The sequence below is a fragment of the Saimiri boliviensis genome, chromosome Y (genome assembly GCF_048565385.1).
Source record: "Saimiri boliviensis isolate mSaiBol1 chromosome Y, mSaiBol1.pri, whole genome shotgun sequence".
Taxonomy (NCBI): Eukaryota; Metazoa; Chordata; class Mammalia; order Primates; family Cebidae; genus Saimiri; species Saimiri boliviensis.
The window spans coordinates 21,423,317-21,495,245 of NC_133471.1; the positions used below are offsets into that span (position 1 = coordinate 21,423,317).

A 71,929-nucleotide genomic window follows, 5' to 3' on the forward strand; every position below is an offset into this window, starting at 1 on the left:
GTTGTCACGTGTTGCAGAGAAGAGAACGGGCTTTCAGTTAATCCCAACTTGTTAGAAAGGGTAGGAGAGTCTTCTTGACCACAAAGCTGTGTGACCCCCACATTCGACACACCTTTTACATCAAAGTAGTTCAGCACTGTGTGAAGACTGGACAGACTCTCTTAGCAAATCTGTGATATTTAACCCATAGGAAACTCGAAGAGAACACAAGGGAGTATCTGGGTGCAGGTGAGTATCAGGATGCAGGGAGTACCTGGATGCAGTGGAGTATCTGGGAGCAGGGACTCAGGGGGTACCTGGATGCAGAAGGTGGCTGGATACAGGGAGCATCTGGATGCAGGGAGTACCTGGATTCAAGGGAGTATCTAAATGGAGGAAAGTAACTGGATGAAAGGTCATATCTGGATATAAGGGAGTATCTGGATCAGAGTATCTGGATTGAGGAGAGTATCTGGATGGAGGGAGTAACTAGATGAAAGGGAGTATCTGGATGGAGGCAACTATCTAGAAGGAAGGGAGTATGTGGCTAGAGGAGAGTAACTGAATAGAAGGGAGGATCTGGATGGGAGTATCTGAATGGAAGGGAGTATCTGGAGGGAGAAGAGCATTTGGATGGAATGGAGCATCTGGATGCAGGGAGTATCCAGATATAGGGAGTATCTGAATGGAGGAGAGTACCTGGATACAAGGAGTATCTAGATGCAGGAAGTACCTAGATTCAGAGAGTATCTGGATTCAGGGGAATAACTGGAAGCAGGGAGTATCTGAATTTGGGGTGGGTACCAGAAGGTAGGGGATATCTGGACGCAGGGAGAACATGGCTACAAACCAGAATCTAAATGGAGGAGAGTATCTGGATGTAGGGAGTAGAAGGATTTAGAGAAGCATCTGGACTCAGGGGTGTACCTGGATGCAGGGACAGTACCTGGATCCGAGGGAGTATCTGGATGGAGGACAGTATCTGGATGTAGGGACTACCTGGATTCAGAGGAGTATCTATGTGGAAGCAGGGAGTATCTGGATGGAGGAGAGTATCTGGCTGGAGTATCTGGGTGCAGAAGAGCACCGGTCTCGATGTGGGGGGACAGGGGAAAGGAAAAGAGCCCCAAAAGGAAATTTTGGAAATAAAGAGCTGGCAGTTAGGTTGAAAATTTTGCCTGAAAGCCCCAGAAAAAGAGAACTTGGAACCCATCCAATTAAATGCCTACAGCCTTCTTTAACATCCGCCCTCGGCAAAACATTCAGGTAAAAGAAAGTTCTTGGTTTCTAATTTCTTTTTATTAGTCTGACATGAGAAAGAAATGTCCTCACAAATAAAATACTGAAGAAACACATGGAAGGGCTTACCTTATTTTAATTAAAAAAAGGCCAAGGCTACCGTGAGAGTTTCGGACGTGCTCGATGCACATGTGATTTGTAAACAACCGAGATTCCGGCCAAGGGTGCCTCGGTGGGATTGATATTTGACTTATAGGGACGTAATAATGGCCAGCCTTTCACATCCCATGGGAAACCCCGCTCGGTCTTGGAGAATGGGGCTTTTCCAGTCCCTGTCCCCGTTTGGATGTAAAATTCGTTAGTAAACAACATCCACCCAGCAACAATAAGCAAAGAACATCTCAAGATGAAAACAAAGAATCCGCCACGAACAGAAGGCCTCCGTCTCTGCTGTCACGCAGGTGTTCTTTGAGGAGGAGCCTCCGGCAGGTGTCCTAACCCTGCTGCCAACAGCTGGGCTGTTTCCGCCGACAAATCTTCTATTTCTCTAAAAGAGTACGCTGAACTGTGGGAAGCACAGAGAAAAGAAAGTCATTCCCAGTTCCCTGAGTACTCGCGTGAACATGGCTTCCTCAAACTTTCAGGAGCCAGTGATTTTTATTTCCGCTTAAGAAAAATGGGTCCAAAGGTCATCACGAAAAAAGCAAAACCCTCAATCTCAACCAATTCAATCAATTTCATTGAACGATGCCATACATACCAAAAAAAAAAAAAAAAAAAAAAAATGCATACTGCAGAAGAAGCAGAAGGATGTCACAGAGACAGTAACAAATGTCTGTAATTTACCAAAAGGCAGAATGCCTGTTCTCAATGAGAGTGTGCAGTTTTTACTGACCTGAAAGACACAGGGCTGAGATTTTTCTGGTCTGCTCATTTAAGTTTTGGAAACTTCATTTTGCATGTCAGTCTTAAAACTATTTTGGAGGGAGAAGCTGGGATTTGGAAGAAGGAATTAAAGACAATAGAATTTTTCTTCCAAACAGGAGGGCAGGAAACACCGGAATGCAAAGCCCTTTGGGTAACAAGAGCCCCACACATATATACCAATGTGCTTGCTAATGAAGCTAGGTAACTTCATTACAATGGGCAGAAGAAATCTTCCTTCTCTCTAAGGTAATAGCTTGTTCTGAACATCTTTCGAGCAGTCAGCAACACATCAACTTTTGTTTTTTTTTTTTAGATGGAGCTTCACTCTTGCTGCCCAGGCTGGAGTGCAATGGCTCGACCTTGGCTCACCTCAACCTCTGCCTCCTGGATTCAAGTGGTTCTCCTGACTCAGCCTCCTGAGTAGCTGGAATTGCAGGCATGCACCACCATGCCCAGCTGATTTTTTTTTTTTTTTTTTTTTTAAGTAAAGACTTGGTTTCTCCATGTTGGTCAGGCTAGTCTCAGGTGATCTCCCTCCTCGGCCTCCCAAAGTGCTGGGATGACAGGTGTGAAATGCTGCACCCAGCGAGACACGAACTTTCTACAAGTCTCTATCTTTAAAATTCAAGGCCAAGTGTGGTGGCTCGCGCCTGTCATCCTGACACTTTGGGAGCCCGAGGTGGGCAGATCACTTGAGGTCAGGAGTTACAGACCACTCTGGTCAACATGGTGAAAGCCCCGTCTCTATGAAAAATACCAAGAAAATTAGTGGGGCATGGTGGCATGTGCCTGCAGTCCCAGCTACTCAGGAGGCGGAGGCAGGAGAATCGTTTGAACCTGGGAGGCGGAGGTTGCAGTGAGCTGAGATCGTGCCACTACACTCCAGCCTGGGTGACAGAGAGAGACTCCATCTCCACACACACACACACACACACACACACACACACACACACACACACAAATTAGAGTGCTTTAAATTATTTAATTAAAAATACATCTCGCCGGGCGTGGTGGCTCATGCCTGTCATCCCAGCACTTTGGGAGGCCGAGGCGAGTGGATCACAAGGTCAAGAGATTGGGACCATCCTGGTCAACATGGTGAAACCCCATCTCTACTAGAAATACAAAAAAATTAGCTGGACGTGGTGGCTCGTGCCTGTAATCCCAGCTGCTCAGGAGGCTGAGGCAGGAGAATTGCCTGAGCCCAGGAGGCGGAGGTTGCGGTGAGCCGAGATCGCGCCATTGCACTCCAGCCTGGGCAAGAAGAGCGAAACTCCGTCTCAAAACAAAAAAACAAACAAACAAAAAAAATACATCTTAATTTGATGGCTTCTATTAAAAATAAATGTTGCATCTCTCAGGCAAAAGGTTCCAGCTTATGCACAAATAAAAGAAAGAAACACATGCATATATGTATATATACACACATGCATTTCTTTCTTGTCATTTTCAAAAGTGGTTCTGGTGGCAAAATGCCTGCCTTTTACCCTGAGAAGCTTGTCACGAATTAAAGAGGCTCCTCTTGACCACATTTTCACCTGGTTGGGAGGATTTTTAGAAAGTGTCAGCAGGCTGGGTGTGCTAGTTTACTCCAGGAATCCGAGCACTTTGGGAGGCTGAGGTGGGAGGATCAGTTGAACTCACGATGGCCAGCAGAGTGAGACCCTGTCTGGGCAACCTGGTGAGACCTTGTCTCTACAGAATAAAAAATCAAATCGGCGAGGCCTGGCGCTGCATGCCTGTGGTCCCAGCTAATCAGGTCAGGAGGCTGAGGTGGGAGGTTCCCTTGAGTCCAGGAGGCTGAGGCTGCGGCGGGTTACAGTCGTGCCATTGCACTTGAGCCTGGGCGACGGTGAGACCCTATCTGTGCTGACAAAACAATAGTTTACAGCAAAACTTGACAGGCTCTATTTCAGATCGACTTTTAATTCCCAGTGCACAGTGGCCAGCTGTGGACTTCCTGATGAGGCACCGATGGTGTGCTACAGTCTCAGCGTCACCGGGGCAGGACAGCAATGGCAACGGTCTGGGTTCCCTGCAACCTCCGCCTCCCGGGTTCACGTGACTGTCCTGCCTCAGCCTCCCGAGTAGCTGGGATTACAGGTACCACCACCACACCCAGCTAATTTTGTGTTTTCAGTAGAGATGAGGTTTCACCATGTTGGCCAGGCTGGTCTCGAACTCCTGGGAAAACTTCCTCAATCTTTTGTTAAAGAGACAGTTAGGCACATATACGTCTTCTCTGGACCCCCAGGCTCTAGGGAGTTGATACATTCATCGTCTCTTGAAAGAATCCCTCAAAAGCAACGAGACAGGAAGGAACACATTCAAAGCCAAGCAACCCACTTTGAGAACGTGAGCGGAGCGGCAAGATGGGAGCGGGTAGAGAAGATAAAATAGGAACGCTGGCTGCATGTGCCAGCCGCCGTTCCGCATCCTCCTTACCAGCTGGCTCTGCGCTGGTGTTCCGGTGACTCTCCATGTCCACCTCCCCTTGTTCTGCTGCAAAGAAGAAGGAAACACGCAGAGAGGCTCAGTGCAACAGAGAACCCACTCCTCAGAACGCACACCAGACGCCTGGGCTTTCCTGCGAGGGACGCTCCGATCGCTTGGACCAGAGTGCTCAGTTCGAAACCCCAAACCCACTGGAAACATTGAGTCTAACGCTCATCTCAGTGATGACTTTGCCAGTATTTTTTTTTTTTTTGCCTCATTGCATACGTTTTTATTTAATTACACTCGAAGTTCCAGGATACGTGTGCACAACGTGCAGGTGTGTTATACAGGTATACACGTGCCACGGTGATTTGCTGCACCCATCAACCCATCATCTACATTAGGTATTTCTCCTAATGCTCTCCCTCCCCAGTCCCCCCAACCCCCTGCTATCTCTCCCCTAGCCCTCCCACCCGCCGACAGACCCCGGTGTGTGATGCTCCCCTCTCTGTATCCATGTGTTTTCATTGTTCAACTTCCACTTATAACGGAGAACATGCAATTTTTGGTTTTCTGTTCTTGTGTCAGTTTGCTGAGAATGATGGTTTCCAGCTTCATCCATGTTCCTGCAAAGAACACAAACTCATCCCTTTTTATGGCTGCATGGTATCCCATCGTGTATATGTGCCACATTTTCTTTATCCAGTCTATCACTGATGGGCATGTGAGTTGCTTCCAAGTGTTTGCTATTGTGAACAGTGCCTTAATGAACATATGTGTGCATGTGTCTTTATAGTAGAATGAGTTCTAATCCTCTGGGTATATACTCAGTATGGGATTGCTGGGTCAACAGGATGGTACAGGCAGAGATGAACTTCGCTAGAGTAATACAAGCAGTTTTATTTTCCTCTATTTTCAGGGTTGCTTTTCTCTCTCTAAAGACTGAGTGACATGCACATGGAAGCCATCATTGTCAAAAAAAAAAAAAAAAGAGCATGCATCTATGAAAGTATGATTCTTACTTATAAGACTCATCAAACAAATGCAGTCAGCTGGGCGTGGTGGCTCACGTCTGTAATCCCAGCACATTGGGAGGCTGAGGCAGGTGGATCACTTGAGGTCAGGAGTTCGAGACCAGCCTGGCCAACATGGTGAAACCCCCACTAAGAGCCGCCCCAGCCATCGAAGGTCAAGAGAGCCAAGGGGTCTTGTGTACCTGGTTTTCTTCCTCCTCCAGCACTTTCCCCCAGTGCTGTTTCTATTTCCAAATTTCTTTGTAAAAGTGTTTCAGACACGCCGCAACGCAAACAGGGTGGTCTCCCCACACGCTGTTGGTAGTTTCCCTTCCGACGCACAGGATGAGCCAACAGACTTGGAAACGCGCAAGAGAGGAACAGATCCATAGATATTTATTTCTTTCCAGAGCTGGTGTGAAGGAACACCCAGGCTTTCAACACAAAGGTAGCTGGCAGGAGCTCATGGAATCCGTGGCTGTGAGCTTCCCCCTCACCAAGACTGTTCTATGTGTAAAACAACCCCGTCTGTGCTTCAAATGCCTTCGTAAAGGAACACGTCCACGCGGCCCAGCAGCGTAACTTCTAATGACAGCAGCATGGGGTGCCGTGCAGTTTATATGACATGAATGTGGGGGTCTGCAGCCCTTCTCCCCTAATCACTAAACACTGCCCGCATGAAGATGCCAAAGTTCTAAGATTTAAGAAAAAGAGGGAGAGGAAAGACCCCCAAAGAGAACACTGCCAACGATCTGAAAATGTTCCCAAGGGTCCTTTGTTGTGCGGGTACCACGTTGTCAACATGGATGCATTTTGGAGGAACCTGTCCTGGCTAGAAATGGAAAATCTGCATTCATTTCAGAGGACAAATAACTTCTCCCTCCCCGCTCACTGGTTAAAAAGCAAAAAGATATTCTTTTTATTCTTGTCATATTATAAAACACTACATAAAAGCTGGCAACTTTTAAACAGGGAAAAAGTCCATTGAAAAGCATAAAGTCTCAGGCCGGGCGCGATGGCTCACGCCTGTCATCCCAGCACTTTGGCAGGCCGAGGTGGGTGGGTCACAAGTCGTGAGTTCAAGACCAGCCTGGCTAACATGGTGAAACCCCATCTCTACCAAAAATACATAAAATTAGCTGGGCATGGTGGTGCGTGCCTGTAGTCCCAGCTACTTGGGAGGCTGAGGCAGAATAACTGCTTGAACTTGGGAGGCAGAGACTGCAGTGAGCCGAGATCGCACCACTGTACTCCAGCCTGGGCGACAGAGCAAAACTCTTTCGGAAGGAAGGGAGGAAAGAGGGAAGGAGGGACGGAGGGAGGGAGGGACGGAGGAGAAAAGTGTAAAGTCTCACAAGAGCAAAGTCTATTTGTGGCAAATGCTGCAACATCACAGAACTCTCAGGAGGAGAAATGGTCTCATGAGATGCTCCCTACACCTCCACCCACACACCCCTCCCATCGAAAGTTAGACCAAGCATGCCGCATCTGACAAGTCAACTACAAACAATTTCTGGTGCTTTTCTTTCAGGCTGGAAACCATCTGTCGCTATTAGAACCGTTAAGCAAAGGAATACGGCTTTAATGGGTCCCTATGCTTTGTGAATATGTATTTATACACAGACACAATGCATTGGGGCCAGTCCTGAGACCATATCCCTGAGGATCACTGTCCAGCAGTGGCTAATGTTTAAGCTGTCTTAGGACAGACGCTCTGGGAAACGGGACATTTTGGACTCAGTACCGCCGTCATTGGGAGGCAGCTTTCACGGCGTAAGAGCTGAGACACCTTGGGAGACATCCTTCGAAGAGTGGGGGCCGTAGAGGTGATCACTGTGTGAAGGTGACCACAGCCATGTGGGTCAGGGTTCTGTGCCCCCATACCACACAGTGCCCCAGCACAGGAGTATCCAACCATCCATGCATAGCTAGAACTGCGGCTCAACCATAAGGGAGGCTGTGCCTCATTTCCACAAGAGGGCAAATCAGAAAAGCAAAATAAGTAAGAAAGAAGTAAAAGAACTATGAAAAAAAGAAGAATACAAAAAAAGCAAAGAGTCAAAGAAATAGGAAAAGAAAAAATGAAAAATGCAGAAGAGAGAAAAGTAAGTTAAAGAAAATAAAAAGGAAAAGCAAAAAAGGAAAACAAGAAAAAATAAGAGAAAAAAAAAGAAACAAGAAAAGTAAAAGGAGTAAGAAAACGAAAAGGGTCAGGCGCGGTGGCTCACCTCTGTACTCCCAGCACTTTGAGAGGCTGAGGCAGGCAGATCATGTGAGGTCAGGAGTTCAAGATCAGCCTGGCCAACATGGTGAAACCCTGTCTGTACTAAAAATACAAAAATCAGCCGGGCATGGTGGCACACGCCTATAGTCCCAGCAAGTCAGGAGGCTGAGGCAGGAGAATTGCTTGAACCCAGGAGGCGGAGGCTGCAGTGAGCCGAGATCGTGCCACGGCGCGCTCCAGCCTGGGCAGCAAAGCGAGATTCCAACTCAAAAAAGAAAAAAAAAAAAAGAAGAAAAAGAATAACATATAACAAAATAAGTAAAATAAATAGCAGAAAAAGAAAAAAGGAAAAGAAAAAAATAAGTAAGAACCAAAAAATAAAAAAAAAAGAAAAGTTAAAATCAATTACACGGAAGAACAGGTTGGTAGAGTTTGCCGATGGGAGGAAAATCCAGGTACCATGCGCATGTTTCAGGGATACGGGAGGGTCGCAGAGGCTCCCAGCGCAGATGTGAGAATAGGGACGTGACCACCCAGCAATTCCCAACAGGCCTTAGAGTGTGAAATCCTGAGACTTTTAGGTCATTCCTAAACGTAGGAATTCTGTGTTTCTAGGAAGCGAGATGTGCACCTGTTTGCAGCGCTGATCACAGAGAGTTAAGAACGGCTTCATGGGAGACGGAGTGAGAACGCAGCGTAAAAAGGCAAGGGCTGAAAAGGTGGCAGATTAAAAAAACCCACGCGTGGCCTAGAAGGTCCAATTCCTACGACGTGAGGGAGCTTCACGGAGGACAGTGCGGGGAAGCGGGTGCCCAGCCCGGTCCCAGGCTTGTCCCTTTGGCAGGGATGGACTTGGGGACCAAACTCGTAAAAGATGGAAGTCACTGCCCTGTTTCTATTAGATTTTAAGTTGAAAAGAAAACCAGGTGCGTTTCTGTTCATTTTCTGAAGCTCCTGTGCAGAACTATAGTAAGACTGGACGTAGTGAGCCTCTATGCCTCAAGAAAGGAAAAGCTCAGGGAGCTGCAGGCAGGCAGTCTGCCACGTGAGCCAGAATCCCATGTGGTGGTCATCTGCCAGCGGGGCGAGGGGAGCGGCCGACGGGAGGGTTTGCTTTAAGGCTGCGTCTTAGCAGACAAACGAGTGCGGTCAGGATGCTCTGCAGGCCTGGGCTGGGCTCTCTGCTCGCCCCTAGGTCTTCAGCTCATCTGAAATGGGAGGTTCAAAGAGACAAAAAAAATAACGATACAAACGTCAGCTGGCGCTGGGTCTGCTTTGGCTGTGCGCTGGGGTCCCCCCACGCCGCCGCAGCAGGGAGGTGTTAGAAAGAGCTGCGCTGAGCCAGGAGATCATGGGACAGGGGCTCCAAGTGGGACAGTGGGAAGCGGGAGCCTGCATTCCGGAGTGGAGGCAGAGGCGGACGGAGGCACGGAGGGAGGCAGGGAGCAGGGAGCGTGGGAGGCAGCAAGGCAGGAGCCATGAAGAAAGGCAGGGACGGGGGCAGAAAGAGAGGAAGGGAAGGAGGCGCTCAGGAGGTGAGAACAAGGGAAACGGGGAGGTGTGGAAGGAGGGAGGAAGGAAGGGAGGAAGACGTGAAGGAGGAAGGAGAAAGAATGAAAGAAAAGAAATTCACAAAGATGGGGAGGGAGGGAGGGAAAGACGAAGGAAGGGCAGAGAATAAAAGAAAAGAAGAAATTAGGCCGGGCGCGGTGGCTCAGGCCTGTCATCCCAGCACTTTGGGAGGCCGAGGCGGGTGGATCACAAGGTCGAGAGATCGAGACCATCCTGGTCAACATGGTGAAACCCCGTCTCTACTAAAAATACCAAAAAAAAATTAGCCGGGCATGGTGGCGCGTGCCTGTAATCCCAGCTACTCAGGAGGCTGAGGCAGGAGAATTGCCTGAACCCAGGAGGCGGAGGTTGCGGTGAGCCGAGATCGCGCCATTGCACTCCAGCCTGGGGAACAAGAGCGAAACTCCGTCTCAAAAAAAAAAAAAAAAAAAAAAAAGAAGAGATTAACAAAGATGGGAAGGGAGGGAGGGAGGGAGGGAAAGACGAAGGAAGGGCAGAGAATAAAAGAAAAGAAATTAACAAAGATGGGAAGGAAGGAAGACAGGGAGGGAGAAAGGGAAATAGAGGGAGGGAGGGAGGAAGGGTCGAGAATGAAAGAAAAGAAATTAACACAGACACGACGGAAGGCGGAAGGAAGAAAGATGGAGAAAGAAACTCAGGAGGGAGAAAGGGAGGGAGAAGAAGGAATGAAAGAAAAATTCACAAAGATGGGAAGGAAGGAAGAGACGGATGAAGGAAGAGCGGGAAGGAGGAAAGGAAGGAGGGAGGGATGGAAGACAACAACTAAGAGAGAGAAAAGAGAGAAACAGGTAGGTAAGAAGAAAACGGAAGAAAGGAAGAGACGGAGAAAAGGAAGAGAGCAGGGGAAAAAGGAGGAAAAGAAGGATGGACGGAAGAAAGGGAGGGAGGGAGGAAAAAAGAGCGCAGTTCCAGACAGAATGGAAAGGAAGGCAGAGGGAGAGAGGGGGCGAAGGAAGAAAGAGAAAAGCCAGGAAGGAAGAGGGAAAAGAAGGAAGACAGGCGGGGAAGAAGAAAGCAGGAGGAAGAGAGGCAGAGAAGAAGAACGGGAAAGGAGGCGGCACGGACAGCCGACAGCCCACCTCGCACGGACAGCCGACAGCCCACCTCGCCAAAGCCGGAAGAGACCCATTGTGAGCTGGGCACCCCGGTCAACGGAGCAGGAGAACCAGCCAGCACACCCAAAAGCACAGCATCCTCAACACTCCGTGCCAGCCGTGGGAAGCTGGGGTCAGGCTCCATGCGGTCAGTGGCCTGAGCCAGGGCCTGGGTGTAGCCAACACACCCAGACACACAGTTGCAAACCCGGAGTGCACGGGAGAAGCGGCTGAAATAGGCCCCTCCACATCACACGGGCAAAGACCAGGAGAAGCCCCAGCAGCGCAAACTCAGGTCGGTAAAGGAGCAAGGGAGATGTGCGCAAAAGTAACTGTGGCCTTTGCTGTTAAAAGTAATGGCAACATAGCAAGACTGTCTCTACAAAAAAATGTAAAAAACTTAGCAGAGAGCCACCACGCTCAGATAACTTTTTTACGTTTTCTGTAGATATGGGGTCTTGCTATGTTGCTATTACTGCTTTTTGTTTCGTTTTGTTTTGTTTTGAGACGGAGTTTCGCTCTCGTTACCCAGGCTGGAGTGCAATGGCGCGATCTCGGCTCACCGCAACCTCCGCCTCCTGGGTTCAGGCAATTCTCCTGCCTCAGCCTCCCGAGTAGCTGGGATTACAAACCATGCCCAGCTAATTTTTTTGTATTTTTAGTAGAGACGGGGTTTCACCATGTTGACCAGGATGGTCTCGATCTCTTGACCTCGTGATCCACCCGCCTCGGCCTCCCAAAGTGCTGGGATTACAGGCGTGAGCCACCGCACCCGGCCGCTGTTACTTTTAATGTCATAAACAGCAGTTACTTTGCACCAATCTGTAACAGACAGAGGCATGTGATTCCACAAGGCTTGGGTGTTTCTCATCTGTGTGCCCCAAAACTGAACACTGCAAAGCTTCTCAGTAAATCTATTATCAAGACACAAGATTTGATGAAGGCATCTCCTCCTTGGAAAGATACAGAAGACTCAAGATATCTACCCACTTGCCTGAGACTCATTTTAATGAAAATTCAACAAACACCACAAATTTCAATCCAATGACACAGTCCGGGAAGATGGGCCTGTCTTGTAGAATAAGGGTATCCCCAAAAGTGTGCCTGGTGTCTTGAAGGACTGGGGCATGCTGTAGTCACATCCTTCTTATGACATCTCCAAGCTCCCCTTGAACCCACGGGGCTGCCACATCTCAAAATCGCCATCCCAGCAATGAAACCCATAAAGCAACCCCGCCACAGAGGCCGAGCATTCTGACATCTTTTGTTTTCTGGATACTCTGAGCCAACATCTCAATTCTACGTCTACTAACGGAACTGCGTCATGGACATGACACGGTTTAAACTCACTTTATAATTTAGGTATAAAAAGCAAGATGTGACTGGAAGCAGTTGGGAAGATCCTCTTTTGAGGCAGGGTCCTGGTATTTATAGAACTGCGCCCTGTTTCCTTTCCGACATAATGTGAGGCGTATCTCCCATCAGACGGGGTTTGATACGGTACAGTAAGACCAAAGAGCCTAATTACAGAAGTCCGAGGCACCAAACTTGCTTCTCCTGTTACGCTTTTTAACTTTCTTTTTGGCCTCTGCCTTTTTACAAAAGGCCGAGAAAAATCCATCCCAGGACGACTAGAAAGCAAACCAGGAATTGAAAGTTGGACCTTCTGTTAATTTGGCATCAGAATAAAAGACTTAGGGAAAATATTAGAAGGAAATGAGCCTGGCATCTCAGTAGCATAAGGTGAATCTTGGACTACCCTGAGCCAATTCTTCAGAAAGGATGCTTTAAAAAAAAAAAAAATGATATCTAGAGACAGGGTGTCCGTCTGTCGCCCAGGCTGGCGTGCAGTGGTGCAATCATGGATCAGTGCAGCCTCCAATTCCTGGGCTCAAGCAATCCTCCTGCCTCAGTCTCTTGAGTAGTTTGGACCACAGGCACACACAAGCACTCCCAGCTAATTTTTTACATTTTTTGTAGGTTTCACTATGTTGCCCAGGCTGATCTCCAACTCCTGGGCACTCAAGCAATCCTCCTTCCTTGGCCTCCCAGAGTGCTGGGATTACATTTGCTTTCGTTCTTGAAAGATCTAGGGGCACTGTTCCCACCCAGTGAGCGCTTTCATGCTTTATGCCTGCCCCAGCTCCTGCAACAAATGAAGAAAGGTTAATGCTTCCACCCAAGACCAACACCCAGGGATGGCGGGTGGGGGCGGATAAGGGAGAAGACAAATTGTTTTTCGTTTTCCCAACTCTATTTCTAAAGTGTTCACAAAATCGAGTCTGCTAAGCCTCCTGAACGCTTTCCCAAGTTTGTGTGTCCTGGAATGTGATATGGTGAGGCTCTGTGTCCCCACCCAAATCTCATCTTGAATTGAAATCTCTCATAACCCCCACGTGTCAAGGCAGAGACCAGGTGGAGGTCAGTGAATCGTGGCGGAGGCTCGCCCACGCTGTTCTCATGGTAACGAGTGAGTTCACAGGAGATCTGATGGTTTTGTGTGTGGTAGTTCTTCCTGCCACCATGTGAAGAAGGTGCCTTCTAGCCCCTTTCCCTTTCGCCATGACTGTAAGTTTCCTGAGGCCTCCCCAGCCATGCTGAGCTGTGAGCCCATTAAACCTCCTGCCTTCATAAATTACCCAGTCTTGGGCAGTTCTTTAGAGCAGTATGAAAACGCCCTAATACAGACTGTGAATATGAAATAGGATTACAAGATCTCAAAAGTTCCTAAGAATCCCATGCACGAGGTAACAAAAATCCTTTGCAACTTGTGAATTCGATTTGGGCTGACCGAAAGATTTTCAGAGAATCATCCATCAGAGATTTTGTAGTTTAATGCCAAGTGTTCAACAATAGTCTGGGATTCTGAAAAAGAGCTAGAGGCCAGGTGCGGTGGCTCATGCCTATAATCCCAGCACTTTGGGAAGCCAAGGCGTGTGGATCACCTGAGGTCAGGAGTTCAACACCAGCGTGACCAACATGTAGAAACCCCGTTTCCACTAAAAATACAAAAATTAGCCAGGTGTGGTGATGCGCACCTGTAATTCCAGCTACTCAGGAGCTGGTGGCAGGAGAACTGCTTGAAACCAGAAGGTGGGGGTTGCACTGAGCCAAGATCACACCACTGCACTCCAGCCTGGGTGACAGGGGGAGACTCCGTCTCAAAAAAAAAAAAAACCTGGAGAGTTTGGGATAAAACATCTAGAACAGGCGTCCCCAAACTACGGCCCACGGGCCGCACGCGGCCCCCTGAGGCCATTTATCCGGCCCCCCGTCGCACTGCAGGAAGGGGCACCTCTTTCACTGGTGGTCAGTGAGAGGAGCACAGTATGTGGCAGCCCTCCAACGGTCTGAGGGACAGTGAACTGTGTAAAAAGTTTGGGGACGCCTGATCTAGAACATTATACACCCTGTTCTGGTAAACAAGCCTTCATCACCTCCTGGTTGAATATCGTGCTGTGACTTGCACAGTTTCAGAAATAAAAAACAAAAGCACATGTCTTTGAAAAGCAAACACAAACTCCCTTCCATTGTATCCCTGTTTTAACCTCTCCGCTATTTCTAAAAGAAGCAAGAGGGGAGAAGAGTTTGCTGTTTGCTTTTTTCCAACGTGCTTCTAATTGTAGGTCTTTTATAGGCATCTCCCTGAATGTGTTCATCTGTCCATTTGGTCACCATTCAACACTGCCATTCAATGAACCAAACATCAGTCAGGCACAGTGGCTCATGCCTGTAACCCCAGCACTTTGGGAGGCCAAAGCGGGCAGATCACCTGAGGTCAGGAGTTTGAGACCAGCCTGACCAAGATGGCAAAACTCCATCTCTACTAAAATAAAACAAAAACTAGTCTGGCATGGTGGTGCATGTCTGTAATCCCAGCTACTCAGGAGCCTGAGGAAGGAGAACACGGGAGGCGGACGCTGCAGTGAGCCGAGATCGCGGCACTATTCCAGCCTGGGCGACAGAGTAAGACTGTCTCAAAAACAACAACAACCATTTCCCACAGGTCCGCCCAGCAGGTGGGAGGCAACGACCTTCCATGCGCTGCCCAAAAGCCCACAGCAAGCAAGCAGCTCTTTTAAAGTCTTGAGATCCAAACGCTGTTCAGGACTGTCGGTTTCACGCTATAATGTTCACGAATGTCAAATGATGGAATGATGGGAGATTAAGGGGACACTCCACCCCTATGGTCTAACTTTGTCCACACCAGCATCTATTCAAATCTTTGAGGAATCGTTCCAAAATCTTCAAGAAGCAGTGCTTCGGGCGGATGGCATCTGTGATCAAGAATGACTAAGGACTTAAGATCAAATAGGGTGAGAAGTTCAGACACCCAGGGGCTTGAGGGACCCCAGAGGCTCCTCCATAGAAGAGTTGCTGTGGGCCGGGCACGCTGGCTCACACCTGTAATCCCGGCACTTTGGGAGGCTGAGCCGGGTGGATCACTTGAGGTCAGGAGTTTGAGACCAGCCTGCCCAACATGGTGAGACCCCCGTCTCTACTCAAAATACAAAAAAATTAGCTGGGCGTGGTGGCAGGCACCTATAATCTCAGCTACTTGGGAGGCTGAGGCAGGAGAATCACTTGAACCCAGTGGGTGGAGGTTGCAGTGAGTGGAGACTACACCCCTTCCCTCCAGCCTGGGTGACAGAGCGAAATTCTGCTTCAAAAAAATAAAAATTAAAATTAAGAGTAGCCATCTCTGGTCCAGGGGATCCCTGCAAACCACACTGCTTAGTCATGCAAGAGAGAAGGCATGCCCTAAATCCAAAAGCCCAGCGATGCACGCACGCTGGCTGTGTTCAAAACACCGGCGATTACTAACTGACTTCACAGCAGGCTCTAAATGATTTAGGGACTTTTGAATACAAAGTCGCAAGGAGCCTGCTGAATGACCTAGAAGGATTGCAATCGTGAGTGGCCCTCCAACTTCCCAGGTCCCAAGTGCCTGTGGGTTTTCAGTACTAACAGAAAGGGAATCCGCCGTGCTGGGTTTGAACTCAACTCTCCTGGGCGGGGAACAGACCATGGCAGCCCCGTGGGCACGGTTCGCCTCCTAACGATGACATCAATTGTAAATAACTTGGCAGGAGCCATGGGAGCTAAATGGCTTCCGCCTTTCCTCTTTGTGGGGCAGCTGGTTGAGGCTTATCTGCAGGGTTGTCTCTAACCCTCGCAACAATTCTGCGGCGTGTATACCAACCGTTTCCCACTTTCCACGTGTAAAACCCAAGCGCCAGAGCAGTCAGGAGCTTGCAGACTTTCACACAACACAACACAAGGCAGGACAGCCCTAGAACTGAAGCCAGAAGGTGCGATTCCAGAGTTTCAGCGCTTTCACACACGATCAGCCATTGTGCACCTGTTTCTGGCAAGCCCGAGTTTTGTTTCTGCCTTTTAAAGAAAGCACACTTTCAAGTCGGCAAGGCATGAAGGAGAGGCGCCAGCTGAGTGAGCCTTACCGTTTTCTTTGAAGCAGAGCTTCTTTTTCTGGTAAGCGATGAAGCTAGAGATGGCTCCGGCCACGGCGACCACGATGGCCCCCACGATCCCGGGGATCACGCCTGGGGCGTCAGCTGCAGGAGGAAGCACACGGCATCGGGATTGAGACACGTGAGGTGCAGAGAAGATCCCAGCAGGTGCTCGCTGGCACAGTCAGTCCAAGAGCACCGAGCACCTCAACACATGTGAGATGCCCGAGCTGACCGATCTGCAAACAGGCCAGCTGGGAATGGCACACGGGGACTCAAAGCAGTGCAGGGTCTCCGATCGCCACTCGTGGTGGACACACCTGGGCAGAATGCAGCGGGGGGCAGAATGCAGCGGGGGGCAGAATGCAGCGGGGGGCAAACAGACACGAAGAGAGGCCGGCGAGGTGTGGGGAGCAGCTCGCCAGAACCAAGGCACAGACAAAGAAAGATGAAGACATGTGGAAACGGAGTGCTGGGGCCGGGCGTGGTGGCTCACGCTTGTCATTCCAGCAGTGTGGGAGGCCAAGGCAGGAGGATCACCTGAGGTCAGGAGTTGGAAACCAGCCTGGCCAACATGGAGAAACACTGTCTCTACTAAAAATACAAAAACTAGCCAGGCGTAGTGGCAGACGCCTGTAGTCCCAGCTACTCGGGAGGCTGAGGCAGGAGAATCGCTGAACTCAGGAGCTGGGAGGTGGACGGTGCAGTGAGCCGAGATCGCACCACTGCACTCCAGCCTGGGGGACACGGTCATTCGCCATCAAAAAAAAAAAAAAAAAAAAAGGAAAGAAAGAAGGAAAGAGAGACGGAGCTGGGCATCAAAGCAGGAGGAGAGCCCAGGGAGGGGCAGGACATGCAGAAGAAAAGACCTGCGATGCCCGCTGCACTGCGGTAACGTTTTGTGCCGTGAGAACGCTCCTTTTTCACCCCCCGAAAATGACTCTGGGTTTGCATGCAAGCATTTTAAATCCACCTCTATTTTATTATTATTGTTGTTACTAGTTTGAGATGGGTTCCTGCTCCGTCGCACGGGCTGGAGTGCACACGTGCAATCACAGCTCACCGCAACCTCAAACTCCTAGGCTCATGAGATCCTCCCACTTCACCCTTCCGGGTAGCACCACCATGCCTGGTTAATTATTGTGGTTTTGTAGAACTGGGGTCTTGCTATGTTGCCCAGTCTGATCTCGAACTCCCAGCCTAAAGCAACCTGCCTGCCTAGGCCTCCGAAAATGCTGGGAATACATGCATGAGCCACCACACCCAGCCTATTTTTTAAATGGCATTCCAGCAATAATTCTTTTTTGTTTTGGTTTTGGGAGACTGAGTCTTGCTCTGTCACCCAGGCTGCAGTGCAGTGGCCCGATCTTGGCTCACTGCAACCTCTGCCTCCCAGGTTCAAGCAATTCTCCTGCCTCAACTTCCCAAGTAGCTGGGATTACAGGTGTGTACTACCATGACTGGCTAATTTCTTTTTTAAGGGAGTCTTACTCCAAGCTGTCACCCAAGCTGGAGTGCAGTGACATTATTTCAGCTCACTGGAGCCTCTGCCACCTGGGTTCAAGCAATCCTTGTGTCACCCAAGTAGCTGGGATTACAGGAGCGCACCACCACCCCTGGCTAATTTTTGTATTTTTCAGAGAGACGGGGTTTCACCACGTTGGCCAGGCTGGTCTTGAACTCTTGACCTCAAGTGAGCCTCACAACTCAGCCTGCCAAAGTGCTGGGATGACAGGTGTGCGCCACCACGCCTGGCCAGTGAAGAGACTCTTAATTCCATATGCCAGAGGTGAGCTTTAGAGGCCCCTTCTCCAGACAGAATCTTCTCCGCCCTCCATGAGGGGCAGGAGAATCGTCTGACTTCCAGGAAGACACTGGCTCCGAACATGGCCTGTGGACGGTATCTTCAATCGACCCGTCTTCAATGTGTGCAGAAAACAGTCATGGAAAGGTTTTTCCAACCCAACTACCCCTCCCTGATGAAGTGACAAATTAAACATTAACTCTCTCGAAGGCCAAGAATGACGGCCTGAAATAAACATGCCTGACATACTTTTTTTTCGTGACCTTTGCAGCCCTAGGTGAGGGCTACAGACAGATTCCTACCTCTTCAGAGAAAGCCTAGAATCCAAGAACTGTATCTGTAAAAATCATAAATACCCAAAGCAAGGGTAGACTACCTTGCTTTGGGCATTTTTCTTTTTCCAAAAACATTCCTTGTGTATTTTAAGAGTTCACATTTTAACGCTGATTCAAATGGCAAACAGGTGTCAAAGTCTTTGGCCAAATTAGTATCTCTTCTGCCCAGGAAGTTGCTTAAAACTAGAGATTTTGCTGGAAGCAAAGTCCCTGAAAATTTTAGACACGAGATACTCAAATACAAAGCTACTGTCCACGCCCCTCCCTCTCATCTCTTCCTCTCCTTCCCTGTTCCTCCCTCCCTCCCTCCCTCCCTCCCTCCCTTCTTCCTTCTCTCCATCCCTCCTTCCATCTTTCCTTCCTTTTATTCTTCCTGCCTACTTCTCTCTTTCTCTCTGTCTCCTTCTGACCTCATTTTTTTTTTCTTCGCAGGTATAAAGGCAATTCTTTCTGTCATGTTCTTATCCCATCTAAGGGGAAGGGTGATGAAAAAGGAGGCAGGAGATGCCTCCCTGGCACTGCCATGGAGAACTCAACGCCTCTTACAGCCAGGGTGGGGGCGACCCCCATCTCCACCTCCCGCCTGGTCACTGACGTTCTCGAGGACCAAGCGCAACCCAGGATAGGGCATCTCAAGTTTCTGATCCTTAGGCAGAGTGTGGGAGCCTCACTAATCACAAGGACAAGGCTGAGCGTCAGATCGCCAGCCAAGGCATCGTGAGGGCAGGTGACCGAATCTAAAATCTGGTTCACTTGGGCACCTGGAGCTGGGCTGGTTTGCTGGGGGGGCCTGTGTGCCTACATCATCAGGGGAGTGCTTGGCACAGAACACCCGTGCCTCCTGCCAATAGCTTCAGGAGGCCGATGCCCGTGCAGCCCTCAGCTCTCAGACATTCTGCTTCCCCTTCTCAACACCATGGCAGAGAGACAAGAAGAAAGAAGGCAGAAACCAGGGGCACCTACCCTGCTCCCCTTCTTTCCCCTGGCTTCCTCCACCACGACCGCCTGCAGTTCCTGCAAGACAAAAGCAACGTCTGCTGACGATCTGCACCGGGAAGATTTGGTGTCAAGGAGAAACACGCAGCCAGGGCGGGAACAGGCTGGGGTCCTGCTGCTTATATTCTACGGGGTGCGTGTTACCCAGCTACAGAGGAGGGGGTCCTGTTATACTCTATGGGGGGGTGTTTCACAGCTACAGAGGGGGGGTCCTGCCTGCTACAATCTAGGGGCATGCATGTTACACAGCTACAGAGCTGGGGTACTGCCTCTTACACTCTATGCATGCGAGTTACCCAGCTACAGAGCTGAGGTCCTGCCTGTTACACTCTATGGGTGCGTGTTACACACCTACAGACTGGGGGTTCTGCTTGTTACACTCTATGGGTGCATGTTACACAGCTACAGAGTGGGGGTCCCGCCTATTACACTCTATGGGGGTGCATGTTACCCAGCTCCAGAGTGGGGGTCCACCTGTTAACACTCTACGGGGGTGTATGTTTCACAGCTACAGAGTGGGGGTGCTGCCTATTACAACCTAGCGGCATGCATGTTACACAGCTACAGAGCTGGGGTACTGCCTCTTACACTCCATGCATGTGTGTTACACAGCTACAGAGCTGAAGTGCGGCCTGTTACACTCTATGGGTGCATGTTACTCAGCTACAGAGCCGGGGCCCTGCTTGTCACACTCTGTGGAGGTGCATGTTACTCGGCTATAGAGCTGGGGTGCTGCCTGTAGGGGTCCGCTGAGAACCCGCATTCCCAGGCATTTCACTTTATTCTCAGGGCTTTACTATTCCTTAAATTACAGAAAACAACCTAATAAAACAAAGCTGAAAACACACTAGCTACTTGCAAGAACACACAGGTGAACGGATGGGTGAGGAGGTGGTGAGAAGGGTCCATTCAACAGGCCCTGTCCCTCAGCAAAGTGGGGCAGCTGCCAGGGTCCTGAGCTCTTCTCCCAGGGACCGAACCTCTACAGGGCAGCCTTTATTTCCCACAGCCTTGAAGCCTCAGCAAACGGGCTGAGTTCAAGATGGCCAAACATTTCACTGTGAGCTCACGGAGGGCTGAGAGTTTAGACCCTGCAGTGATTCTGCAGAGAAGGTGGGCATCATGGGATGGAGAGAGAAAAGGCACAGAAAACAGGGTAACTCTACCTTCTCCACCAGGAACGCCATCCGCAAGATCGGCATCTGAAAAGCCTCCTAGGAAGGAAAATAAAGAATCATCTGTCAACCCAGAACTCCTCCACGGCTCTTCACGTCTCAGAATAAAGGAAAAACTCATAAAACTCAGCCTGTTCAGCAACACGGTGAAACCCCGTCTCTACTAAGAGGCGGGTGGATCACGAGGTTGAGAGATCGAGACCAACCTGGTCAACATGGTGAAACCCCGTCTCTACTAAGAATACAAAAATTAGCCGGATGTGGTGACAGGCACATGTAATCCTGGCTACTCGGGAGGCTGAGGCAGGAGAATCACTTGAACCCGAGAGACGGGGGTTTCAGTGAGCCGAGATTGTGCCATCGCACTCCAGCCTGGGCAACAAGAGCAAAACTCAGTTTCAAAACAAAACAAAACATAAATAAAGTGGAAAAACATGAGCAAAATATTGCATGCTGCAATATTTAACATCCGTAAATAAATGAAGAAGGCTTATACATTAATAATGTCATACCAGAATATAAGAATAAAAGGCAAAGCATACAGTACACAAAAGAAGTATCCACAGCCAATGGATGCATTTTTTTTTTTTTTTTTTGAAACAGAGTTTCACTCTTGTTACCCAGGCTGGAGTGCAATGGCGCGATCTCGGCTCACCACAACCTCCGCCTCCTGGGTTCAGGTAATTCTCCTGCCTCAGCCTCCTGAGTAGCTGGGATTACAGGCACACGCCACCATGCCCAGCTAATTTTTTTGTATTTTTAGTAGAGACGGGGTTTCACCATGTTGACCAGGTTGGTCTCGATCTCTTGACCTCGTGATCCACCCGCCTCCACCTCCCAAAGTGCTGGGATGACAGGCTTGAGCCACCGCGCCCGGCCGCATTTTTTTTGTTGTTGTTTTAGAAGTAAAGTCATGAAACTAGGACAAAGTTGCTATCACATTTTACAGTGTTTGCAAAGGTTCCCTAGGTAATAACTAATATTGTAGACGATGTGAAAACTGGCACATTTGCACACGCCCCTGGCATCAGAATAAACTGGTAAAATTCTGCAGCAAACTAACAACCAGGTCAAAAGCTATAAAAATACTCATACATGGCGGGGCATGGTGGCTCACACCTGTAATCTCAGCAGTTTGTGAGGCTGAGGTGGGCAGATCACAAAGTCAAGAGATCAAGACCATCCCGGCCAACATGAGGAAACCCCATCTTTCCTAAAACACAAAAATTAGCTGGGTGTGGTGGCGCGTGCCTGTAGTCCCAGCTACTCCGGAGACTGAGGCAGGAGAACTGCTTGAACCCGGCAGGTGGAGGTTGCAGTGAGCCAAGATCAAGCCACTGCACTCCAGCCTAGTACCTGGCGACACAGCAAGACTCTGTCTCAAAAAAAAAAAAATAGTACTCGTACGCATTGACCTAAACAATTTGAATGCTACGAATTTCCTCAAAGGAATAAAAAGAGTGCATGGAGTTGACTTAGATTTGCCTTGTTCGTTCAAAATTCTAAACTGCCAGAAGAAACATGACATTTTCAGAATTAGGTATTAGTTAAATAAAGTATATAATTATATATGTAGTAGGTAATACTGCATGATTTTCAGTAAGAGTCATGCAACAAAAATGACGAAATGACATGAAAAAACGTTCACGGAATATCAGTAAACAAAAGGTAATGTTATAATTAGTATAAACAAAAACCTTGGAACTTTAGTTAAAATTTATTCCATTTACATTAATATATAGGCTGGGTGAGGTGGCTCATGCCTGTAATCTCGGCACTTTGGGAGGCTGACGTGGAAGGATCACTGGAGGCCAGGAGTTTCAGAACAGCCTGGGCAACATACTGAGACCCCAAAAAATAAAAAGTAACTGATCACGGTGCTGTGTGTCCACAGCTCCAGCTAATTGAAAGGCTGAGGCAGGGCGATCTCTTTGGCCCAGGAGTTTGAGGCTGTGGTACACTATTATATTTAATATGATCACAACACTGTACTCTAGCCTGGATAACAGTGAGACCCCATCCATCTCTCTCTCTCTCTCTCTCGCTCTCTCTCTCTCTCTCTCGCTCGCTCTCACTCTCTTTCACACACACACACACACACACACACACACACAAATATATATGAAATAGCCATCAAAATGTCAACAAGATACAGACGTCATTAAAAATTAAATACATAAAGAAAAAAACTAAAAAAAAAATAAACTTAACAACCATTCGGCTAAAAAAAAAAAAAATGGTGCTATTCAAATAAGCTAGTCTGAAAATGCTGATATGTCAGAAAAACTGACAAATATTTAAAAGCCAGAAGATTTAAAACACACTAGCTTCTCCGTAAGGAATGTGTATGCCAATACTTTTCTCTATATCTAGTCTATATTTTAAACTCTTGGATTCAATTTTTTAGAAGTTCCATCAGATGGAACTTGGAAGTAACAGTAGCAAACTAGGCCAGGAGCAGTGGCTCATACCTATAATCCCAGCACTTTTGGGAGGCCAAGATGGGCAGACGACTTGAGGTCAGGAGTTCGAGACCAGACTGGCCAACATGGCAAAACCCCGTCTCTACTAAAAATACAAAAATTAGCTGGGTGCGGCAGCGTACACCTGTCATTCCAGCTACTCTGGAGGCTGACTCAGGAGGATCACTTGAACCCAGTAGGTGGAGGTTGCAGTGAGACAAGATGGCGCCACTGTACTCCAGCCTGGGTGACAGAGCAAGACTCTGTCTGGAAAAAAAAAAGTAGCAAACTAAAAGTAAAATCCAAGCTGAATAGATGTTTTGAAAAGTACATTTTCCACTACGTAAACAGGGGCCTTACCCTGTACAACGATCAGCACACACTCATCTGAAATCACCTCCTCCCAGCTGACATAAATATCACGGAATTCTGAAGAACATAGAGACATCCCACAGGGTCAGAGGCACTTACCAGTGGAAGTCGGCTGGTTGGGGTTTGGATTTGGCTTTGGTTTGGGTGGGTTCGGTGGTGCTGGGTCATCTGTTTGTGAAAGATGAGAGTTGCAATTGTAAGTGCCTTACAGTAAAGAAAATGAAACATCAGTTTACATAGAGATGGCTCCCTGAACAGAAACTGGCCCTTGTCCTTTATCCCGGTGGGGACACCCACACACAGAGAGCCTCCTGCCAATTTCCTCCTCTCAACGTTGAGCTACAGTTCTTAATTTAAAGTAGCAAACACTTGGAACCAACTCAAATGCCCATCAATGATAGACTGGATAAACAAAATGTGGCACACAGGCACCATGGAATACTACGCAGCCATGAAAAATGATGCATTCGGGTCCTTTGCAGGGACACGGATGAAGCTGGAAACCATCATTCTCAGCAAACTGACACAACAGAAAACCAAATGCTGCATGTTCTCACTCATAGGTGGGTGCTGATCAATGAGAACACACGGACACAGGGAAGGGAACATCACACACTGGGGCTTGTTGGGGGTTGGGGGGAGTAGGGGAGGGATAGCAGGGGGTGCGTGGATTGGGGAGGGAGAGCAGAGGGTAGGTGAATCCGGGAGGGAGAGCATTAGGAGAAATCCCTAATGTAGATGACAGGGTGATGGGTGCAGCAAACCACCATGGCACGTGTGTACCTATGTAACAATCCTGCACGCTCTGCACATGGACCCCAGAACTTAAAGTACAATAAAGAAAAAAAAAATGAAAGTGGCGCCCACACCAGCTACAGAATTTCTGAAGCCAAAATAAAAATGCAGGACTCACTTTTCAAATTCTATTAAGTATTCCAAGATGGTGGTCACAGAGCAGTGAACCAATATGGCACCCACGTGAAACCGATACGGCACAGGGTCCTGTGCCACTGCACGGGTCACATGCTCGTGAAGCCAGCCGCGGCCAAGGTAGGCACATGTTGGAAACAGATGCTTAGTGCCACAAAGAAAAATGAGCACTGAGGCAAAGGATCTCTCAGCAGCACAATTTTTACTTCCTGGGCTGCAGGAAGGGGACCCGTATCTTGCCACGACACTACAATGAACAAAGGAAAACACACACATTTATTCCCTATGCATTTGGGGGTCGTCCTTCCTGCCGTGTCTGAGCTCCGTGGGCTGGAGCCAGACCTCACCATCTAAACTCAAAGCTGACTGGCCGACAACTTAAAACTAAAAACAGGTGACAGCCACGGAGAGCGGGGACACGCCTGTGAGCACGTCCAGCGCAGGTGTCTCGGTGACAGTCCAAGGCCAGGGAATGTTCTACGTGCCTGTGAGCACGGCGGGTCTGACAGCTGCATAGGATGGGGCCTCACAGAGTTATTAGCACACTTACTCTTTAACAAGAAAGGACACTTTCTACTTCCCAGAGCACATGTGTCTCACGTCCTTCCAAAGAGTGTAAGAGTCTTAAAATACACGCGCACGTACACGTTGTCAGCAAAATCACAACGGCAACAGCAGGGGCAAACTGACGCAGCTATTCCCCAGGTTTCCACTGTGAAAATCTGTTCCTGCTATGACTTAAATGGGATGATTCCCTCCAAAATCATCCTAATTTGATGATAATAAGCAGGTCAGCAAGCAAGGAGACGGAAGGAGATACTCACTGTGTCCTCCGCCACCGAGAGCATCCGACAAGTCGAAGTCGTCCACTAAAAGACGGAAGAGAGGGGTTAACACCAAATTTCGGAGAAACCAGAAAGGAAGGAAGCACAGATCGAGAGAACAGCACAGCCCCACCTTCCTGAATACTCTTCTGAATATCAGCTCGACCAGGATCTCATCAGAAAAAGGAAATTCCTGACCCTTGTTGCATCACTACTTTCTCAGATGGCAAGGGTGAAAAATAAAGACAGAGACAGAGAAAGAGCTAGGAGAGCAGCTCTCAGAGGGGGAGGGGGACAGAGGGAGCGAGCGAGAGAGAGCGAGAGAGAGCGAGAGAGCGAGCGAGAGAGAGAGAAATTTATAAAGCAATTGTGTCATCTGGATGGGGCTGAAAGTCCAGCTCCGCCTGCACATTATTTTCTCCTGTTGACTCCCAAACCTACCATCGTCTCCTCCCAGGTCCCGAACACCTTTCGAAAGATAGACCCTAAGACATGGGGACAAGGTGACTGTGATCAGATTTGGCCTAGAGGGTGTCTAGAACGTGCCTCCAGCAGCCCACACGGGCGCCACAACAGACGTGACAATTCCCCGTGGCTTCAGATCTTGTCTTCTGGTAGGAAGAACGATTTTGAAAACCCAACCAAGATTAAGAATGCTTGTTGGCAATCCACGTAACAGCGTGTCCTGAGCCATGCTGAGTCACGTATGGGAATTCACACTCCCTTCCGCAAGGAAACCATACTCATACAAATTCAGACGCTCAGAACTACTCAGTGTTGTCTGGCTGATTGCATAGTTCACATAGTTCAAGGATCTGGGGGCATGGGGTCCCTTTGCTCATGAGCTGACACTCTAGACAGGAAGTCCAATGATCAAGTGCAGCTATTCATGTTTTATATGAGAAGAATCAGAAGTGCTAAGACAACACAGTGATGCCACAAGTTTTGGCATCATTTTACTCTGTTTTTATTTCCTTTGTTTTGAGATGGAGCTTCGCTCTGTCGCCCAGGCTGGAGTGCAGTGGTGCGGTCTCGGCTCACTGCAACCTCTGCCTCCTGGGTTGAAGCGATTCTCCTGCCTCAGCCTCCTGAGTAGCTGGGATTACAGGCGCCCACCACCATGCCCAGCTAATTTTTATATTTTTAGTACGGACAGGGTTTCACCATGTTGGTCAGGCTGGTCTTGAACTCCTGGCCTCGTGATCTGCCCACCTCAGCCTCCCAAAGGGCTGCGATTACAGGCGTAAGGCACCACGCCTGGCCAATTTTTACTCCGTTTATCCACCAATGGGCTTTAGCCTTGGGCAATTCCGTTATTTGCCCCTTGTTTCTGAGTTCTGTTTGAAAGAACAGGCTTGAGAACAAGTGAGGTGTGCGCCCACAGGTTGAGAGATGAGTCCACTTCTTGGTCATTATTGGGGGGGCGTCTCAGCACCAAATTCTTCATCTCCCAAGGAGTAGAAATCTGAAGACAAAGGCCAGGCACAGTGGGTCACGCCTATAATCGCAGCACTTTGGGAGGGTGAGGCGGGTGGATCACCTGAACTCAGGAGTTCGAGACCAGCCTGACTAACATAGTGAAACCTCGTCTCAACTGAAAATACAACGATCAGCTGGGCGTGGTGGCTGGTGCTTGTAGTCCCAGCTACTCGAGCGGCTGAGGCAGGAGAATCAATCGCTAGAACCGGGCAGGGGGTGGTTACAGTGAGCCAAGATGGCATCACTGTACTCCCACCTAGGAGACAAGAGCGAGATTCCATCTCAAAGACAGAAAAACAAAACTAAAGACAGAGGAACTGACACCCTTAGAATAAAAGCACCCAGAGATGTTGCCCACGTGGCCCCACAAACGTTTCCCATCAGCGACCATTCTCTTAATGGAATCACTGCATGAAATATCAACATCACAACACAACTCAAATCTTCCCCAGGCTCCATCCGGACCACCGCCCTCAGTCATCCCTTCTTTCTGGTTACCGAAGTCCCGCCCTGCCGTCAGAGAAGACGGTTGGTTCTTTTTCTGTGCGCACTAGGAACATCTTTCTTACCAGCGCTGGGCTTCCTGGGGGTTGCTGTGGGTTTCTTGTCTTCATGGTCTAAAGAGAGAAGACATGTTGGTCAGTAAAAGTCGCAGCTGGGGAAACAAGTACCAGCTCTTCTGTGGCGAAGGATGTTTCGTTTTCTCGGAAATAGCTGGAGAATGTGTTTAGCGTTGTTTTTCCCTCACCAGCCCACACCGGGCTGAGCTTTACGGGACGACCGTGGGGCCCAGAAGACAGGCACGGAGGCCGCCGCCAGCCGTGGCTCCCAGGGAGACGCAAGAGGAGGGCAGAAGAATGGGGAATTTCGCAGAAAAACGGCCCTTTCATGCCCAAGATGTGCGCATCAGAAGGAGACACTGGCCGGACGGCTAAAAGGCTGTTTGCATTTGTGGGAAGCAGAAAAGTTCCTTTTTCAACTTTCCTTTCTTGTTAAAGAATAAGTGGGCTAAAAACGCTTTGTGAAGCCCTATCCTATGTCGCTGTTAGACACGCCGTGCTCACGGGCATGTAGTGCATTCTATGCCCCTGTACTTTCACCAAAATATCTGTTCTGGACGTGCTCACAGGCATGCCCTGGCTCTCCACGGCTTTTACCTGGTTGGAAAAGTTTGAAGTTGTCAGCCAGTCGGGTTTTAGTTTCGATGGTGAGGTCTGGCTCCAGCCCACGGAGAGCAGACACAGCAGGAAGGACGACCCCAAATGTGTAAGGGATAAATTGTGTGTCTGCCTTTGGTCATTGTACTTTCGTGGCACGATGGCTAGCGAAGGTCCCCTTCCCGCAGCCCAGGAAGTAAAAACCGCATTGCTGAAAGATCCTCTGACTCAGTGCTGATTTTGTTTTGTGGCACCGAGCATCTATTTCCAACACATTTCTTATAGAAGACACACTTTTGGCTCCGTCCGACCTCCGCCCAGGCTGCCCCTCTCTGAGAATGGAAGTCAGTCACGAGGAGGTCAAAAGAGCAAGATCACCTCCCAGGGCAGGGGACAGCTGCTGTCAGTGGCCAAGAAAGGGTAGGTGGTGGGGAAAAGCTGATCCCCATCAGCATGGTTTCTGCTCAGACCATCTGCAGTGCACCGCAGGGTGTAGGCTTAAAAAGCCGGCCAGGCGTGCTGGCTCATGTCTGCCAGCCTCTCACGCCTCAGCACTTTGGGAGGCTGAGGTGGGAGGACTGCTGGAGCACAGACGGTGGAGGCTGGAGGGAGCCAAGATCCCACCACGGCGCTCCAACCTGAGCAACACAGCGAGACCCTGTGCCCCCTAAAAAAAGAAAAGAAAAAACAAAGTAAAACATGAAAAAGTGAAGAGGGCACAGTCCTGGGCTGAAGCTCATTCCTCCCAAATCCACATTCACCCCAAAGCTCCATAGTGATCGTACTTGGAAATACGATGCTTGCAGTTGTGATTAGCACTGTTTGGATATATAGAGACATGGAAGAGGGCAGTGTAGACAGAGGCAGAGCACTGTTTGGATATACAGAGACACAGGGAAGAAGGCGGTGTAGACAGAGGCAGAGCACTGTTTGGATATACAGAGACGCAGGGAAGACGGCGGTGTAGACAGAGGCAGAGCACTGTTTGGATATACAGAGACGCAGGGAAGAAGGCGGTGTAGACAGAGGCAGAGCACTGTTTGGATATACAGAGACGCAGGGAAGAAGGCGGTGTAGACAGAGGCAGAGCACTGTTTGGATATACAGAGACGCAGGGAAGAAGGCGGTGTAGACAGAGGCAGAGCACTGTTTGGATATACAGAGACACAGGGAAGAAGGCGGTGTAGACAAAGGCTGTGTAGACAAAGGCAGAGCAGCCACAAGCACAGGGACACCGGGAACCCTCAAAAGCTGAGAGAGGCAGGAAGGATCCTCCCCTTGGGCCGCCGGAAAGAACTGGATATACCTGTAGTGGATTGAACTGTGGTCCCCCAAAAAGATTTGTCTACATCCTAAAGCCAAGAACCTGTCAACGAGACCTGATCTGGAAATAGGGTCTCATACAAGCCTCTTGAGATGAGATTATCCTGGAGTAAAGTGGCCCTAACTCCAATGACAAGTGTCCTTGGAAGAGAAAGAAAAGGAGACAGAGACGCAGAAGAGGAGTCACCTGGAGATGGAGGCCGAGGCTGGAGTGATGTGGCTGCAAACCCAGAGACGCCTGGAGCCCCCAGGAGCAGGGAGAGGGAGGAAGGACCCTCCCATAGAGCTTCCAGAGGGAGCGTGGGCCTGTCCACACCTTGATTCAGAGTTCCGTTCTCCAGGTGTGCAAGATGATACATCCTTGAGGTTTGAGTCCCAGCTGATGGCACTTTTTTATGGCAGCCCAGAAAACAGATACAAAGGGATGACAAGACCCAGATCCAGACAGAGTGATGAGACGGAATTCCTTCCACTCTTTTTCCATGCCCTTCCGTGAGGGCTCTGGATGAGCAGCGGGAGACAGGAAGAGCTGCAGAAAAAGGCAGGCGTGGCCGGGCGCGGTGGCTCACGCCTGCAATCCCGGCACCTTGGGAGGCCAAGGCGGGCAGATCACCTGAGGTCGGGAGTTTGAGACCAACCCGATCAACATGGAGAAACTCCATCTCTACTAAAAATCTAAAAATACAACATTAGCCAGGTGTGGTGGCAGCCACCTGGAATCCCAGCTCCTCAGGAGGCTGAGGCAGGAGAATCACTTGAACCCAGGAGGCGGAGGTTGCGGTGAGCCAAGATCGTGCCACTGCACTCCAGCCTGGGCAACAAGAGTGAAACTCCGTCTCAAAAAAAAAAAAAAAAAAAAAAACGAAGAAAAGAAAAAGGAAGGCGTAGACCCATGGAGAGAGCAAGTACTGATTTCGAGAGAGAGGAAGACAAGACTGGACGCCCCTCTCTCTCCTGGGGACCTCCCCCTGCTCACCTCCTCTAGCCCCTTCCCCAAGTGACTGGCGAGTCTGAGTTTGCTCGGCATGTGACCATCACAGGAGTGTGAATTATTTCACAGGGTGGTCCATTGATCTTAACGAGGGCGTCTTGCTTTTCTACCTCATATAAGAGGACAGTTTTTAATCCTAAGCGGGTTGACACACACAGGCGGGCATCCTCGCCTGCACTCTGTCCTATGTTGCTTCACAGACAGTGTGTTTTACACACTGAAGCTTTGCAGCCACCTGCACCAAGCCAGACCCCCGGCATCATTTTTCCACCAGCAGGTGCCCACTTCGCCTCTGTATCTGCAGTTTTTAAAAATAAGGTATTTTTGGCCGGGCGCGGTGGCTCAAGCCTGTAATCCCAGCACTTTGGGAGGCCGAGGCGGGCGGATCACGAGGTCAAGAGATCGAGACCATCCTGGTCAACATGGTGAAACCCCGTCTCTACTAAAAATACAAAAAATTAGCTGGGCATGGTGGCGTGTGCCTGTAATCCCAGCTACTCAGGAGGCTGAGACAGGAGAATTGCCTGAACCCAGGAGGCGGAGGTTGCGGTGAGCCGAGATCGCGCCATTGCACTCCAGCCTGGGTAACAAGAGCGAAACTCCGCCTCAAAAAAAAAAAAAAAAAAAAATAAGGTATTTTTTTTAATCTTTTCTTTTTTTTTTTTTTTTAAGACAGACTCTCACTCTGTAGCCCAGGCTGGAGTGTAGTGGCCCGATCTCGGCTTACTGCAACCTCCGCCTCCCGGGTTCAAGTAACTCTCTGCCTCAGCCTCCCAAAGTGCTGGGATGACAGGCGTGAGCCACCGCGCCCAGCCTAATGAGGTATTTTCAATTAGAGTACACTGATTTTAGAAGTAATGCTGGCCAGACATGGAGGCTCACGCCTACCCAGCACTTTGGGAAGCCAAGGAGAGCGGATCACAAGATCAGGAGTTCGAGACCAGACTGGCCAACATGGTGAAACCCCATCTCTACTAAAAGTACAAAAATCAGTCGGCCATGGTGGTATACCTGTAATCCCAGTTACTCAGGAGGCTGAGGCAGGAGAATCGCTTGAACCCAGGAGGCGGAGGTTACAGTGAGCCTCAGACAGCACCACTGCACTCCAGCCTGGGCAACAGAGCAAGGTTCTGTCTCAAAAAAACAAACTAACAAACAAAAAGAAGTAATGCTGCTGCATACTTAATAGAGTACAGTCGAGAGTAAACATAACACATGAACTGGGAAGACAAATATTGCTGTTTCAAAAAAAAAAAAAACTTGCTGTGACTCCTGTTACTGTGCGGGTCTGGGACCAAGCCAGGGACGTATGGGGTGTGCCGGTATTTACTATATTAATATCACATAATGATGGGATTTTTAAAAATGATGTTGTTACTCACCACCGAGGGCATCGGATAAATCAAAATCATCTGAAAGAGAAAAAAAGAGTGAACTTAGATACAAGGAAGATGAAAGTGAATTCGAAAATTAGAGCGATAAGGAATGATACATGACTTTCTGACTTTTTGTGATACGTAAAACAGCAACTTTAAAAATTTACAATGTGCTGGGATTTCCCTTCTCATTCTAAACATTCACCTTCATGCCTAAAAGTAAGAATATGTGAGCCCAGGTTTTAAATAAATGATGACCTTTGGGCTCAGTAGAAATTAAAATAGTGGGAAAACGTGATCATTTTGTGTGAGTATTATTCCTAAGAGGCAGTTCCTCTGAAATAGATGAGTAACAATTTTGAATACGTACTGAAAAGAACATGAGGAACAAAGTCTCCCTTTTTTGTTGACAATTTTCCTGCCATTACAAACCAAAATATAATAGAAACACTAGACAACCCAGAAAGACACATCATTATGCATTAAAAAAAAAAATCTCATGAAATCCCACAGAATGAGAACTGGGAGGGTGGGTGGACTGGCAGGTAAGTGGAAGGATGGATGGGTGGGTGGATGGATGCATGGATGGATGGATGCATGGATGGATGGATAAACAGGTGGATGGATGGATAGATAGGTGGATTAATGGATAGCCAGGTGGATGTATGGATGGACAGACAGGCAGATGGATGCATGGATGGATGGACAGATGGACAGATAGGTGGATGGATAGATGGGTAGATGGGTGGATGGATGGATGCATGGATGCATGGGTGGGTGAATGGATAGATTAATGAGTAGGTGGATGGTTGTGTGGACAGCTGGGTGGATGGACAGATAGTGAGGTGGCTGACTGGGAGGATATACAGTGAGAGGATGGATGGAGGTACGGGTGGATAGGAGGATGGATGAGTAGGTGAGTAAGTAGGTAGGTGAATGAATGCATGCATGGATAGGTGGATGGATAGATGGATGGATGGATAGATAGGTAGATGGGTGGGTGGGTAAGCAGATGAATGGATGGATGGATGGAGACAGGTAGATGGGCGGATGGATAGGTAGGTGGATGGATAGATGGCTAGATAGGTGGATGGATGGAGGGATGGATGGATAAACAGGTGGATGGGTGGACGGATAGGTGGATGAATGGATAGCTAGGTGGAAGTATGGATGGATAGATAGGTGGATGGATGGGTGGATGGATGAATGGATGGATAGGTGGATGCATGGATGGATAGACAGGTGGATGGACGGAGGGACGGATGGATAAACAGGTGGATGGATAGATAGGTGGATGAATGGATAGCTAGGTGGAAGTATGGATGGATAGATAGGTGGATGGATGGGTGGATGGATGAATGGATGGATAGGTGGATGGATGGATGGATAGACAGGTGGATGGCTGGAGGGATGGATGGATGCATGCATGGATGTACGCTCCTGTTTCTATATTTTATTAAAACAATTTCAATACTACTTCAACGTGGCCGTCTGCGACATACTGAAGAAAAGCCAAATTCGGGAAAATTTGGAAAAGTTGACTCAGACTGTTTGGTCAACTGGAAGAAGAGTTAGGATAATTGTCAACATCCAGCATCCCACTCCTCAGCACCAAAGGCACACAACATCTGTCAAGTGTCAGGAAGTAGCAGGTAGTGGGTGGTGAGGGCTCCACAAACCCCCCACGGGAGCGCCATGAGCACCGGGATGTGTCCCGTTCCACAGCAGGTTCACATGAGTAGTCTAGGCTTCTGTGTGCATAAATGGAGTGTGCTTGTATACATCAGAGGGGTGTGTGTCTATGTGTGTGTGTGTGCATCCATGTATATTTGGACATCTGCAGTGCATGTATGTGTGGGTTTTGTGTGCATGCACGGGTGTGTATGTGGTTTTGTGTGTGCATATATGCAGGTGCATGTATGTGTGGGTTTGTGTATGTGCATATGTGTAGATGTGTTTTGTGTACATGTAGAGGTGTATTTTGTGGGTTTGTGTGTGTGTGTGTGTGTAGTATATTGGTGTGTTTTCTGTGTGCATAGGTGTCAGTGCATGTTCATGTGGATTTGTGTGTGCATATGTAGGTGTGCATAGTGTGTAGGTGTGTTTCTATGTGCCTATGGATAGACGCATGTATGTGTGGGTTGTGTATTGTATAGGTGTGTTATGTGTGCTTATGTGTAGATGGCATGTATACGTGGGTTTGTGTGTGTATGTGTAGGTGTGTGTAGTGTGTACATGTTTTTCATGTGCAGGTGTGCAGTGGCATGTATGTGTATGTGCACGTGTCAGTGTGTGTATAGGTGCAGGTGTGTTTGGGTGTGTGCATGTGTAAATGTGTGTAGTGTGCAGATGTGTTTCCATCTGTGCACATGTGTGGGTGCATGTGTGTTTTGTGTGTGTCCACATGTCACTGTGTGTGCATGTTTGTATGGGTTTGTGTGCGCATGTGTAGATGTGTATAAAGTGCAGGTGTGTTTCTATCTGTGCATATGTGTAGATGCATGTTTTGTGTGTGTGCACATGTGTAGTTGTGTGTATGGGTTTGTAGGTGCATGTATAGGTGTGTTTTGAGTATGTGTGTATAGCTGTGTCCGTGTCTCCTTGTATGCTTGTGTGCATGTGTCTGTGTGTGCTCATGGCTGCGCGTGTGTTTCCGTGTGTATCAACATGAGTGGAAAGTAGCGGAAACCCTCAGGTCGGCCCCATGCCAGCTGTCAGACAGGAGTCCTTTTCACAACCCCAGAGCTTCGGAACGGCTGTTTCTACAACAGAACGCTTGCCAGACACAACAAACGCAAATACAGCTCCTCTCCCCGCTCACAGCAGATCTTTAGACAGCGGCAAGGGGGGATCCCACTGATCCTGAGTAAACCATAAGGCAGGCACACAGACGCATATAAGCATCCATTCATGTTCATACGTTTACACAGAAATCTTTAACTGTCTTTTTCGAAGTTTTATTATCTTTTTCTTTATGTACATCTTACCTCACATATTTATTCATGGTGCAAACACTTCAAATCTACTGTCTTAGGCATTTTCACGCATACTATGCATTCTTTTGTATTATTATAAAGTTCTGGGGTACATGTGCAGAAAGCGCGGGTTTGTTACATAGGTATATATGTGCCATGGTGGTTTGCTGCATCCATCACCCCTTCATCTACATTAGGTATTTCTCCTAATGTTAGTCTTCCCTAATCCCTCCACCCCCTCCTGCCCCTCCCCTAGCCCCCCACCCCGCAGCAGGCCCCAGTGTGTGATGCTCCCCTCCCTGTGTCCACATGTTCTCATTGTTTGACAGCCACTTATCAGTGAGAACATGCAGCATTTGGTTTTCTGTTCTTGTGTCAGTTTGCTGAGAATGATGGTTTCCAGCATCATCCAAAGGACACGAAGTCATCCATTTTTATGGCTGCACAGTATTCCATGGTGTCTCTGTGCCACATTTTCTTCCTCCAGTCTATCATGGATGGGCATTTGGGTTGGTTCCAAGTCTTTGCTATTGTGAACAGTGCTGCAATAAACATACGTGTGCATGTATCTTTATAGTTGAATGTTACATAACAAACAACTCCATCAAAAAGTGGGCAAAGGAGATGAACAGACACTTCTCAAAAGAAGACATTTATGCAGCCAACAAACATAAGAAAGAAAGCTCATCATCACTGGTCATTAGAGAAATGCAAATCAAAACAACATTGAGATACCATCTCACGCCAGTTAGAATGGCGATCATTAAAAAATCTGGAGATAACAGATGCCGGAGAGGATGTGGAGAAATAGGAACACTTTTACACTGTGGGTGGGAGTGTAAATTAGTTCAACCATTGTGGAAGACAGTGTGGCGATTCCTCAAGGACCTAAAAATAGAAATTCCATTTGACCCAGCAATCCCATGACTGGGTATATATCCAAAGGACTATAAAGCACACAATGCATTCTTACTAACCACAGTCACCACGAGTACAATAGATCCCTTGAACTGGTCTCTTCCTCTCTGATGGAAACGTTGTCTCCTTTAATTAAGCATCACTTCCCCACTTCTCCCCCAGCCCCTTGGCAACCACCATGCCACTCTCTGCTCCTATGAGTTGGGTGTTTTTAGATTACGTATGAGTGCGTTTCGGTCATAGGGTATTAGCGTTTCTGTGCCTGGCTTACTTCACTAAACACCATCACCTCCAGTTCCATCCACGTTGTTGCAAATGGTAGGACCTCCTTCTTTTTCAAGGCTGAATACTATTCCACTGTGACTATACCCTATTTTCTTTCTTCATTTAATAGCTTTATGGGGGCACAGTTTACCTATCATGAAATGCACTCATTTTAGGCGTGCAAATTCCTGACTTTTAGCGAATGGACAGAGTTGATGTGCCCCATTTTCTTTACGCGTTCATCCCCTGATGGGCCGTTCTGTGGATTGCGTGTCTTGGCTGCTGTGAATGGCACGTGATAAACATGGAAAGGCAGAGTGTCTCTCTGACATCCTGAATGCCTTTCCTTTTCTTATCCCAACTATCTATATATGGGAACTTGCCCTGACTTGCTGGGAATGCCCAAAGGCTTAGAAGTCACCTCTACATGTCTATATATGTAGATATCTAACAGAGAGAATGCTAGATCAGTGTGTAACTGTTTCTATTTCCTTGAAACTCTCTTCCCCGGCAGTGACAGAACTATGAGCTGCCTTGAAGGTTTACTTGAAGGTTTACGTCTGTTACTGCCTCAGCCGTAGACATCACTTCGAAACCTCACGGGCATTCCCAAGCAAGTGACGGCCAGTCCCCACCCTCTCCACCCCAACAGAGATTCCCAGAGTAGATAACGTATTATTTAGAAAGACAAGCTCTTTAGCAAGATAGGAGGACTTAGTAATAAACAGAGAGAACCCTCCGAACGCTTAAAAAAAAAAAAAAAGAAAAGCAGCAGCAATGACAAAATTAAAAACAAATGAAAAAAAAAAAAAAAAACCCACACATGTGAAAGTGAAATCCGGGTATTATTTTTCTGTGTCATCGTTCTTACTTCTGTAATTTCACCCTCATAAAGAGAAGATGAGCACAGACACCATCACTAAAGAAACAAAACAAAGCAAAATAGGACAATCCCCTTCAAGTGACTCATCCTCGCAAGCTTCAGGAAATACTCAGAAAACAGCAGTCAAGGGGAAAGGAGACACATTTCTCAGAAGGTTTCTAAGACCACAAATAAAGAAAGTGTGGCACATACACACCATGGAATACTATGCAGCCGTAAAAAAGGATGAGTTCATTTCCTTTGCAGGGGCATGGATGAAGCTGGAAACCATCATTCTCAGCAAACTAACACAGGAACAGAAAACCAAACGCCTCATGTTCTCACTCGTAAGTGGGCGTTGAATAATGAGAACACATGGTCACAGGGAGGGGAACATCACACACTGGGGTCTGTCGGGGGTGGGGAAATTGGGGAGGGATAGCATTAGGAGAAATGCCTAACGTAGATGATGGGGCAATGGAGGCAGCAAACCACCGTGGCACGTGTGTACCTACGTAACAATTCTGCACGATATGCACACGTACCCCAGAACTTAAAGTATAATTTTAAAAAAAGAGGCCAGGTGCAGTGGCTCACGCGTGTAATTCCAGCACTTTGGGAGGCCAAGGCAGGCAGCTCATGAGGCCAGGAGTTCAAGACCAGCCTGGCCAAGATGCTGAAACCCCGTCTCCACTAAAAATACAAAAATTAGCCAGGCGCAGTGGCAGGCGCCTTTAATCCCAGCTACTCAGGAGGCTGAGGCAGGAGAATCGCTTGAACCCAAGGGATGGAGGCTGCACTGAGCCGAGATCACGCCACCAGTGCAGTCCAGCCTGGGTGACAGAATGAGACGCTGTCTTAAAAAAAAAAAAAAGAATAGTTAAAAAAAGAATACCACGGTTAAGTCTTCTCTCACTCACAGCAGAACCCAAGACACTCAGGTATCGGGAGGCGGCCTTCATCCCCCGGGAGGCCCCACGGCCGGAACACAGTGGGCAAAGCAGGACTGCTCCTCGCAGGCGCCCTCCCACCCGCACTGCCATGCCCAGCTGCCCGACACAGAATTCGCAGTCCAAGCCTGAGGATGGCTACACATTTCCACCGAAACGGCGTGTCGGGTGCAAAATCGCAGGGCACCAGGGAAACACAGCATGATCTCAGCGCTTCCCTCAGGCAGGAAGGGCTCCTGGTTTGCCGAGTCTTTGCCTCTGTCCCTGGGCCTTGGAAGGGGGCGGAGGGGGGTAAGCTGGGGGGAAGGGGGCGGGTTTTGTCCACCCAGATGTCTCCAATCCTCCCCCAACCACCTTGGGCTTTCCGTCCGTGCTTCTTGCTGGGCAGCCTCTGGCTTCACCAGCTCCTTCCGTGCTCTTTGCAACCAAGCCACATTTTGGATTTTTCCAACGCAGGCCCTGTGTGTACGTGTGCACGTCTGTGTGCGTGGATGTGCACGTGCGGATGTGATTGTGTGTGCACGTGTATTTCACAGATGCATGCTTATGCATTCATGCGGTTTCTGTGTGTGCATGTGTGTGTGTGCTCATGTGGGTATGTGTGGGTGTGTGGTATGGGCACACACATGTGCATGCATATGCATTGCATGTATGTGCACACGTGTGTACGTGTTCATGTGCACCTATGTGTGCTGAATGCACACCTCTTTGCACATACATGTGTGCAAATGCACTGCATGAATGTATGTGTGCATTACTTCGTGTGTGCACCTGTGTGCCTGTGTGCATATGTGTGAGAAGTATGCACACTAGTGTGCATGCATATATGTACATGCCTGTGCATTACAGGACTATGTGCATGTGTTTTCATGTGTGCTGTGTACACGTGTGGCTTGCTGAGTGCACACGTGTACCTGCATGTGAATATGCATTACATGAGTGTGCATCGTGTGTGCTTGTGTGTGTGTACACGTGTGGCTTGCTGTGTGGGTGCAGACATGTACATTAATGTGAATATGCGTTGCATGAGTGTGCATCGTGTGCCTGCGTATGTGTGGCTTGCTGTATGTGCACACACGTGGATATGCACTGCATGTGTGTGCATCTATGTGCGTGCCTGTGTTTGTGTGCATGCACACGTGTGTCTGTCCGTCTGCTTGATAACACTGTCTCCATGGCCCGCCACCTCCCTGGCCCAGCTTGGCCCTCCCATCCTCCTCCACCATCCCGAGTCTGCCAGCCTCGTCCTCCACATGACTTCCAACCCTGCTCATAGCCACTGACCTAGAACCCTGTGTCACCAGGAAGCTCCCTCCTTCCCCGGCTCCACCTGCCCTCCAAGGCTGCACCCACTGTGAGGACTCCGGGGCCCACTTACTGTTCCTTCCACTGACCCCAACCCCTCCTCCATGGCTCTCACACAAACCCAGCAGCAGCTTCACCCCCGCACAACGCTGCACTGCCAGCTTTCCCAGTGCTTCAGGGCTACGGCTGACGTCACCACCGTGTGCGCAAACCCACCAGTCCCCAGACCCCACGCTCAGCCAGCAGGGTCCAGACAAGACTGGTAGACACAGTGTGCCCTCCTGGCCTCCACCCCTTCTCCCGCCGTCTGCCCTCAGCCCCCGTCCCTGGAGAACTCCCCCGTTTGTCTCCCAGTCTTATCTCTGGGCCGGCGTCCCTCCAGGATGGCTGAAGGACAAGGCCACCACAGGAGAGACAAGCGCAAGCCCTCTATCAGGCACGTGGGACCCTCGACCTCAGGCTCCATCGCCCACGGCTGCGGCAGGCCGGCCGCTGCCTGCAACGCCTCCTTTCCCCAGACACAGACTTCCACCCTCACCGTTTCCTCCTGGCAGGACGCACACTTAGGACAGCTCCCCAAACGCCACCCGATAGAGAGGAGGGGAGAAAGGGAGGGACCAGCGCTCGGTTTCACGGAACAGCCTTCATCACTCATACTCAGGCGATCACTCCCTGCTGGACTCTGGTGCTGCAGACCCCTCTGAGGCTAATCTTCCAGCTGTGTGTGTGAGGGATGGAGTCCCCAGTGTGTGTGAGGGATGGAGTCCCCAGGTGTGTGTGAGGGATGGAGTCCCCAGTGTGTGTGAGGGATGGACTCCCCAGGTGTGTGTGAGGGATGGAGTCCCCAGGTGTGTGTGAGGGATGGAGTCCCCATGTGTGTGTGAGCGATGGAGTCCCCAGGTGTGTGTGAGGGATGGAGTCCCCAGGTGTGTGTGAGCGATGGAGTCCCCAGGTGTGTGTGAGCGATGGAGTCCCCAGGTGTGTGTGAGGGATGGAGTCCCCAGGTGTGTGTGAGCGATGGAGTCCCCAGGTGTGTGTGAGGGATGGGCTCCCCAGGTGTGTGTGAGCGATGGAGTCCCCAGGTGAGTGTGAGGGATGGGCTCCCCAGGTGTGTGTGAGCGATGGAGTCCCCAGGTGAGTGTGAGGGATGGAGTCCCCAGGTGTGTGTGAGCGATGGAGTCCCCAGGTGTGTGTGAGGGCTGGAGTCCCCAGGTGTGTGTGAGGGATAGAGTCCCCAGGTGTGTGTGAGGGATGGAGTCCCCAGGTGTGTGAGTGATGAATTCTCCCAGGTATGTATAAATGAATGCAAATGCACGTGCTTTGGGCTCGAAGGCTCTTGGGGAAGCAAACCCAGTCAATGATCCTGCGAGTGAGTAAATGAATCTCTCTAAATGAATCTGCCATGTCGTAACAAACTCCTCTGCTCTCTCTATTTCCAAGGCCTCGTCTTCCAATTCAGCACATTCCCTGGGCTTTTCAGGTGGTAGGCAGGAAATTGTGGGTCCCCACAGACACCCCTACTTCTCTTTTCGCTCCTAAAACTGACTTCTAGGGTCCACAAACGTGAAAAAAAAAAAAAAAAACCCACCAACAGAACCCACCCAGCTGCAAGCCGGCCCTCAGGAAGAGGGAGCCTGGGAGAGAACGCAGGTGCCCGTGTGGAACGTTCAGCTTCTGTGCCAACTTGGGAAGAGCCCACACCCTCAGCAGAACCCCTGACGGCCACTGCGGTTTCTAACGGGGCCCTTCGAAGCTCCAGATGTTTCTGGAACGAGGCCATGTACCTCATCAGGACAAGGCGGAACGGACCACAGATGTCATGAGTCACCCTGAGAACACACTTTCTACTGATTCAAACCGTTTTTTCTGTTTCACATCAGCCAGGCAACTCGAAACACAGGAGGGACCCACGGTGAAGTCCCCAAGGCCATGTGGGGCATTTGAGCTCCTGCGGAAGGTGAGCAGGCTCGCACAAATGCCCTCCACCCTGGCAATGGCAGGAAGGCGCTCCTTCTTGGCAAACTCAGAGTCCCCAACCTGGATCCGATCCCATCCCATCCCATCCTGTCCCGTCCTGTCCCGTGTCCCGTCCTGTCCCATCCCCTCCCCTCCCCTCTCTCCCCCTCCCCTCCCCTCCCCTTCCTTCCCCTCGCCTCCCCAGAGTCTTGCTCTGTTGCCCAGGGCTAGAGTGCGGTGGCACAATCTCAACTGACTGCAACCTCTGCCCCTGGGGTTCAAGTGATTCTCCTGCCTCAGCCTCCCCAGTAGCTGGGACTACAGGCGTGTGCCACCACCATGCCCGGCTAATTTTTGTATTTCTAGTAGAGACGGGGTTTCATCATGTTGGTCAGGCTGGCCTCAAACTCCTGACCTCAAGCGATCCGTCCACCTCGGCCTCCCAAAGTGTTGCGATTCCAGGCCTGAGTCATCACGCCCGGACACTTGGGTTCCCTTAAACCCTATTGTGACACCATTCAGGTGTTTCACATAAAAATGAAAATGAGGCAGTTCCAAGATTCCTCCCACTTTTGGGTTTTCATAAGAACGACATAATCATTACCCAGCAACAGCAGTAGCCAAGGACGTCATTGACGCAGTGCCCTCCGTGTGCCTGCAGCCTTCTCGACAGTAACGTTCACTGGGCATGGACGGTGGCGGATGCACACCCGCCACCGGCCTGGGTGCCCCTGACGGAAATGTCCAGTTCACTCAGCCCCAGCATCACCCTGGGTGCCCACACCTGCTGATGACCACTTCCGTCCTCACCTGCTGGTTTTCCACACCCTTTGCCAAAGCCCACTAAACATGGAAACTTTCCGAACGTTCTAGAAAAGGAGGAGGAGGAGGAGGCGCAGAGGGCACGTCTGTGCTCTTCACTCACTGCCGTGCGCTTTGATGCCAGGCAAAGGGTTTTTTCGGTGGTTGTGATTTTGGAGGTGGGGTGGAACCAGTCACATAGTCTGCCCCTTTCATTCTAGGTTTGGGGAGCCTCTGGAAGGGTCCCCAACCTGGAGATAATTGTAGTGCGAAGAAAGCTCAGAACAGTGAAAGAGAAAGTCCGTCCACGTGCCAGGCGCGGTCACTCACGCCTGTCAGTCATCTCAGCACTCTGAGAGGCTGAGGCAGGCAGATCACAAGGTCAAGAGTTCCAGACCAGCCTGGACAATGTGGTAAAACGCCATCTCTACTAAAAAATACAAAAAAGGTGGGGTAGGCAGACTGGGCACTGTGGCTCCTGCCTGTAATCCCAGCACTTTGGGAGGCCGAGGTGGTTGGGTCTCCTGAGGTCAGGAGTTCGTGACCTGCCGGCCAAAATGGCAAAACCCCACCTCTACTAAAACAAACAAACAAACAAACAAAAAACAAAAATTAGCTGGGTGTGGTGACAGGTGCCTGTAATCTCAGCTACTTGGAAGGCTGAGACAGGAAAATCAGCTTGAACCCGGAAGGCGGAGGTTGCAGTGAGCCGAGATCATCGCGCCACTGCACTCCAGCCTGGGCAACAGAGTGAGAGACTCTGTCTCAAAGAAAAAAATCAGCTGGCCATGGTGAGCACCTGCAGACCCAGCTACTCGGGAGACTGAGGCAGGGGAATAGCTGGAACCTGGGAGGCGAAGGTTGTAGTGAGCCAAGGTTGAGCCACTGCACTCCAGCCTGGGCAACAGAGTTAGACTCTGTCTCAAAAAGAAAAAAGAAAAGAAAAAAGAAAACGCCTGCACACTGGAGGGAGCAGCTGTAGTCTCGCATGGGAATACCAGTTGGCAGCTGATACATTTCTTTTTTTTTTTTTTGAGACGGAGTTTCACTCAAATTTCTTACTATTTTATTCAAATAGTTGAAACACCCTTATTTTTCTGCTGCTAAAAACGCAATCGCTCTGGAAGTACTGTCCTCTTTTTGAAGATGTGTCACCAGGGAGATGACCGGTCACAGGATACAGCTTCCAGGAGACAGGAGAAGTAACTTCAGGGTAGCTTAGACACACCATGGCGACCGCAGTTAGCACCAGCGCCTGGCGTATTTGCAAATGACCAAGAGTCCATTCGTGAGTGTTTTCACCACACACACACACACACACACACACACACACATCCTGCAAAGTCTGTGAGTTCATGCATATTTAAAACTATTTCGCCATGAACGCATATACATCAAGACACCACGTGCCACTTCATAAATAGATACAATTTGTATTTGTCAATTAAAAGAAATAAACACATCATTAAAATAAATCTGGCCCCTAGTTATTTGGTATCATAAAGAGTTTCTGAACTACACCAGAGCATGGTAGTTGCAGAACCACCCCAGGGCTGCCTCCAGCATCCTGCCAGTAAGTGGACTTGTGCCAGCAACTGAAGAACTGAGTCTAGAAAACACGACATCATCACTGCAACAGATTACGGACGAGAGCAAGGAATTCCAAGTTCACCCGACACCCTACACTTCAGATGTGACCGCTGAGTCCAACACAGTCTGTTCACGCCAGGGAAAGGCAAGAAAACAGAGCTGGCGGCGGCCGCTGGGCTCCAGAAACTTTCTCTGCCTGTCAACTAGACATAGGAATGGGCTTCCTGTCTTTGGCAATAGTTAAACTCGCCTCTCTGTCCTACAAGCTTGCAAACTATATACAGGTGCACAGGCACCGTGGCTCACACTTATAATCCCAACACTTTGGAAGGCCGAGGAGGGAGGATGGCTTGAGCCCAGGAGTTCGAGACCAGCCTGGGCAACACGATGAAACCCTGTCTTTAAAAAAAAAAAAAAAAATGCAAAAATTAGACAGGTGTGGTGGTGCACACCTGTGGTCCCGGCCACTTGAGAGGCTGAGGTGGGAGGATGGCCTGGGTCTGGGGAGGTTGAGGTTGCAGGGAGCTGAGATTGCACCACAGCGCTCCAGCCTGCACAACAGAGAGAGACCCTGCCTCAAAAAAATAGCGGGGGGGGGGGCGCGTAGTGGCTCACGCCTGTAATCTCAGCACTTTGGGAGATTGAAGCAGGCAGCTCACTGAGGTCAGAAGTTGGAGACCAGCCTGGCCAACATGGCGAAACCCCTTCTCTACTACATTAGATGAGCATGGTGGCGTGTGCCTGTAGTCCCAGCCACTCAGGAGGCTGAGGCACGAGAATCTCTTGAACTCGGCAGGCGGAGGTTGCAGTGAGCTGAGATTGTGCCACTGCACTCCAGCCTGGGTGACAGAACAAGGCTGTGTCTCAAAAAAAAAAAAAATGTGTATGTGTATATATATATTCATTTTGAAATATATATATATAAATTCGGAAATATATATATATATTTGGAAATATATATGTATTCAGAAATATATATGTGTATTCAGAAATATATATATATATACACATATATACATGTACTTGGAAATACATATACATGGACTTGGAAATATATATATGTATTTGGAAACATATATATGTATTTGGAAATATATATATATATTATAGTTTTATATGTGAAATTACATGCAGTTTAACCACCTGCATATGTGTGTGTGTGTGTGTGTGTATATATATTTCAAAAACATATATATATATATATATATATATATATATATATATATATATATTTTCAGCCTCAAAACTCCTGAAGATAGGAGTTTTGTTTGGGCTGGGCTGAGCATGCCTTTTATATGTATATATTTCTCTCTGTGTGTGTGTGTGTGTGTGTGTATGCCGGTGGTTAAATTGCAGGTAATTCCTTGTCTGAGGTGGCCCAAGATAACATCTTGGCTTCATCCCGCGACGACAGCACGAGGGTGCAGAGGTGACGTAACAAGCTCTTTTCCGTCACTTTACAATATGTTAGGTAAGAAGTGGGAAGCTTTCTCTTGTTCTCGTGCCATCACTCTGGGACCATCCCCTGAGCTGTGCCAAGTTTTACATGAGGTCACAGAATGGTGTGAAGGTTAGGTCTGGGCTCAGCAGCTCTTGGAATCTCCCTGTGAGGGGCTTGGGGAGACAAGGAACCCCGGGTCTCACCCCCAGACATTTTGATTTTGCGGTCTGGGGTGAGGCTCATGAGTCTGCATATTTTCTTTTTTTTTTTTTTTTTTTGAGACAGAGTCTTGCTCTGTCCCCAGGCTGGAGTGCACGATCTCTGCTCACTGAAACCTCCGTCTCCAGGGTTCAAGCCATTCCCCTGCCTTAGCCTCCTGAGTAACTGAGACTACAGGCATGTACCACCACACCCGGCTAACTTTTGTGTGTGTGTTATTTTAGTAGAGATGGGGTTTCACCATGTTGGCCAGGATGGTCTTGATCTCCTGACCTCATGATCCTCCCACCTCTGCCTCCCAAAGTGCCAGGATTACAGGCATTAGCCACTGTGCCCAGCCGAGCCTGTATTTTTAACAAACTTCAGGGTGATGCTGAAGGACTCTACCTTCAGGAGTTTTGGGGCTCAGAAGACAGCCAGGCAGGGCTGTCCGGAATTCCCCACTCTCTGTCCCTGTCACCACTTCCACAGGCAGATGCTAGCTCCACACCACGTCCCTACAGGAAACTGAGTCATTACCTCCCAAGGCTAATGCGGAAACAGGAAACTGACTTCCACTTTTTCCAGCCTCACCCCAGGCACTTCCCAGCTACTTTCTCAAACTGGTCTCTGCCCTGTTGTTTGGGGCTAGCTCCAAATAACCCCTCCTCTGCCGGTCCCTGGTCCCAACTGTTAGCCCTTCACCGAGCCCTTGTTATCTCTGTAAAATGATGCAAGGCCAACACACACACACACACATAGACACACACACACAGGCACACTCGCAGACACACACACACATACACAGACACACACACAGATACATACAAGACACACACAGACACACACGCATGGAGACATATAGGCACACACAGATACACAGACACAGACACACAGGTACACACATGCACACAGGTACACACAAACACAGACACACACAGACACAGACACACGCACAGATACATACACAGACACACACACATGGAGACACACAGGCACACACACAGATACACAAACACACAGGTACACACACACACAAACAGACACACAAACACACATACAGGCACACACACACAGAAACGGACACACACACAGACACACAGACACAGGCACAGGCACACACACAAACACAGACACACACAAACACACACAGACACACACACAGACACACAGAAACACACACAGAGACACATACACGCAGACAGACATACAGAGATACAGACACACACACAGAGACACAGACACACAGACACACAGGTACACACACAGACACACACACACAGACACAAAGCAGCTCAGATTGTTCATTACAGCTTTGTTGTTCAAAGTAGTGACATTTCATGAAGTCTCAGCGAACACTGAATTTAGCGCACAGCAAACCGTCGCTCCTAGGGAAAGACCAGGCTAGCTTCCCAGAGGTCATCAACCCATCAGTACCTAAGCACGTCTTGCGTGGGTTTCTGTTTGAAGACACCGTAGTGAATACACATTGTGGAGTCACTCACACTGGTCTCGAAGCTAACAGCACTGAAACTTGTGCCTAAATGAAGCTCATCAGATGTGCATTTCCGCAGGAGAGCATCCTAGCTTTCCCCGTACTTAGGGACGTGAGGTACCATGCCAGCAAAGACTTGGGGATACTTGAAAGCACAAATTCACTGACAAAAAGCAGGAAAACACAAAACCCAGCACTCAACTAGACCTTGAAAAGAACCCTGTTGACCATATGCGGTGGCACAAGAAGGCAGTGTTTTGCTTTGTTGAACTTCAACTGAGAACACGTGGTACTGAGAAACTCAGTTCTGGCCAGGCGTGGCGGCTCATGCCTGTAATTCCAGCACTTTGGGAAGCCGAGGCAGGTGGATCACTTGAGGCCAGGAGTTCGAGATTAGCCTGGCCAACATGGCAAAACTCCGTCTCTACTAAAAACACAAACAATTACCCCAGGCACCTGTCATCCCAGCTACCTGGGAAGCTGAGGCAGGAGAATCACTTGAACCCGGGAGGCGGAGGTTACAGTGAGTTGAGATCGTGCCACTTCACTCCAGCTCTGTCCTGGGTGACACAGCGAGACTCCGTCTCAGAAAAACAAACAAAAAAAAAAGTTCAATTTTTCTCTTGTTCTGTGTATGTACAAAATATGCCGCGTGTAAGGGGAGGAACAGAAAAGGTCACGACCGGGTCTGGGTTTTATACCACGGTGATGAAATAATCTGCGCAACAAACCCTCACGACACGTGTCTACCTATGCAACAAACTCTCACATGTATCCCTGAATTAAAAATTAAAGTTCCAAATAAAAAAAAAAATAAATGCCAGGAATTTTGACGTGAGGATTACAAATACATTTTAGTGAGGGGCCAAGTTCACGAATACAGAATCCTTGAATGATGAAGGTTGTGTGTACACAGGTTAAAACAATAACAGTGTTTGTCATGGTGTCCAAATTATATCCTTGTCTTTCTCAGAAAATTTAAAATCCCTCACCCTCTGCAACATCCTGTGAATTAGGTTGTTACACCATGGGACTGATACAGAGGTGTCCTGGTCGGCAGCAGGGGGAGGGTCACAGAATTTGGGCCCCTCATCTGCCTCACTGCATCCTCTACCACGCCATGAAAGCCTATCCCTTCTTTCTGAACCAGGAAAACTTCTATTCACCCCTCAAGGCCGTGGCAGAATGTCATCTTCTCCAGGAAGCCCTCTGTGATCCTCTTCCCTGGCCAACCCAAGTGCTTTCTCACAAGCATTTGTAAGAGGCGATTTGTAAGGGCATGACAGTTTAAGGAGCACAAATGCAGACTCCAGTTCTCAACTCCAGCAGCAAATTGCACACATCTGAGGGGTTTTCCTAAATCCTGATGCCTGGGCCAATTAAATCAGAAACTTTCCAAGGTGAGATGCAGGTATCTATATTCTAAAGCCTACCCATGTGATGCAGGCGTGTGGTCAACTCTGCAGGCAGGCACCTGTTACAGATTCTTACCTCCTTAATGTGTCTTAAGAGAACTTGCATCTTCTCTCTCACCTCTGCTGACTTATCCAGGCTCTGCTAAAAATACCACCGGCCCCTCCGACCTGTTCTCCGTGCTATTACCCAAAGAGGGGCCTTCGGCAGGTTAAGTGTCCCTGCAGAGCTGTCTGTGTCAAACCCTTCCGGGGAACTCACATCTGCACTCCTCAGCAACCGCGACAGAGGCAGCCATGATATGGGTCTGCAGCTCCTAGAGTCTGAGATGAACTGCAGCTTCCCCATCCTCACTCTCACTGCTTCTCTACCAGGGTGAGACAGTCTTCCTCTTCCTTACAACTGCCTTCCTCTGCTCATTCTTCGAAGCTTTGTGTCCAGGGAGGGCCCCTCCTGGGAGAACTCTCTCTGACCCCCCGCGCGAGTGTGGTCCCTGCTCTATGCTTCCAGACATCCAGGGCTTCCATGCCCGAATTGATACCCTGGTCGTTACTGCCCAGGCAGAGAACACAAAACAGGGACCAGGTATGTCTTCTCTGTGCCCACAGCAAACAGCACCAAGAACACAGGGAGCATTTAACTTCAACCTATGTTGGCTAAAGGAATACACAAAAGAGCCAAGGACTGAGAGAGAGGATGAACGGCAGGTAAGTGGATGGATGGATGGGTGGGTGGGTGCGTGGGTGGACGGATGGATGAATGGATGGATGGATGCATGGATGCATGGGTGGGTGAGTGGATAAATTAATGAGTAGGTGGATGGTTGGGTGGATAGCTGGGTAGATGGACAGATAGTTGGCTGGATGAGTGGAAGGATGGGCAGTGATGGGATGGATGGTGGATAAGTGGATGGATGGTTGGGTGGATTGATGAGTGGGTGGGTGAGTATGTAGGTGAGTGGATGGATGGATAGATAGGTGGATGGATGGATAGATAGGTGGATGGATGGACAGGTGGATGGATGGATGGATGGTTGGATGGATGAATAAATGGATGGGTAGTTGAGCGGACGAGTGGGTGGATAGATGGATGGAAATGTGTGTGGATAGGTAAATGGATGGTCGGGTGGACAGATGGCAGGTGGGTGGATGGATTGGTAGGTAGGTGGATGGACGGACAGATGGATGGATGAATAGATAAGTGGATGGATGGATAGATAAATGGGTGAATGGATGGATGGATGGGTAAACTGATGAAAGAATGGGTTAACAGATGGATAGATGAGTGATGGATAGATGACTGTATCAACTGATGAGTGACTGGATAAACTAAAAGGATGGGTGAATAGATGGATGTATGTGTGGATGGAAAGATGGGTAGATGGATGGATGGATGAACAGATGCATGAATGGATGGGTAAATGAATGGGAGGTTGGATGGATGGATGGATGAACAGATGCATGAATGGATGGGTAAATGAATGGGAGGTTGGATGGATGGATGGATGAACAGATGCATGAATGGATGGGTAAATGAATGGGAGGTTGGATGGATGGATGAACAGATGCATGAATGGATGGGTAAATGAATGGGAGGTTGGATGGATGGATGAACAGATGCATGAATGGATGGGTAAATGAATGGGAGGTTGGATGGATGGATGGATGGACAGGTGCATGAATGGATGCGTAAATGAATGGGAGGATGGATGGATGGATGGACAGGTGCACAAATGAACGGGTAAATGAATGGGAGGTTGGATGGATGGATGGATGGATGGACAGGTGCACGAATGGATGCATAAATGAATGGGAGGTTGGATGGATGGATGGATGGACGGGGCACGAATGGATGCATAAATGAATGGGAGGTTGGATGGATGGATGCATGGATGAATGGATGGGTGAGCGAATGGCAGGATGGGTTAATGGATGGATAAATGGATGGATAGATGCATGCATGCATGCATGAATGGGTAAATGGATGGAAGGGCATACGGACACCTAGAACACAGAGACCCTGAGGAGCTGGAGAGGCCTCAGTGAGTGTTCTGAGACAAGATTCAAGGGAGTTTTCTTCCATATCAAAATGCCCATCGCTGATTTAGGACACTCTCCTCCCCTTCAAGTCACACAAGTGGTGAAGGCAAGTGTCCCTCAGGGTCCACAAGGCCAGGCCTGGAGAGGTCTGTTTACCCCGCACATGCAGCTACCAACTCCCAAGTCCAGCAGCCCCTATGCCCAGGTGGGTTGATGAATGGATGGATGGATGGATGGACTCATGTCCATGAGCATTTTTCCCCACGCTGACCACGTGATCACCAGCAAGCTCCTGAACTCTCTAACTCCAGCGTCTTTATCTACAAAAAGCCCACGAGATATATCTTAAGGGTTTGCTGAAGAGAACAAACTGAATGCTCTTTGAAAAATGTAGTCCACAGCACAGACATTCACATTCGAGAACCAGTCATGGGAAATCACAAGCAGGAGGGGATAAACAGAATATCCAGTAGAATAACAATTCAGCGGTGTTTGACAGCTCAGCCACACATGCAGACCTCTGAGGGACTTTTAAAAATTCCTAACAGCGGGGTGCAGTGGCTCCCGCCTGTAAACCCAGCACTTTGCAAGGCCAAGGCAGGTGGAAGGCTTGAGTCCAGGAGTTCAAGACTACCCTGGGCAACATAGAAAGACCTTGTCTCTACAAAAAAAGAAAGAAAGAAAGAAAAAGGGAAAAAAAAAAACTAGCTGGGTATGGTGAGGCACGCCTGTGGTCCCAGCTACTTGCGAGGCTGAGGTGGGAGGATTGCTTGAGCCCAGGAGGTTGAGGCTGCGGTGAGCTATGACTGCACCACTGCACTGCAGTCTGAGTGACAGAGCAAAACGTTGCCTCAAAAAATAAAAATAAAAACGCCTAACACGTCTGTAAAGCAGGCTACCCAGAAAGTCCTGTGCAACAGTGACTTTTTCAAGCTCTCTGCAATGGGGCCAAAGCTGAGAACCTCAGATCTAGGTCAGCAAGAGCCAATGGACGGGGGTCAAGCAGGTTTGCATCTGAAACCATCACTCAGAAATCAGGAATGCAGGAGGGATGGGCAGCACAGATGCCACTGTGTTCTTCGCCTGGACTCTATAGGATTAAAATATAAAAATATGCCCACTAGCCTGGCCAACAGAGCGAAACTCTGTCTCAAACTACACACAAGAGGCTCAGAGCCCGGGGGTTCAAGGCTGCTGTGAGCCGAGATCACACCACTGCACTCCAGCCTGGGCAACAGAGTAAGATCCTGTCTCAAAAAATAATAATAATATTGCAGTCTGAGCATGGGGGCTCACGCCTGCAACTCCAGCATTTTGGGAAGCTGAGGTGGACTCTTGGGCCCAGGAATTCGAGATCAGCCTGGGTAACATAGTGAGACTCCTATTCTACAAAAAGATTCAAAAAATTAGCTGAGCGTGGCACATGCCTGTGGTCCCAGCTCCTCAAAAGGCTGAGGTGAGAGACTCGCCTGAGCCCAGTGAGCTACGATCATGCCACTGCACTCCAGCCTGGGCAAGTTTAAAATAAAATTAAAAAAAAAAAGATTACAAGCCACCATCCAGTGATACCTTTATGATATGATGAGTGTGTAAGGAGCTTGTGGTTTAAGAGTGGAAACTGCTTCCCAGACGTGGCTGTAGCTGTCCGTGTCGTGTGTCTATTGGATGCTATGTTAGACCACAACCACAGCCTCTTGAGTAAAGACCTCAGCATGGGGGGCCCTCTACCTTCATGGTGGCCTCTGCAGGGTCCGCAGAAGTCACGTGTTCCTATCTGTGTCCTGCTTGCCACCCCCAAACCTTCCCCGTCCTGCTATTCTAGGTATGAATCTCTGCATTAAATGCCTAACACTTTCCTGTCTGCCTGTGTCCCTTGAACTGCTGAGAACGTTTCGTGCTGAATTCATCGAAGACAGCCCCGTGTTAACTCACATTTAGAACCAAACCTGTTCCCCCAGAAGAAGAAAACCAGCAGCAGAGAGGCTGACTGGCAATCTTTGAGACCTGGCAGGAGTTATAAAATCTCTATGCCTCCAGAAGTCCCTTGGCCCTAAAGGACAATGCAGTCTGTTTATTCTTGTCATCATTCCCGTCCATCGTGCTCCTGCAGATACAAAGGCTCCCTCTGGTCGCATCGCCTTGCGGATCAATGCTCGCCAGGGCGTATTTAGACAATCATTTTGCAGGGTCAGGCAAAGCAGACACAAACGAGAGGCTTGTCCGGCTGCACTGTGGCTGTGAGTAACGCCTGCAGAATCTCTGCAATGTTACGGCTCTGGCTGGTCTGCCACCTCCTCAGAAAGGACTGTCAGCTCACCGCCTACATTATTATTATTATTATTATTGAGATGGAGTCTCACTCTGTCACCAGACTGGCGTGCCATGGTGCCATCTTGGCTCACTGTAACCTCCGCCTCCCGGGTTTAAGCGATTCTCCTGCCCCAGCCTCCCAAGTAGCTGGAACTACAGGCACCTGCCACCACGCCTGGCTAATTTTTGTATTTTTAGTAGTCAGGGTTTCACCATGTTGGCCAGGACGGTCTCCGTCCCTCGACCTCGTGCTCCACCTGCCTCTGCCTCCCAAAGTGCTGGGATGACAGGCGTGAGCCACCTTGCCTGGCCCGTTATATTGTTATCAGCTTTTAAACCGTGACCTCAGAGAAACGGCTTTGCTCCCCGAAACGCCGCAGCAAAGCCCTCCTCCGGGTGCTTCTCACAAACAGAGGACCCACCCCAGCCCAGAACACCACTAAAAGTTGAGGGAGCCAAGTGCTTTAAAGGGGTTTTGCAGCCGCTTTCAAGCTCATCCAGCTGCCGCCTGCGGTGACAAACGGTTTCGGTCTCAGCCCAGCCCACCCGGACAGAGGGCGCGGAGACAAGCCTGCCCGTCCTGCTGCTTCCGCAAGACTGTCCGTGCTCCCCGTGTGGATTTTCTCCCCTCCTCGGATGAATTTTCTTTGCAAAGCCGGTGGCTGCACGCTCCTTTCACAGCCCACTTGAAAAACGCTGGTTTGGAGCCGGGCGCGGTGGCTCAAGCCTGTCATCCCAGCACTTTGGGAGGCCGAGGCGGGTGGATCACGAGGTCGAGAGATCGAGACCATCCTGATCCACATGGTGAAACTCCGTCTCTACTAAAAATACAAAACATTAGCTGGGCATGGTGGCGCGTGCCTGTAATCCCAGCTACTCAGGAGGCTGAGGCAGGAGAATTGCCTGAACCCAGGAGGCGGAGGTTGCGGTGAGCCGAGATCGTGCCATTGCACTCCAGCCTGGGTAACGAGAGTGAAACTCCGCCTCAAAAAAAAGAAAAAAAGAAAAGAAAAACGCTGGTTTGAATCTGACTCAGGAGGGAGAAGAAAGGAAGTTTCTGGCTTCCTGTTCGGGGGACACGTTCTGGCGATGACTAGGAGACCGTATGAGGCGAGGCGTGGCAGCAACACTGAGTCATTGTAGAAACAAACCCGAAAAACACGCCCGTGGCCAACTCGCCCACAACTCGCCGAGGAACCACGCCAAGAAAGAATCCCCAACAGGAAATTCAAGAAGAGGAAGTCCTTCTGGTCTCTAGAGATGTGAAAGCTATCTGTTGGACCAACAGTACTAGAAACGTTGGTGAATAACCGTGTTTCAGCCAAGCGACTGGACTCAATCAAAAAAGACAGCAGCGAACCCTCCTGCCCTGGACAGCGCGCAGCCTGCAGCCACAGCAGCGCCCGGAGAGCCCTTCACAGGCCATCGAGCCCCACCTCGCCAGCAGGGAGAACACGACTGAGCCACCGCCGGCAGCTGCAAAGAAAAAAAACCTCACGCGCTGGGATGCCGAACCTCGAACCTCAGGACTCGGAATGAGGAAGCTTCCCCGCCATCGCATTCTCTCCCCGGCAGCCCCAGAGCCCTTTGTCTTTCTCTTGCCAAGGCTCTAAAAACGGGCTGTTCTTTGCTGAGGATACTAGAGCAGCTAGAATTCCAACCCCCTCTTCCTTGAAAACGACCCATGCCTGGGTCTCTCTCCCCCAAGTATCAGTGAAAAGCGCATGACAAAATTTGCTTTGTTTTCCCCTTGTTAAGCTGTCTTGGGTTACAGGAGTCCCTTCCAAGGAAGAATGTACGACCGTTGATTTTAAAAAATGATTTTTCAGGTGGCTGACATGTGTCCTCCCAGCACTTTGGGAGGCTGAGGTGGGCAGGTCACTCGAGGCCAGGAATTCGAGGCCAGGCTGGCCAACAGGGTGAAACCCCGTCTCTACCAAAAATACAAACATTAGCCAGGTGTGCTGCTACACTCCTGAAATCCCAGCTATTTAGGAAGCTGAGGCAGGAGAGCCACGTGGACCCAGGAGGCAGAGGTTGCAGTGAGCCGAGACCCTGCTATGGCACTCCAGCCTGCGACACGGTGAGACTCCCTCTTAAAAAAAAAAAAAAAAAAAAAAGATTTTTTTTTTCAATCTGGGCAACACAGCAAGACCCTGTCTCGACAAACAAATGTAAAAGTGGCCAGGCATGGCGGTGTGTGCCTGTAGCCCCAGCTACTGCAGACGCTGAGGTGGGAGGATTGCTCGAGCCCAGCAGGTGAAGGCTGCAGTAAGCCCTGATCGCACCCCTGCACTCCACTCTGGGCAACAGAGCAAGACTTCCAACCTCAAAAAAATATTTTTCAAGAGCAGAAAAACAAACACCGTATATTCTCGCTCATAGGCGGGTGTTGAACAATGAGAACACATGGACACAGGGAGGGGAGCACTACACACTGGGGTCCGTTGGGGGGAAATGGGGGAGGGGCGTAGGGGTGGGGAGGTGGGAAGAGATAGCATGGGGAGAAATGACAGATACAGGTGAGGGGACGGAAGGCAGCAAAGCACACTGCCATGTGTGTACCTATGCAACAATCTTGCATGTTCATCACATGTACCCCAAAACCTAAAATGCAATAAAAAATAAATAAATAAATAAATAAATAAATAAAAGAAAAAAAAATATTTTTCAGCCTGGCCAACATAGCGAAACCTCATCTCTACTAAATATACAAAAATTAGCCAGACATGGCATTGCATGCCCGTAATCCCAGCTAACTAGGAGGCGGAGGCAGGAGAATTGCTTGAACCATGAGCCGAGATGGTGCCACTGCACTCCAGTCTGGGCAACAGAGATTCCATCTATAAAAAAACAAAACAAAACTTTTCTTCCTTTGCACCCCTAGACATAGAGGTCTTATTTCTTACCACGTCTATAAATCACAAAGGACACAACTCTTTTCCCCTGAAGTAACGAGAGTGATCTGAAAATGTTCAGCCTGACTGAAAGGCACCACAAGCTCCATGTGGCTAGTGAGAAGTCCACCGCCCTTGGGGAAAAAGATATCTAAGTTAGAAAGCATTCCAGACCGTAGCTGTGAAATCCTGCCACGATTTCTAGGTGCCGAATTGGCGAAACTGTCGTCTGAGCTGCATTTCTTTCTAAATGACAGCATGTAACCACCGTAGGGCCTTCCAGAAGAAAGTGACTTCCAAACAAACAAATGAAAAATCAGGTTCTTGAATATCTCCAAAGTGTAAAGACACATATGTGTCCATACATGAAAACTGTGTCTCACAGACAGAGAAAGGAGAAACAGCTGAAGCAGGGAGGTTTTTTGTTTGTTTGTTTTTGAGACTGAGTCTCTCTGTGTTGCCCAGGCTGGAGTTCAGTGACAGGATCTCAGCTGACTGCAACCTCTGCTTCCCGCGCTCAGAAAAGTCTCATGACTCAGCCTCCCAAGTAACTGGGATTAAAGGCGTGCACCACCACGCCCAGCTAATTTTTGTCTTTGTAGTAGAGTCTGGGTTTTGCAACGTTGGCCTGGCTGGTGTTGAACTCTTGGCCTCATGTGATCCCACCGGCCTTGGCCTCCCAAAGTGCTGGGATTACAGGTGTGAGCCGCCTTGCCCGGCCTAAAGCAGGCAGTTAAACGCAAGGCAATCAACTTTTACCAGAGCCAAACGCTGGCGGAAAATCAAGGCAGACTCGCTGGAGGATAAAACCCACTTCCTCTGCCCGGAAGGCAGAAACGTTCCCCTAATAACTTCTACACACACCGAGGGAAGGGAGACCGGAGCTCGGGAGACGCTGAGAAAGCGAAGCGCAGGCTTGCTCTGTTGGGGTGAAGGAATCCCGAAGAGACCTGGTATTGCTCCATAGATGTGGGCTCACGTGGGCATTTGGAGTTTTTCAAACTGCCCAGGCTGCTGTGCCTGCCGGGGTCAAAACATCCTTTTCCGGAGAGCAGGGACCCATCGGGTGTGCTGTGCGCTACCATCAGGGACGGGACGCTCCCAACCGCGGGGCCAGCCCTAAATCTGCACATACATACAACTCTCAAGCCTTCCTCTCGGTTTTCCACCCTCAACACAACTGGCACTTGGCACCAGATGAATTCCTTGTGTGGGGGCTGTCCTGGGCCTCAAAGGATTCTGACAGGCTTCCCTGAGCAGCCTTTTCCACGGCAGGATGGTGGCAGGTCCCACAGTCTCCTGAGGGCCAACGTCGCCCTGGGGGGGGAGTCCTCCTCTCTACAAAGCTAGTGCCTCCTGGCTTCCTCTGCAGCCTTCCCCCACTCCTTCATCCATCCCACCTATGCCCCTGAGGATTTAAGAAGACACCAAGGAACACAGGGGTCTGGGTCTCCAAAACGCTGAGATCAGGCCATGGTTGTCAGCATCTGTGCAACCCTCCCCCTAGGCTCCGTGGGGTTTTGCAGCCTGAGGCATACCGCTACAGGAAAGTGCGTTCTGAGCACCACCAACTCAAAGGTGACGTTTCCTGATGAAACAATACGTGTATTAATGTAACCGCGACAGGGGGTTTCCACCTCCATCTCTAGTAGGGTGGTACTGGAAAGCGGGGGTGAAAAGGGTCCCCCAAGGACATCCAGCAGCACTCAGGGCCAGGCCTTCCTCTGCGATTGGAAGGACAGACTGGCCCCTGCTATCTTCCCGGCCGCTGCCCTCACCACCCACCCGCCTGCCCCCTATGCAGCCACCCTTCCCTGGACGCAAAGTCTCAGCAGTCTCGGGGTCCCTAAGCCCAGTCTGCTTCCAAAACCAGGGAGCTCCAGATGAACACTACTGTGAGCTTAAAAAGTGCAACAGCCGGGCGCGGTGGCTCAAGCCTGTAATCCCAGCACTTTGGGAGGCCGAGGCGGGTGGATCACGAGGTCGAGAGATCGAGACCATCCTGGTCAACATGGTGAAACCCCGTCTCTACTAAAAATACAAAAAATTAACTGGGCATGGTGGCACGTGCCTGTAATCCCAGCTACTCGGGAGGCTGAGGCACGAGAATTGCCTGAACCCAGGAGGCGGAGGTTGCGGTGAGCCGAGATCGCGCCATTGCACTCCAGCCTGGTTAACAAAAGTGAAACTCCGTCTCAAAAAAAAAAAAAAAAAAAAAAGTGTGCAACGGCTTGTTTTGCGCTCAGAGAAGATAAGGCTTTACCCCCCTCTCTCCTCCAGTGACCTGTAGAGCCGGACCAGCCGGCCATTCTGTCCCCAGGGCTTCAAAACCCAGCCGAGCCCCTCCCCAAGCCCCACCACTGGGAACGCCTGAGTTATTTAGCGATGGGACTATAGCGGTCCCCGTGTCCTGTCCGCCTGTTTAGACGCCTCTCTTCTCCTGGAAACTAAATTCTTCAGACACCAGAACTCTTTTGGATATATTTTCCTGCCCCCAAGCACACAGCAGCTGCAAAGGAGGGAAGGAATGAACGCATGAAGGATGAAGAAATGCGTTAGCAGAGAGACGGGTGCAAACGCCCGTCTGCAGGTGCCTTGCGAGCAAATGCAGCCGATGAAACCCTGCAGAGGTCTCCCGGCGGCGGCGGCAGCCTGCTAAGGAAAAACGAGAGAAACAGGAAGCCGCGTGTGGCACCTCCCTGCGGGCTGTAAACGCCTCCAAGTTTTACAAAACGGAGCCGGCTACACTGTCAACTCGACCAAGCGAAAGCGCGATTTCCAGGAGACCCGGGACGCGTTTAAAGAGCGTGTAAACCCATCAGCAGCTCCTCCCTAAAAACAGAGACCAGCCTCATCACCGCAGCTCCGGGCTGAGCTAGATCCTCTCAACACCGGCAGGAAATTTCGCGGCACAAAGCCGGCCTCCTGTGCCCTCCCAGAGCTGGGCGTTCCCGCCTCTCATTCCTCAATTCGTCCAGCCCCGAGAAGGCCGGTCAAGTCTACACTGCCTGCAAGCCGCTCCTCTTAAAAGTCTGCCCACAGGAAGGGGCAGAAACGCACCGGCTGGTGGAATTGATAGCACATCACACCCAGCGGGGTCCCTGTTTCCCTTTCGACGCGAGGGAAACAGAAAAACACGAGTAAATAATAATAAGCAGAACGAGGCCCGGTTCAGGGCGCGGGAGGGTGGCCGTGGCTCCCCCCTCTCCGGATACGTTTTCTGTTTTCCCAACTCTCCAGCGCTACACATGAACACTTTGGTAACCACGCGTTTCTTTCTGAAATGCCCGGGGCCTGCATCCACACGCGAGTTTTGAACAGTTTCAGGCCTCAAAGTTTGTTTCCAACTTTTCCTTCCCCTCCCCCCGTCCTCCGGGCTCCCAGCGATTCCAAATTTAGGCCCGGGACGCAGGGCGTGGCTCCGAGAGGCGACTCCAGGGCGGCCTAAAGACGCAAGTCCCAGACCCCGGGGGGAGAGGGCGGGGTGGGGTCAGGAGCTGATGCCAAGGGGCAGAGATCCGCTAGAAAGCCGCCGGAATCAGGAAGAATGAAATGCCACCTCTCCCAAGGTCCTCCCCGGATTTCAGAGTTTGCGCCTCCGACAACAAACGCTGACCTTTTCCCTCTGGAATGCGACTCCCACCCGGCCCCAGGGAGAGGACTGGGGAGAAAGTGGGCGCCTCCTCCCTGCCTGGGCCCAGCTGGCCACAGCGCGTCCCGCCGCGGTTAGGGGCGGGGGTCCCGGTGTCCCCGCGGGGCGTCCCCCAATTCTGCACCCGCCAGCGGATCCCCAGGCCCGGCCCGCGCCCCCCGAGTCCCCCCACACCCGAATCCCGCCGTTGGCTCACCCGGGGCGGCCAGCAAAGCGCCGAGCAGGCCGAGGAGCAGCAGCAGCGCCAGCGCAGACCCGCGGGCCATGGTGCGCCCAGTGCGCGCAGGGACGCTCCCGAGTGCAGCGCGCGGGCGGTGGCGGCGGCAGCGGGACTGGCACCCCCGGGCCGTGTGGGGCGGAGCTCGGAAGGACCCGAAGTGGGCGGGTGAGGGGAGCCGCCCTGCAGGCTCAGCCCCGGCTGCGCCCGCCCGGCGCGCCCCACCCCGGCCTTGGCGCGCTTGGGAGGGGCGGGAACGCCGGGCGGTGGGAGGGGACCGGGAAGGAGGCGGGCGGGGCCGAGGGGAGCACGGGACAGTCCCTCCCATCCCAGCAAACCGTAGACTCCCCACACCCACAAGCCCGCCGCCAGGCCGCCCAGGAGGCGCCGACCCCGAGCAAAGAGAACTCCAACATTCTCAGGAAAGTGCGTGTCCCCCACCTCTCTGCACCCCCGTAAATTGCACGCCCCAGGGAGTATAGCAGCACGAAACTAACGCGCTTCTTGGAAACCTATAGCCCCCAAGTCCCCTCCCTACTCGCCCCTGCAGCCTATTCTCCGCTCCTTGCGCAAGGACCCCCTCGCACCCTGGTCAGTGGTGGGAGCAGAAGAAACTCCCAGGTCTCCTGCTCAGCAAAGTGCGGGTCCCTCCCTCCCTACGCCGCCTCAATGCACGCCTCTATAGCAACACAAAACTGCTGCCCTTCTGGAAAACCTGCAACTCCCTCTACTTGCCCCTGCAGCCCTTTCTCCGCCCCTTTCACAAGGACCCCTCACCCACCCCCATCCCGCCCCCACACTCCCACCCCCCACACCCCTGTCTCTAGTGGGAGCAAAAGAAATTTTGTCCTCTGCTTGGGAACGTGCGTAAATCTCCCTCTCTACACCCCCTAAATGCACGCGTCTAACTGCAGCCACACGAAACTGCGGCCCTTGTAAACACGTAGCCCACCACAATCGCCCCTGCAGCCCCTTCTCCGCCCCTAACAGGGACCTTCCCCTGCTCTGCAGTGGGCGCAAAGGACACTCTCCAGACTCCCCTGCTGGGAAAAGTATGGGGGCCCCTCCCAGGTGCTCGGAAGGATCTCAGCGGGATCCCCAAGAGGAGCAAAGAGCAATTCCCTCCCTGCTCAGGAAGGCGTGGGACCGCACCGCCTCCACAGGCGACCCCCACCCCATGTCCTTTCTAGAGCATCCGAGCTGGGGCAGGGGTGGACACCTCCTTTGCACAGGACCAGCGAGGACCCTTGGAGGTACCTCTGCGCTCAGGCAGTTTTAACCACCACTACCCCCACCCCCCCCCCAAAAAAAAAAAAAAACCCAGGACAAGGTTGGGAGTGAGGACTCCTGGTCATGGGGATTCGTGGGGGACAATAGGGAACTCTGTCGCCTCGTCTCTGGGGCACCTGGGCCCTAGGCCTGGTCACTGGCGACTCGCCTTCCGGTGGGCTTTGAGTCTAGAGATCCCCATGGTGCCGTCGGCCACAGCTGCACTGCAGGCCTCCCCACACTGGCAACATGCCTTCTGCGGACACCTAAGCCTACAATGCCAGCCGTTTCCCTGCAGGGCAGCGCAACAACTTTGCAGCCTGAGAAGCATCCCTGAGTATTCTTGCACTCCACCCTTCAAACTGCCCACGAAAAGAGTCCAGCGAGGCCGGGCGCGCTGGCTCACGCCTGTCATCCCAGCACTTTGGGGGGCCGAGGCAGGCGGATCACCTGAGGTCAGGAGTTCGAGACCAGCCTGGCCAACCTGGTGAAACCCCGTCTTGCGTGTGGTGGCTTGCACCTATGGTACCAGCTACTCAGGAAGTTGAGGCAGAAGAAAAGCTTGAACCGGGGAGGTGGAGGTTGCAGTGAGCAGAGATCAGGCCACTGCACTCCAGCCTGGGTGACAGAGTGAGACTCCATCTCAAAAACAAACAAACAAACAAACAAACAAAAAAAAAAAAACCTTTGTAAAATATTTGAAAAGATTTATTCTGAGCCAAATATGAGTGAACACGACCTGTGGTCTCATATTTGAGTGACCACGACCTGACGTCTCAGGACGTCCTGAAAACATGTGCCAAGGTGGTCGGGGCGCAGCTTGGTTTTACACATTTTAGGGAGGCATGGGACAGCAATCAAATACCTTTAAGACAGACATTGGTTTATCCAGAAAAGCAGGGCAACTGGAAGCAGGGGAGCTTCCAGCTTCTAGGTAGAGTTTACAGCTTTCTGATTGACAATTGCTTGCATTTCTCTAAAGACCTGGGATCAGCGGACAGGAACGTCTGAGTGAAGGTGAACGGTTGTGGAGAGCCACGTTCCCATTTCAGCAGGCAGCCTTCGGCTGCCAGGCTCCAGAGAGAAGAGGCTGTAAAACGCTTGCTTTCACCACAGAGGTGTCATGAGGCATGTTCCACCGCACCTGCCATCACGGCCTCTAACAGTCTCTCTGGTTAAACTTTAAAAGCTGTGTGGCTGAGGAGAAAGTGCATTCAGATGGTTTTGAAGGTGGGACTGGCAGGGAGGGGGGCTTAGAATTTTACTATTTATTTACTTATTTATTGAGATGGAGTGTTACTCTTTCGCCCAGGCTGGCATGTAGGGGTGTGATCTCAGCTCACTGCTACCTCCACCTCCCGGGTTCAAGTGATCCTCCTGCCTCAGCCTTCTGAGTAGCTGGGACTACAGGTGCCGCCACCAAGCCTGGCACATTTTTGTATTTTTAGTCGAGATGGGGTTTCATCATGTTGGCCAGGCTGGTCTTGAACTCCTAACCTCAAGTGATCCGCCCATCCCGGCCTCCTAAAGACTTGTATTTTTGGTTTACAAAACCCTGTGCAATTTACTGGCCCATTCCTGGCCCGGCACACCTGCTGTGCAGCCAGCTGAGCCAGGGGCTCTGAGCTGTCCCCTGCCTACTGCCATGCCCACCCCATCCAAGGCCACCTTCGCCCCTAGGTCAGAAACCTGCACCCCAGGGACCGGCTCAGCTGTGTGAGCCATATGTGTCTTCAAAACTGACAGTCTGACTTTGCCTACCTGCATATAAGGAGGATAAATTTTTTCCTTTTCGTTTTCTTTTCAACCAGCAAAACCCCTGCGATGTAATTGCACTGTAGAAGCATGAGGAATAACGCAATCGTTCTTCATGGAAGCATCGCCTTCAAAGCGTTGCCTCTTGTAGTGAACCTGGTGAACTACCCACCCAGGGACCCTTCCCTGACACTCTGTCCCGCACCTGTCCCCCGACCCCCATGTGCCACTGACTGTCTCCCAATCAGCTCTTTCTCCTTCCATGGCTGTAGCCCTGGGCTGGGGTCGAGGGCCGGTATGGACTCTAGGTCAAGGCAAGCAGGAGAATCAAGGGGGTGCTGCAGCTCGCCAGGGATTTTGGCGTCATGAAGCAGCTCCGACCTGAGATGAAGCAGAGATCAAAAGAAACCCGGGTCTCCATGCTGTCTCAAACGCCAAACACCCCTCTCCCCGAGAGCTGGCTGCTTCTCCCTGTTACCTCCCAAGGAAACGCCCTAGCCTGGGCCGCCTCCAGCCTCTGATATTTGGATCGCACTGTAGCCGAAGCCTCTCTCCTCTGACCGTCCGTCCTGTTCCAGCAGAGCCTGGAATCTGGCTGCCTTTCAGGGAGGGCCACAGGTCACTGTCACCCGCCATAATAAAGATATAACAGAGGCTTCTGAAGGCCAGGCTTTGACGCTTTGTCTTTAGGGTCACACAGATAAGCATTTGGGACACGTCTGTTTGTAATTCATGTAGTCAGATGCCTTTGGCCTTCTTTTCTTTTTCTTGTTTTTAACGCTACCTTTCCTTGGCTCAAAATACAAATTTCCATCATATTCTGCAGACACTCTGCAGCTGGAACCAAGAGACTCTCACCTGCAGAATGAAAATGAAGTTAATTGAAAAGGCCTTCTGAATTGTATCCAGATGAATTAAAAGTAATTGAAAAGGGCTTCTGAATTCCGAATTGTATCCAGATGCCATGAGAAGCGTCTTTTGAAGGCCACGAGCCAGGCTGAGCAAGTGATGGGGAGCTCCCTGCTGGGGCAGCCTCCTGTGTTTGTTTATTTCCCCAGGGGAAGCTCAGGAAATAACGCAGTTCTGACCCTTTCCAAGGGACCCAAGTGGTCACCTTGCGCATTTCAACCTAACCCTTGCTAGCTCCCGGCCTCCTGCGGAAATCTTCCATGCGTCTTTAGTTTTTAAGAGTTCTCGGTGGCTCAAGCCTGTCATCCCAGCACTTTGGGAGGCTGAGGCGGGTAGATCACGAGGTCGACAGATCGAGACCATTCTGGTCAACATGGTGAAACTCCGTCTCTACTAAAAATACAAAAAAATTAGCTGGGCATGGTGGTGCGTGCCTGTAATCCCAGCTACTCAGGAGGCTGAGGCAGGAGAATTGCCTGAACCCAGGAGGCGGAGGTTGCGGTGAGCCGAGATCGCGCCATTGCACTCCAGCCTGGGTAACAAGAGCGAAACTCCGTCTCAAAAAAAAAAAAAGAGTTAGTTCTTCTATTTATTTATTTTTTGAGACAGAATGCCACTCTGTCATCCAGGCTGGAGTGCAGTGGTGCGATCTCGGCTCACTGCGGCCTCCGCCTCCCGGATTCAAGCAATCCTTGTGCCTCAGTCTCCTGAATAGCTGGGGCTAAAGGGCACCTGCCAGCACGCCGGGCTGTTTTTTTTTTTGTTTGTTTGTTTGTTTTTTTGGTAGAGATGGGGTTACACCATGTTGGCCACACTGGTCTCGAACTTCTGACCTCAAGTGATCTGCTGGCCTCAGCCTCCCAAAGTGCTGAATGACAGGTGAGAGCCACCACACCCGGCCAAGGATTAGTTCTTCTGACTTTGGAGTTCTCACACCCTGCTCTCCAAACCAGTTTTATAACTGCATACACATGCAGGCTATGATTATATTTCATCTTCATGCACACACACATGTATGCACACATGACAACAGACTGGCCTTTTCTCCCACCTGCTAGCGGGGAATCTGTGGTTTCTTGTCTACAGGGCTTTGTTTACTGGCCTGGGAAATGGGTCTAAATACACAGCAGCAGAACTCAAAGGAAGGCTGAAAATGAAACTACGCAACACAGAACCCAGAGCTCTATGGACCAGGGAGGAAAGCACTGAGACGGGGGAGTTGTCAGAAAGTACCATTTCCAATGACACGTGCATTCTTGAAGAAAATATGTCTGTACTGGGCACCATGGTGGCTCATGCCTGTAATCCCAGCACTTTGGGAGGCCAAGGTGGGTGGATCACCTGAGATCAGGAGTCCGAGACCAGACTGGCCAACATGGTGAAACCCCATCACTACTAAAAATACAAAACAATTAGCCAGGTGTGGCCATGCCAGCCCCTCCCATCTTCCTTCCTCCCTCCCTCCCTCCCTTCGTCCCTTTCTCTTCTCTCTTTCTTTTCTTTTCTTCCTTTCTTTCTTTGTATTTTTTGACGGGGTTTCACCATGTTGACCAGTACTTTGGGAGGCGGAGGCAGGTGGATCCCGAGGTCAAGAGATCGAGACCATCCTGGTCAACACGGTGAAACCCCGTCTCTACTAAAAATACAAAAAATTAGCTGGGCATGGTGGCGCGTGCCTGTCATCCCAGCTCCTCGGGAGGCTGAGGCAGGAGAATTGCCTGAACCCAGGAGGCGGAGGTTGCGGTGAGCCGAGATCGCGCCATGGCACTCCAGCCTGGGTAACAGGAGCGAAACTCCATCTCAAAAAAAAAAAAAAAAAGAAAGAAAAGAAAAGAAACAGTAGACATTGATTCTCCCACAGTCCTGAAGGCTGCTGGTCTGAGATCCAGGTGTGGGCAGGCCTGACGCCTCCTGAGGCCCCTCTCCTAGGCTTGCAGACACTGTCTTCTCCCTGAGTCCTCACAAGGTCCTCCCTCTGTGTGTGTCTCTGTCCTCAACTCTTCTTCTTATAAGGACACCAGTCCTATTGGCTCAGGACCCCCCTAGTGATTTCATTTTACTGTTTAATTTATTAAATATAAACAACACATTAAATATAATGTTTGTACACACACACACACACACACACATATATACACACACACACACACACACATATATATACACACACACACACACACACACACACACACACACACACAGAGGACAAGGAATCTGAGAATCACCATCCAGAGGGGATGCATCCTTGGAGCCACTGGCATTCCAGGATATGCTGTCTATACGTTCTAGAAAAACAAGCAGATGCCAAAAAAGACCACAGAGTATGGGCAGAGATTAAACCTAGTTTCTGCAAACCAGGGCTGCAGGCAGCCAGCTCTCCACAAGGGATCAGGGAGCTGAGTGCCAAACAACTTCGATACATCAAGAGCGTTGTTTGAATAGATACGTAAATATGGAGAAGAGACAACCGCCCCCTCCACAAAGAATGATCCCAAATAATTGATGAAGTCACTCAAACCCAGAGGTCCCCAAACCCCTGGTCACGGACCAGTATTTCTCGGTGGTCCTATAGCAACCAGGCCACACAACTGGAGGTGAGCAGTGGGAAGTGAGAGGAGCTTCATCTGTGTTGACACCTGCTCCATGTGACTTGCATTAGTGCCTGAGCTCCGCCTCCTGTCAGGTCAGCAGCAGCATTACCTGCTCACAGGAGCACAAACCCTGCTGTGAACTGCACACGCGAGGGATCTAGGTTGTGCACTCCTTACGAGAATCCAAAGCCTGACGTTCTGTCATTGTCTCCCATCACCCTCAGACGAGACCGTCTAGTTGCAGGAAAACAAGCTCAGGGCTCTGATATGGTTTAGATTTTTTTTTTTTTTTTTTTTAAGACGGAGTTTTGCTCTTGTTACCCAGGCTGGAGTGCAATGGCGCGATCTCGACTCACCGCAACCTCCGCCTCATGGGTTCAGGCAATTCTCCTGCCTCAGCCTCCTGAGTAGCTGGGATTACAGGCACGCGCCACCATGCCCAGCTAATGTTTTGTATTTTTAGTAGAGACAGGGTTTCACCATGTTGACCAGGATGGTCTCGATCTCTTGACCTCGTGATCCACCCACCTCGGCCTCCCAAAGTGCTGGGATTACAGGCTTGAGCCACCACGCCTGGCCTGGTTTGGATTTTTATCCCCACCTGAATCTCCTGTGCAAATTCTAATCCGTAGTGTCAGAGGAGGGGCCTGGTGAGACATGATTGGATCATGGGGATGGACCTCCCCTTTGCTGTTCTCGTGATAGTGAGTTGTCAAGAAATCTGGTTAATTAAAAGTGTGTATCACCACCCCGCTTCAGTGTCTCTCCTACTACAGCCAAGTGGGACGTGCCTCCTTCTTCTCCACCTTCAGCTATGATTCTAAGTTTCCTGAGGCCTCCCAGCTTCCTGTACAGCCTCCGAAGCCATGTGTCAATTAAACCTCTTTCCTTCATAAATTACCCAGTCTTAAGTAGTTCTTTATAGCGGTGTGCAAACGGGCTAATACAGGCTCCCATTGATTCTACATTATGGTGAGTTGTAGAATTATTTCATTATACATGACAATGTAATCATAATACAGATAAAGTGCACAATACGTGTCACTGTTTGAATTATCCTGAAACCATCCCTCCCACCCTTGGCTCCATGGAAAAATTTTCTTCCATGAAACCGGTCCCTGGTACCAGAAAGGTTGGGGACGGCTGCTGTAATCATCTGGGAGGGGGAACACAGATCCCCACTTCTTCCAAAGGGTACAACCTGGAAACATTAGGAAAACAGTAACTTCACCATGGAGGAATCTCACAGACACAATTCAGATAGGATGCATGGGTGAATGGGTGGGTGAGTGGATGGATAGATGGATAGATGGGTACATGAGTGGGTGAATGTGTAGGTGGATGGACTGCAGGATGGGTGAGTGGATGGAGGAGTGGATTGTGGGTGGATGAATGGATGGAAGAATGGGTGGATAGATGGAGGATTGGATAAATGGATGGGCGTATGTATGTATGTATAGATGTATGTATGTATGTATGCATGCATGGAGGGATGGATGGGTGGATGGATAGGTGGGTGGATGGGTGGGAGGGTGGATGTATGTATGTATAGATGTATGTATGTATGCATGGAGGGAGGGATGGATGGATGGATGGATGGATGGATGGGTGGATGGATGGATGTATAGATGTATGTATGTATATATGTATGTATGTATGCATGGATGGATGGATGGATGGATAGATGTATGTATGTATGTATGAATGGAGGGATGGATGGGTGGATGGATAGGTGGGTGGATGGGTGGGAGGGTGGATGTATGTATGTATAGATGTATGTATATATGTATGCATGGAGGGATGGATGGATGGATGGATGGATGGATGGATGGATGGGTGGATGTATGTATGTATAGATGTATGTATGTATGTATGTATGTATGTATGTATGCATGGATGGATGGATGGATGGATGGATGGATAGATGTATGTATGTATGTATGTATGCATGGAGGGATGGGTGGGTGGATGGATGGGTGGGTGCACGGATTGACAGATGGATGAATACACAGATGGCTGGCTGGATGTTCTTATCTTCTCATTTTCCCAAATTGTGAGCAGCAGATGTTCTGATGTCTGCATTATTCTTAGAGAGTCAGATTCAAAAGTGATACCTTTCCAGTATGATGTATATGCACATGTATATTACTCTACGATTACCCCGAGTCATGTCAACTCTGCCACCCATTTGAGTTTAAGAATGTGACCTTCAGGAAGCCAGGCACAGTGGCTCATGCCTGTGGCTGCACTTTGGGAGGCTGAGGCAGGTGGATCATGAGGTCAGGAGATCAAGACCATCCTGGCCAACACAATGAAACCCCATCTCTACTAAAATACCAAAAACTAGCCTGGCAGGGTGGCACGCACCTGTAGTCCCAGATCCTTGAGAGGCTGAGGCAGGAGACTCGCTTGAATCTGGGAGGCGAAGGTTGCAGTGAGCCCAGATTGCACCACTGCACTCCGGCCCAGTGATGGAGCAAGGCTCCATCTCAGAAAAAAAAAAAAAAAAGTGACCTTCAGGAATGAGTAGCATGAGATCTTTTGTGCAGGTGCATTCTCCAGGGCACAGCTCACCAGCCACTTTCTTTCACATGCCCCCAACTGCTTGGCTGCTGCACAGCCAACTCCATTTCTTATCCCCAGATTCCTACGGTGCTCCATTCTTGGTGATTTCTCAACACGCCCAGTTATGCAACAAAGCTTTTTCATGTTTTTAACATTTTATTTTTGTTTATTTTTATTTTTATTTTTTTGTAGAGACGAGCTCTCTCTATGTTGCTCAGGCTGATCTCAAACTCCTGGACTCAAGAGATCCTACCATCTCAGGATCCCGAGTAGCGGGGACCACAGGAATGTGCCACCATGTCCAGCTTATTTCATAATTTTGGAGATGGGGTCTCTCTATGTTGCCCAGGCTGGTCTCAAACTCCTGGCTTCAAGTGATCCTCTGACCTCAGCCTCTCTAGTAGCTGGGACTAGAGGGCTGCACCATCATGCTCAGCTTATTTTATAATTTTAGAGATGGGGTCTCACTATATTGCCCAGGCTGGTCTCAAACCCCTGGCTTCAAGTGATCCTCCAGTCTCAGCCTTCCCCACATCCTAGGATTACGGGGATAAGCCCCCATGCCCGGCCACAACAAAATTTTTTGAGCATCTGCTCTGTGAGATACAGCAGTGAGATCAAACAGCCGTGGCTCTGCTTCTGAGAGCAGCAAGTGTTTATTTTAATAGCCCTTAATTTATGTGTGTTTATTTAGACTTACTCGTGTGTATCTGAGCCTCCCAATAAGTCGTAGAGCAGTGGCATCTCTGTTTGTACCTTAGCACCTGGCAAAAAGCTCAACAAAGAAACGCAGCCTTTGAGAAGCTTAATTGCTCAATTGAATACATACACAACAAAAATCAGCTCACCCCAAAGGCTAGGCATTTAGATAATGAGGCTTCCTCTCTTTCCATACACACACGGGCACACACGCTTATAGTATGTGTGCATATATGTGCTATTAATGAGGCTTCCTGTCTTTACATTCACAGAAAGCACACACATCCATGTAGTATGCATGCATGCGTGCTACGCGCAGAGTTGTCTACTCCCCAGATTCCTGCGTTGAAGCTCTACCTGCCATGTGTCTGTATTTGCAGCAAGAAAATAATGAAGGTTAAATGAAATCATAAAGTTAGGACCCTATGGAGTAAAGTTAGTGCTGTTTTTTGGGGGGAGGGTGGAATTTCACTCTTGTTGCCCAGGCTGGAGTGCAGTGGCATGATCTCGGCTCACCGCAACTTCTGCCTCCTGGGTCCAAGCGATTCTCCTGCCTCAGGCTCCCAATAGCTGGGATTACAGGTACACACCACCATGCCCAGCTAATTTTGTATTTTTAGTAGAGATGGGGTTTCACTATGTTGGTCAGGCTGGTTTCGAACTCTCAACCTCTGATGATCCGCCCTCCTCAGCCTCCCAAAGTGTTGGGATTACAGGCGTGAGCCACCGCGCCCGGCCAAGTTAGTGCCTTTATAGGAAGGGACACCAGAGAGCTCGCTTGCTCCTTCCCCGATGTGAGAACACAGCAAACCAAGAAGAGAGCCCTCACCAGCAACTGAACCAGCCAGCCCCTTGATCTTGGATGTACCAGTCTCTAGAACTGTGAGAAAATAAATTTGTGTTAAGCACCCAGTCTATGCTACTTTATTATGGCAGCCTGAGAAGACTAACACAGTATTTGCAGACACACCCCTGTCCACCGTCTGTCCATTTCTCATGCACCTGGGAGACTCCAGCTGCCTATCCGGCATCCTTTCCTTCTTCCTTTATATCAAGGAGCCTTAAAGTTACTCATGTTGGCAACGTGACAGCTGAAATGCGACGTCCTCATTCTCCTTTGCAGTTAGGTGTCACCAAAAATCTATGTTCTGGCTAATAGAATCAATGTGGGCCAGGCACAGTGGCTCACACTTGTAATCCCAGCACTTTGGGAGGCTGAGGTGGGCAGATCACCTGAGGTTGGCAGTTTGAGACAAGCCTGACCAACATGGAGAAACCTCATCTCTACTAAAGTTACACAATTAGCTGGGCCTTGTGGTGGGTGCCTGTAGTCCCAGTTACTTGGGAGGCTGAGGCAGGAAAATCGGTTGAACCTGGGAGGCGGAGGTTGCAGTGAGCCAAGGTCACGCCATTGCACTCCAACCTGGGCAACAACAGTGAAACTTCATCTCATAAATAAATAAATAAATAAATAAACATAAGTAAATAAATAAAATCAGTGTAAACCAAAGTTATTGGGTGAAACTTCTGTGGAGTCCCTTAAGAGGGGGACTGATGATGAACAAGCCCACTTTTCACTTTCTCTGTATCATACTGGGCCTGCCTGGAATAATGACATGATGGCTGGAGCACCAGCAGCTAGCTTAGAGCAGGAAGTCCTCTAGAGGGTAGAAATTTGTATTCTAAGAATATATGGAGCAAAGGTGCCAGGGTGGCTGGTGACCCTGCAAGACGGCCATGCCAGGCCCAGACCAACACTCCTGATCTCACTACAGGACAGAGGCGTACATTTTTAATCTTGCTGTTTAAAAAGTCAGGTTTGTTTCAGCGTTATTTAAATCACTTTTTATTTCTAGTCTCCATTGCCAGGGGCTGAGCTCAATGTATAGTAGAGACCTTGTGTGAGGTCCTATGGGCAGCCAAGGCAGTTAAGAGGTGTTTGAGCCACATTCAATGTCTGCCATACAGATGCTCAAGCGTAGTTTCCTGAGTCAGTGGGAGGATGGATGTACAGATGGGTGGATGCATGGGGGTTGTGGATGTGCAAATAAATGGACGGATAGCTCAACGCGTGGATTGACTGAGAGATAAATGGATAGATGAATGAATAAATGGCTGGATGAATGAATGTATGGACAAATGGGTGGGTGGATGGGTGGATGGATGGGTAGATGGGTGGATGTGTGGGTGGATATGTGGGTGAATGGATTGAGGGATGGGTGGGTGGATGGAGGAGTGGACAGATGGAGGGTTAGATGCATGGGTGGGTGGATGTGTGGATGGGTGGACGAACGGATGGATTAAAAACATGGGTAGGTGGGTGCATGGATGGTTGAGTGGGTGGGTGTATAAAGGGATGGATGGAGGGAGGGAGGGAGGGAGGGAGAGTTAAGGGTTTGGTAAATGGGTGGCTGAATGTGTGGATGGATGAATAAATGGAGGGATGAATGGGGAAATGGGTGGGTGGGTAGATGGATGGATGGATGGATGAACAGATGGGTAGATGGGTAGGTGAATGCATGGACAAGTGAGTGGACATATTCAGGGATGGATGGATGGATGGATGGATGGATGGATGGATGGATAGATGGATGGATGGATGGGTGGATGAAGAGTTTGGTGAATTGGTGGGTGGATATGTGGATGAATGGATGTATCAATGAATGGATGGATGGGTAGATGGGTGGGTGGGTCGGTGGATGGATATGTGGATAGGTGGATGGATAATGGGATGGATGGATGGATAATGGGATGGATGGATAAATAGGTGCATGGATAGATGGATGGGTGGCTAGAAAAATAGATGGATGAACAGATGGATGGATGAGTGGATGGATGGATTGATAGATTTACAAACAAGTAAGTTTTTCCCTGATATTTTTGTCTTGTTGTATAACTTTCTAGGTGTTCATTTGTGGAGGAACAACTGGGAAACAAGGGCTCTGGATTCATTAGCCCACCTCTGCGGATGAAGAACCAACCTGGGGCCACTGAGCTGGTCAGCGGTGGGCTGGGATGAAAAGCAAGAGCGCTTTGACTCTGAGTCCAGGCCATTTGCAGAACATTGCCTTGTGACTGCTTCAATACCACTGGAATTTTCCTCAGTGTTGACAGCAGCCAAAGATAAACAGAGTCTTGTAGCCCAGAGTTCATATACTGGAAATTTGATGGTTTGTGCCCATCAGTGGCGAAAATCATTTTTAAAACAGTAATTTAATTTGGCAACATCTGATGTGTGATACTATGTCTGTGTGTCTTTTAAGTTTTCTTATCTGTAGCATTGGTTGAATCTTCAGCAGAAATTAAAAGGCAATAAGGAACTTGCATAATATACAACAACGACTTTGTTGATGAAGCTTATGCTTGCATTTAGTTTGGCTCCGAGTCAAGAAAGAATCAACTTCCCAGAATCCTGTATTTGAAACAGGAATCCTGCTTACCCCTAAGTCTGCTTAGACAGATAAACAGCCTTTTGAGTTAGAACCAGCGGCACGTTAGGACCATATCCAAGACCTGAGGTTGAGTCTTGATTACGATGAATGATGTCTATGTGGGTCACAGTGTTGAAACTGGGAAAGGCATCCTAGGGTGTCCCGAAACACAGACTGTGACCAGAGAGCTGTCTGAATTTGTGTCTGTTTATTTGTGTTGATCTGAG

General features: G+C 49.8%; 1 protein-coding gene across 1 annotated transcript; it reads right to left on the bottom strand.

Moving 5' to 3' along the window:
- Positions 1 to 1,256: 1,256 nt before the first annotated feature.
- On the bottom strand, positions 1,257 to 58,707 carry CD99 (CD99 molecule (Xg blood group)). Its single transcript, XM_039475628.2, has 10 exons — positions 58,463 to 58,707; positions 31,207 to 31,236; positions 26,923 to 26,970; positions 24,875 to 24,919; positions 23,220 to 23,288; positions 20,278 to 20,325; positions 19,079 to 19,129; positions 15,968 to 16,081; positions 4,591 to 4,647; positions 1,257 to 1,783 (listed from the first exon to the last, which is right to left on the bottom strand). The coding sequence occupies exons 1-10, from the start codon at positions 58,530 to 58,532 to the stop codon at positions 1,758 to 1,760; spliced, it is 558 nt and encodes a 185-aa protein (XP_039331562.1). The 5' UTR covers positions 58,533 to 58,707; the 3' UTR covers positions 1,257 to 1,757.
- Between the last annotated feature and the right edge of the window lie 13,222 nt (positions 58,708 to 71,929).

Coding starts and splice junctions, on each gene's coding strand:
- CD99 (XM_039475628.2), bottom strand. CDS start 58,532: ATGGCCCGCGGGTCTGCGCTGGCGCTGCTGCTGCTCCTCGGCCTGCTC. Junction 23,289..24,874: donor TCTCGGTGGCGGAGGACACA/GTGAGTATCTCC, acceptor TTTCACAAACAG/ATGACCCAGCACCACCGAAC. Junction 16,082..19,078: donor GGGGAAAGAAGGGGAGCAGG/GTAGGTGCCCCT, acceptor TTCCTCCTGCAG/CTGACGCCCCAGGCGTGATC.